Raw genomic sequence first — 72,089 nt, forward strand, 5'->3', positions numbered from 1 at the left:
GTTATTTAAAGATGCCTATTGTTTTAAGTAGAAAATTTGAAATTTTCTTCTGGACATAAAAATAACAATAGCATTTATACAGTGCTTTATGCTTTGCAAAACACTTAACTAATATTATTTCATTTTACCCTCACAACAACCCTGAGGTAGGTACTATTGTTTTTCCCTTTAGACAGTTGAAAAAACTGAGGAAGATAGAGGTCAAATGTGAGTTGCCCAAGTTCATACAAATGATGACTACTTGAGACCAAACTTGAACTTGTATCCACCATTCTGAATAAATAAACTGTTATTTATTCAGAACAATAATTTTACATGGCACAGCTAGGTGGTGCAATGGATAGTCTGGACCTGGAGTCAGGAAGATTCATCTTCAGGCTACAAGTAAAAATCCAGCCTCAGACACTTGCTAATTGAGTAACACTGGAAAAATCACTTAACCCTGTTTGCCTTACTTTCCTAATCTGCAAAATGAGCTAGAGAAGGAAAGGGCAAACCACTCCAGCATCTTTGCCAAGAAAACCCCAAAAGGGGTCGGACACAACTGAACAACAAAATAAAAGCAAAGTAATACATAAGTAAATATGAAACACAAACAGAGAAAAGGGGATGGTTGATGTTTGAGTTTCACATTCTTCCACTATTATTTTCTCTGGATTTAAAAAAAAATTTTATGTAATGCAACAGTATAATTATATAAGAGAAATACCAAATGCTAGCTTTTCTGAGGAGGAGCTCTATCACAAACAAATTTACTGGCAATTTTCCCAGATATTTTTTGGACAAATATTCAAGGAACATTCCATTTGTGTTTTTGTGTATTTCGAGAGTGAGAATGTGTATGGCAAAATAGAGACCTGATTTTATCTAGTTCAGTATGATCTGAGGAGATTATAGGATTCAAAGATAGAAAGAAAACTAGGAGATCATTCTAGTCCAATCACTGTATTTACAAAAGATGAAATTAATACCCAAAGAAAAAAACTAACTTATTCAAGATTATCCACTAAGAAAGTATCAGAACTGAGGAATTCAGGAGCAGATTTCAAAAAAGGAATTCAAAACCTTTTACTTTAAATCCAATGCTTTACCCCATGTGTTTCAGGTTGTCAGGGGAAGACAATATATTCCTACATTTGCATTTGACCTCCTACCTGCTTCCATCCCTAGGGTCTGGGTTCCTGGGTTGATTGATGGGTTTGAGAAAGAAACAAAAACAAAACCCATAAGACTTCTTGGACCATTAAAAACCTCACTTATTACCCAAGCCTAAAATATTCTCTCTGGGGCTCTATCTTTTCCTCACAATTTGACAATCTCTAGAAACAGAAAGCTGAATTCAGGGAAATATTTTTGGACCAATTTCAGCTTCTCTGATGTCAGACTGACACTTATTTGTAATAAAAGGCTAGATTATCTAGACTGATTATCTCTTTCCTTCATGCAATGGCCCAAGGAGATTAGGATGAGAGGACAGTTCTGGAGCCTAATCAGGGTAGATCAGTATAGGGCTGATTGACTTTGGGACCAGGGGCTAGAGGAAATAAAGTTTGGGAGATTAATAGGAAAGGTGGAGAAAAGGCCACATTGGCTTTGGCAATAAGGGTCTCCTTGTTGGTCTGAAGGAAAGGAAAGGAAAGAATGGGAGATGATATTGAGTTTTAAGAATGAGAGAAAAGGAACTCATATAATCCTCAAAAAAGTTTTCTTTCTAGAAGTCTTGCAAAGTAATAAAAGTATTACCATATCCATAATCCAGATAAGGAAATTAAAGCCCAGGAGGAGAAAATAACTAGTCCAAATGGTATTCAAGTTATTAAAGCTAGAGTCAAGATTCAAAACTATGCTTAAAGATTTCAAGTCCTGCCTCCTCCTGCTACGATGAGCCATATGCAAGGTATTCCAAAAGTCTCAGTTAATTTTAGGCAATTAAAGTTTAAATTGTATGCTATCATTCAAGATTTGCTCTAAAATGCTTAGTCATGTCTGATGATCAATTATAATAGACTTAGCTCTTCTCAGCAATACAGTGTTCCAAAACAATTTCAGTAGGTTTAGGTTACAAAATGCAGGAAAGAACTATGGAGACTGAATATGGATCAAAAAATACTATTTTTGCTTTTTTTTTTTTTCTTGTGGTTTTCCCCTTTTGTTCTGATGTTTCTTTCACAACACAACTAATATGGGAAATGTTTTAAATGATTACACATGTATACCTATATCAGGTAGCTTGATGTCTTGGGGAGGGTAAAGTTCCTATAATAGAAAGAAGGGAGAAAAAAAATTTGGACTCAAAATCTTACAAAAATGAATGGTGAAAACTATCTTTTTTTCCCCCAATTATTTGTAAAGATAATTTTCACTACCTTCCGAATACAATTCTTCCTTTGCAACAACAACAACAAAATTCGGTTCTGCACATATATATTGTACCTAGGATATACTATAACATTTAATATGTATGGGAATGCCTGCCATCTAGGGGAGGGGGTGGAGGGAAGGAGGGGAAAAACTCGGAACAGAAGGGAGTACAAGGGATAATGTTAAAAAAAAAAAAAAAATACCTATGCATATGTACTGTCAAAAAAAGTTATAATTATAAAATTAATTAAAAAAAGATAGTTTTCACCATTCATTTTTATAAGATTTTGAGTCTAAATTTAAAAAATAAATAAAGTAAAATGCTTAGTCATGATGAATAAATAGTAAAGAATGATAAACAGGCCTATTTTTGAACCTTGCATAAAAGAATTAGCTGAGCAGAGGCAATGAGTGCCTCTTAGTGGTCAGAGAGCGACATTGAAAATCAGGAAGCCCTGGATTTGAATCCTGTTTTAATCAAATCACCAAACCTGTTTCCTCATCTTCAAAATAGGGCTAGCAATAACATTTACCTCCAGAGGGATTCTGAAAAGCAGATGAATTAACATATAAACTGTGCTACTAAGGCAATTGAAAAAATAAATCCATACATCTCTTCCCCTTCCTGTCTCTCAAAAATGAAAGCAGGCAAAGATTTCTGCCTTGTTCCTGTTTGCTGACATGTCGGAGAAATGAGTTCCACAATAGCATAAAAATAAAAGGAAGGATGGAGGAGGGGGAGAATGATCTCAGCCTCAAAAGTCAAAGCAGCTGCTTACTTTTTTCACGGGTTTCCAATCTGCAAACAATAATAAATTGTCTCCCGGACCTGCTTCAGGTTTGGTCAAAAGGTTGCTTAAGGATAAAGTCAAGACCTTCTCACCCTATGGGTTATAAAAGTAGTGTCATTCTTTTGACTCTGAGTTGATTCATCCAATCACATTCCAGTATGCAAATGATCCTCGATCAGTTCTGAGAAAAAGGAGCAAATAAAAGAAGGGCTCAGTCAGTTCAAGACTGCAGAGTTTGTCAGCTTCTTAACTTCCCTCGTGTCTCTAGGACCAGTTCAGAAATGTCGTCTAAGAAGCAGACCTCGGCGAATCCAGCAGAGGGGATACCTGCCCCACTCACCAACTGCAAAATTCAGTATACCAAGGTTAGTATATTGCATGTCTGTTACCTTAGGTGGCTGAAAAATACACTTATTTAAAGAGTGGGGAGGTTAATTTAAAGTAACCTTATTTAAAGTGTCATATATGAATAAATAGTTCCTTCGTATAATGGAGAATTAGAGAGAGAATCTTACTAACCACAAGATATTTAAAGGGGAAAATAAACTAACATGGCTGCTTGAATTTTCATGCTCAAACTCTTCTCTTAGCAATCTTAGAGGAGCTTGTGCAAGTCACTTACGAGGCATACTTAACCACTTTTTGGATGGATGAATGTGGGGGAGCAGGGAATGTTTAAGGATAATTGTTTCAGTGAGCAAATTTGAGGGGAAAAGCTGGAGGAAATCCAGCATGGAGCCGTATGCATTATGGATATGTTTATCTCACTAGACAAACTTGTTGCTATTAGAACAGATGCCCAGCAGCTAACTAGTCAATGTTATTAGTAACATAGAGCCAAAGTAGGCCTCTGGCATTCCCACTTAAGAAGTTATTGCTCAAGTGAAAATAAGATATGGCTCCAGGTTTATTAAGTCTTAAATTTTCCTGTGATCTGTACTCATTCCACATTATAAACATAAAAGTTTGCAAATCAAGTTGTAGGACCTGTGAAGAAGGATTAATTTGCTAGTTAAGTAATTTTAAAATGTTTACTTTAGCTGAACTGAAAAGCCAAAAATGAGAATATCATATTTATATGCTTATTTTGCTTTGTAAACAAACCATTTTTAATAACAGAAAAGCTGGCAAGAGAGAGGAGGGTTCAATTATTTGCAGCCTTGGAGAATTTAGGCATTTTAAAATTTAATAGGTTTCTGTTTTCATAAATAGTGTGTGAGACAGTATTGGTTAGTTGAATGTTTTGGGTTTTTTTTTTTTAAGTGTCAAATTCTGTAGATCATTTTTTCAAAAATGCTTTTTTTTTTTTTTTTGGAGGTATAAATTTTCTTTGAATATTACTGAAAGTCTGACACATATGAAGTTTATGGAGCCTTGATTTCAGTAAAACCAAAGCATCTTTATTCCTATCAGTTGCTCCCTCCCCAGCTCCAAACTTATTATACTTTAAACCTTTCTCCACCTCCTTCCAGAAGTGGACAACTTAAAGTGATTATTTTTTAAAGTATAATATTTCATATAATATTTATTGTTTGGTCATTTCAATCTTACTGACTCTTTATGAATACATTTGGGATTTTCTGGACTGATTTGCTATTTCCTTCTCCAGCTATTTTACAAATGAAAAAATTGAGAAAAGTCTTTCCAGGCTTTTCTGAAATCATCCTGCTGATGGTTTCTTATAGAATAATAATATTCCATAACTTATTTAGTCATTCTCCAACTGATGGGCATCAATTCAATTTCCAGTTCCTTTCCACCCCAAAAAGAACTGCTACAAATATTTTGCACATATGGGTCCTTTTGCTTCTTTTATGATCTCTTTGGGACTGGGGTTCTCAAACTACGCCCCCCGGGGCCAGATGCGGCCTGCAAGGGTTATGGCAAATGGGCTGAGGGGCGCAGACAGAGTGTGAGTTTTTGTTTTTACTATAGTCCGGTCCCCCAACAGTCTGAGGGACAGTGAACTGGCCCCTATTTAAAAAGTTTGAGGACCACTGCTTGGGGATATAGATCCAGTAGAGACACTGCTGGATCAAAAAAATATGCAGTGTGGAACTATTTGGGAATAGTTCCAAATTGGTCTCCTGAATGGTTTGTTAGTTCACAACTCTACCTACAATGCATTAGTGTTGGTTTTCCCACTCCCCTTCCAACATTTATCATTGAGATATTTTCATCTTGCAAAACAATAACTGTAAAGAGACTTTTAGATCACATTATTACCAAAGTAATAGACCAGATAGTTATTCCATAATGAATACAAAACTCTCAAAAAGTACAAAAACTCTCTCATTACAAAAATCTCTTGTATTACAAGACAAAGGAAGGTGAACAAGTGTCTGATGAAACACAGAACCTTTTGGATTATTAAGATAGGGTGAGTAACAAAAAGCAGTTCCAGAATGGTTCAAAAGGAAAATAAAATCCATAAGAAAAAAAGGTGGGGGCTAGGGCAGAGAATGTCAGAATTTCAGACTCTAAAAGTAAAAATAATTATATTTGGGAAAAATTGAATTCAAGCTAGTAAAGTTGTTTTTTTTTTTTCCCAAGGAAGTGAAAGAGAAATTTTTTTTAAATAATAGAAAAATAAAGAAATACATCTAGCAGAAAGCAAAAGGCAAAACATTAAGAAAATAATGCTATCTACATAATTAAAAGGCAATGGCTTCAAACAAAACAAGCAGATTCAATTTGATTCATGTACGAAGATAAAATTGACATATTAGTATGCTATATTGTAAGAAATAACACAATAGCCTAGGATTTCTGAATATACAAATTAGTTAGAATAGGATTTCTTAAACTTTTTCCACTCACAACATTTTTTCATCTAAGTAATTTTTACATGACCCTGGATATAGAAGTATATAAAATAGGTATACAGAGCAAACATTTACTGATAGTAAATCATAATTTTGTGCCCCGCAATTCAATAATGAGATACCATCTGGGGTTATGACCCACACTTTAAGGATCTGGGAGTTAAAAGATAGAACTCAAACTTGGAACATTTGTATAAACTTTAATTCATTGTGCATCACAAAGAAAATAAAGAAAAAAGTCTCTAAACTATTAATCAAAGAATAAAAGTTAAGAATATGCAAAAGAGGTAGTAATTATGAAAAGAATGAGGTAAAGAAATCCTTAAGAAAAAGAAACAAATAAATTGGAAATAATAAAAGGAGGATTTTTGAACTACAACTAAATAACAGGAAAAAAGAAGGACAGAAGAGGAATTAGATAATTTGAAGAAATTAAGATAAACAAAACACTAAAACTAGGGAAAAGTTGAAAACAGGGAGAAAGTAGCAGGACAACCTCTTTCATTAAATAGTTTCAACAAATAAGATTAAGAAAAATCAATCATTGGCACAAAGTACTGGTTGAAGTAAAAGAATAGGAACCTAAAAAAATAGAGTAAAATTTTAACCTACCTTGTAACTTTAAAAGTTAACTTTTTAATGAGTCCAATAAAAAGGTAGAGAAAGTAAACAAAATCCCACAAGCAGTTACTTACAAGAAGTACATCTAAAAAGTGGAAAACATATATAAAATAAAAATGAGTCAAAAATAATAATTTATTATGGTGAATCCTAAAAAAACATGAGTTGTAATTATGCTATCAGATCAAGCAAAAATACAAATTCATAGTGTAAAAAATAATAGTGTAATATAATTTTATGTCCAAGGGAACCAAAAATGACATCAAATAGCACTTTTTGAGTTATATTCTTCAAATGGTATGGGATCACACCCATAAGGGAAAGTATTTATAAATTGAAAAATCATTTAGATTTTAACATCATAGTAACTCAGACCTTTAATATCCCTTTCTCTGAGTTGGACAAATATAAAAGATAAATAAAAGGGAAAAATGTAGAAAAATAAATTGTAAGAGAATTAGAACTAAATGACTAATGATGCCTCACAACAGGAACCACTAAATTATATACATATATATGTATATTACCACTAAATAATATATTTGTATATTAATCAGGACCACATGATATTTTTACAAAATTAAATATGGATTGGGACATATAAAATTCACAAATAAATGTAAAAAAGCAAAAATGTTAAACATATCCTTCACAAACCACAACATCATAAATAGTTTTCAATTAAGGTACCATAACTGAGGTAGCACAAACAAAAGATGAAAATCTATGTGAAGATGTAATAATGAAATCCTAAAGAATTACTGGGTCAAAGAACAAATAATATCTAAAAGAAGGTGAAATATATGAAAAGCAATGATAATTATGAGTCAACAGAACAAAATTTTTTGAGATGTGACTAAAGCAAACGTAAGTAAATCTCTAATAATGCCATATGCATCAAACAAAATAGAAAGGAAGAATTTTTTTCCAAAATGAATATACAATCAACAAAATAAGAAAGCCAATAAATAAAACAAAAATAATCACAGAATGGAAATCTCAAAAATTAAAAGAGAAATGGATAAATTGGAAGTCAAGTAGAAGAGACAAAATTTCTTTGAAAAAACAATGAGATCTATAACAAAGTGATATATTTTTCCACAATCATCCCAAAGTATATAATCTTATTTGTGTAGTAGCACTTAAAAATAATTCCATATCACCAAATTTTATTTTGTATAATTGTGTTGTTCAATAGCATAATTCTGCAGGTCAAGAAAGTAGAAGATATGCTCCTTTTAATATGGATGTCCTTAAAGACCTGAAAATAGCTTGCACTCTCTTTGGGGCTACATCAAATTATGTTAAGATGTTAATACACAATTTGGCTTATGATAGTGACTGGAAAATCAGCGCAAAGTTGTGCTTAGAGCCTGGACAAAACTTGTTGTGATTTTCTGAATATAGTGAGCTCTGTAGGATTCAAGCCCAACAAAATAGTCAAAGTGGAGTTAATATTTCAATCACCTATGACCTACTAACAGGTGTAGGTTCTTATGCAGACGCTTCGGTACAGATTAATTACTCCATTAGAGCATTTGAGCAAATTGCTGCTGCTGCTATCAAACCATGGGCTTCTCTCCCCAGTAAAAACTACAAGGGTGAGACCTATATAAAAATTGTACAAGGACCAAATGAACCCTTTGCTGATTCTGTGGCACGTTTGCAGACAGCTGTCACACAGACTAATGGTGAAAATAAAGTAACAGACACTTTGGTAAGGCAACTTGCTAGAGACAATGCCAATGAGGTTTGTTATACTAGGACTACATAGGGATGCTCCTTTAGAGGAGATCATAAGACGCTGTGCCACAGTGGTACAAATACCTTTTATAGCCAGGCTATGGTGCAGACTTCCCAAGATCCCAACATAGGAAGACAGGGTCCCTTTTGGCAAGGGACTTCCAGAGACTCGTCAATGCTCTCAACGCGGTAAAGTAGGCCATCTGAAACTCAATGTTGGCATAGAGACAGAGTGAGAAAACAGGCTGGGAGAATAAGACCAAAACCCCATGTCCAAAATGCAACAGAGGACTCCATTGGGCCTCAGAGTGAACACTGATTCAGGGAAACAGGATGAGGGGCCCAGCTCCAGGGCCCCAGGTAAAAAACACTTGGGGCATGATGGCAGCCGATGCCACACCCAGAGAGTGCCTCCAAGTCCAATACACAGACATGACCAATCAGCCAGGAAGCCATCTGAGGGGAGAAAGGGATTACACAATCAGTCAGCCAGGAAGCAACATGATGGGAGAAAGGGATTACAATTAGGGAGGATAGAGTTGTATGCAGCTGGGACAACTGAGATACCCCCTGGAGAGGTGAAATCTGTTCCTCTCCAACCTATGAATCCCTTGCCTCCAGGGACAGTAGGCTTGACCATTTCACCTCCTGAGAGTACTTACAAGATAGCGTCTATCCATACACTGATGTGGGAAACTGGGGAATATGTAGATAATATCCCAGTCACTAACACAGGTAGACAATGTGTGACTTATCAACCAGGGGAAGTAGTAGCATTGGGTTTATTGATACAGACTCCTAATAAGCAACCTGGTGATAGTTGCCCAGATTCTGACTCCAAGTAGAAAAACCCAGAAATACACTGGACAGCAGCTGTGACAGCTGACCGACCTATGCTCACTATCTATATAAATGGCATAGCATTAGAAGGACTGGTGGACACAGGTGCAGATCGCACAGTCATTAGAGGTGCCCACTGGCCCAGTCACTGGCCAAAGACTAAGGCAGACATCTATATGGCTGGCATAGGAGGATCAATAGCAGCTGAAGTTAGTGCTACCCCTTTGAGATGGACTTTTGAAGGTGAAACAGGAGTTTTTACTCCTTCTATAGTTGAAAAAATCCCCATCAATCTGTGGGGAAAAGACATTTTACAACAATTAGGATTACAAGTGAGTACTTTGGTTTTTTAGGCAGGGCTGCTGTTGAAGGCCTGCCAACACTCTCACCTGTTCCTATCCAGTGGAAAACTGATACACCAGGGTGGATAGAACAGTGGCCCTTAGCCAAAGATAAAATTCAGGCCTTACTAGACATAGTACAGGAACAACTTGACCAAGGACACTTACAACCTTCTCTAAGTCCTTGGAATTCCTCAGTATTTGTTGTAAAAAAGAAATCTGGAAAATGGAGGATGTTGACTGATATAAGAAAGGTAAGTGAACAGATGGAGGCTATGGGAACTCTTCAGCCTGGACTTCCATCTCCTACTCAGTTGCCTAGAGAATGGCCTCTGTGGGTTATAGACATTAAGGATTGTTTCTATTCTATCCCTCTAGATAAGGAGGCTATGAAAAGATTTGCCTTTTCAGTGCCCAGCGTTAACTTAGCTGAGCCTTATAAAAGATATGAATGGACAGTTTTGCCACAGGGAATGAAAAACAGCCCTACTATGTGTCAAATGTATGTTGCTGCTGCTCTTACTCCAGTAAGAAAAGCATTTCCTGTGCTAGGCTTGACTATCTGTCAATTACGACCATTATATGACATTTTAAAGGGACACAGTGCTTTAAATTCACCACGCCAGCTTATAAAAGAAGCTCAAGAGGCTTTGAGAGAAGTTGAACTGGCTTTATCCAATGTGGTTGAGTCACTCAAAAACCCTTGGAAATATCAGTTTTTGCTACACAAGAGGCACCCACAGCAGTCCTTCATCAAGGAGACAGTGTGATTGAGTGGGTAACCTCCTAGCACAACAAGAACAAAGCTTTAATCCTTACACTAGGATTTTATTAAAAGCCGTTAAGTGAACAGTACAATTATCTGGAAAAAGACCTGACAAGATATAAATCTTGTATACTAATGCACAAGTTAATGTGTGCTGTGAAACCAATCCAGAGTGGCAAATTTTATTAGCCATGGCTCCAAATTTTGCACACGGGTCTCCATTAAAAATAACCAGACTGTTACATAATTGGTGATGGATTCTTGAAGAAAAGGTTTCTAAAGTTCCTCTTAAAGGATCAACTATCTTTACAGATGCATCCAAACATAATATTTGCACTATATACTCTCGTGACAACTATAAAGAAAGTAGTCAGAACTCCTTTTCAGTCCACTCAGCAGAATGAATTGTATGCAATCATTCTAGCTCTTGCTTATTATTCGGGAGACGCCCTAGCTGTGAAAGGTATGCCCTTAGCTTCACTTCTGATTTTTATTATAATGCCATTAATAAGGATTAGCAAATTATTATGGCCCAAGAGCCAAATCTGGTTCTTTTCTGTGACATGAGCTAAGAATTGCATTTACATTTTAAAATAAAGTTTTACTATATTTGAAAATACAAAATTATTTTTACATCCCTGGATATACAACAATAGGTGGCAAGCTGGATTTGGTCCACAATTTGCCACCTTCAAATTTTTAATGTTTATGCTGCGTATTCATTTGAATTTATCATTAAGTACAGTTTAAGATATTAGTCTAACCCTAATTTCTGGTTTTCATTTTCTCAGTAGTTCTTATCAGATAGAAAATTCTTTCCTAAATAATTATATCCCCAAAAGAATATATGAGCAAAATAGAAAAGGGGAGTAGTGAATTAAATAGGCATTTTAAAAAATTGAACCTTGAAAAATAAACTCCAATAAGCTCAAAAGATTAAATCTTGAATGTTAAAGAATAACTATAATTAAAATCAAAAATAAAATTCTAAAGAGTTAATATATAACTTAATCACTGGACTGGAAAGGACAGTAAAGAAGCTGTTTTATTGCCTTTATCAAAAAGGTGGAGTTTGAAATGGGAAAGGTGGTGATGAAAGAAAAGCTTTGCAAATTCTCATGTTCTTCCTCCTTTGCCACTGACATTTTTTATCTTCCAATGAAGAATAATTGTGTCACATTTCATAAATTTCAGGTTCTGTTTTAATGCTAGTGAATTAAGGCAGAAGAGGACTTTTTCTTTTACACAGATGTCCTCTCTGATCAATGAACATAGCCCACTCCTGGACACATATCTAACTTGTTATAAAAATTGATTTTACTATCTCTATGAGAAAGGTTTGTCCATAAGCAGAAGAAAGAGTTCCTTATGTGATGATATATTGGGAATGACCCAGAACTCTAGAGATATCTACCAACTATTCTATCTGAAATTCTGTAATCACAGAGTCACTTCTGTGAATTATCTTTTAAATTACAACGATCCCTACAAGGGTAATACATCAAATTGTCTTCCACCATAGATACCTTGTTATTTATTATGTGATAAGAGTATATCATGTCTCTTTCAGTAAGAGCCAGTTGAAATAAGGAAGGCACTAGGGAAATAGGGCATAGAATCCCAGAGTGGGAAAGAAAAGTAACCATGGATATCCCAACCAAATCAGAATCGCTGTTCTCTACAGAAAATGTCACTACTCAAGGAAAGGTGGGAAATTATGGCACAAGATATAGAATAGTTTAGCCACTCTTTAATTTTATCCATTTGTTAATATAAACAATTGGGATCTTTTTTAGAATTCAGTTTTATTTTATTTTCAGATTCAAATTCTTTCCTTCCCTCTATCCCACCACCCATCCATTGAGAAGGCAAGAAAATCAAACTCCTTACAAATATATGCAAAACAAACTTCCATGTTAGCTTTGTCTAGGAAAAAAAATGTCAATCTTCATTCTGATTCTATAAGCCCTCTATGAGGATCTGCATAACATACTTCATCATGAGTCCTTCTAAATTGTGGATTGTCATTGTATTATCTGTATCACATTGTTGTGATTGTATAAATTATTTGTGATTCTGCTTATTTCACTTTGCAATCAACATTGAATTTCTAGATTGGAAACTTCTTGACATTCTGTTAATAATTAACAGCATGAAATGACTTGCTCTCTTTGATCACAAGTGTGGTTCTCCTTTCCAGAACACTGATCAAAAATACAAACTTATAACACAAACAAATCAACAATGTAGGAAACAATCATAATTATTAGCTTTGAAAAATTTACAATAATCATTTAAATAGCTATTGTCCTTCATTCTCAAAGAGTTGCAAAATGATATCCCTACGTTAGAGTCAAGTTACAGTGTGTCCAGCTATGCCTTATCAAAGCAATATAAGCTCTGAAAGCTCTACCAAGACCAGGCACAAATAAGCCATCTGATTTGTGATTCTCATGTCTTAAATTTGAGGACACTCCATGCTGGGTGGTCATGTCTCCCATGTCATACAATCAATTCCAGTTCTTTAAATTTAAATAGCAGAACCCCTAATGAATTTATTAAGTAATTATTTCTAGACTATTCCTGCTGGAGAAAGAGATGGAAATTAGAATATTGCAAGTGAAGTATTAGAAACTATTTTCAGTGTTAAGGCTAATTAGAAGTTGACATAAAGTATATTGAAAATCATAAACTGCAAATTAATGAGAATTCTTAATATTTGCAAATTCAGTCGATGTGACATTTCCCAGGAACACATCTATTATGTAATTTGAGTAGGCTTCTATCCAGGGTAACTATTTAATTTTATTGCTATTTCTAGCCCCTGATGGAGTCCAAAAAGGCAGTGTATTAAGTTGCCATTTTAATTGCATAAAGAACAAAAAGGAACAGTCTGGGGCACCATCTAAAAGACCTCAACTTAGATATGTGAGCCAATCCTGGTTATATAATTTATAAAACTATTTAAATCATTATATGTTACAATTAAAGTACATGCCTAAAAGACAAAAGTGAAACTCACGTGTTTGCCCAAACTTGAAATCTCCTTGCTTTGACTTTTTCTCTGACTTTAAATATTCTCTGTAAGTGAAAATTGTTTATACTTGGGTTTGGTGCTAGTTTCATCACTTTATTTTCATTTTGATGGTATGGCTGTTAGTGGAAACATACTAAATGCCTTCTAAGTTTTATTCTGTGAAGTTTATAAGGAAGAAATTAAGATCTGAAAGCATTTGAGATATATTTACCAAGTTTTTTGTTAGTTTTTTTTTGTTTGTTTTATTATCACTGTTTTATTTATTAAGGCATAGGATGGATGTGTATGGCTCCCAAATTCACTTGTATTTTTATTCCAGTAAATCTCACTTTCAATTGAATGAGGTTATTAAAAGTTTTCCTTCTCCATTGTCTATTAAATCCTAATAAAAATTATAATAATAATAGCTGGTATTTATAGAACCTTATCAGCATTATAAACCATATTAGCTGCATTACCTCTTTAGTGCTTTTAACTGTGTAGCTTGTAGCTGAATAGAAAGAGAGAACCTGTAAAACTTGTCTTCCCCGGAGGTAATAGATCTCTTACTGATATGTAGATTGCAAACTTGCCAATCTCTTATGGTCTCTTTCAAGAATTTGCTTGTGTCCTGTAGCATCAGAAAACAACCTTAAGATCAGGAGATGTTTTTTCTTCCTATTAGAGTCCATTTTCTGCCTTTACGTTTATTTATAGAAGAGATTCCTGGTAAAATTTACACCAATGATCCAGAAATATCTTTTTTAGAGCAATCCATAGAAGTAAAACAAGGGAGCCAAGTTTCAGGCAAAAATCCACAGAACATCAGGAGAGAGAGACAAAAGGAATGCTGTTTAAAACAGTCATTAGAAATGTACAAAACACATATTTAAATTATAGCAGATTGCTGTCTTGGGGAGAGGGGAAATAAGGGAGGATGAAAGAAATTTAGAACATAGCTTTTTCCTTTTTTTTAGTGGACTTTTTTATTTTATTAAAACTTTATTTTCAGAGAAAATTATATTTAAATATATTTGGAAAAATAAAATATTATTGAAAAAATAAAATAAAGAAACCATCAAAAAAGAAATATACAAAACTGAAACAAAAAAGTGAATAGATAACATGAAGGATTGATACAGAAACACAAGTAGAGAAACAGACCCCTGCCCCATTAAAATCATATATCAAGACTTTTGGGAGCCAAGATGACAGAGTAAACAGCAAATCACTGTAATAGTCCCATATTACCAGCAAACAATCAAAAATAGCCCCCAAGACAAATCCTGGAATAGTAAAACCATAAAAAGGTGGAATGAAACAATCTCTGAACCCCAAAACCTTAGAAGATCAGCAGGAAGTGTCTTATTCAAGTAGAAGGGGAGCATAGTGCAGGACAGAAAGCATCCCAGAAAGTCAGCTGTAAGCCCCATGTCAGCAAACCAAAGGAAAAACCTGAGCCCCAGCATTATGGAGGAGTAAAAACTTGGAAAGGAAATAAGTGATGCAAGAGAATTAAGAAAACTGAGTGAGTAGCTTAGAATAAGAAAACAACTGTTTAAAAAATAGAATTGTCCAATGAAAAAGGATATTCAAAATTCCCACTAAGGAAAACAACTCCTTAAATGCATAGTTGCCCAAATGGAAAAGAATGCTGAATTGTTTATATCCCTAGTTGGGAAGAGAATACTTGTAATTTTTTACAATTGTATCACTAATAGTATAGCTCAAAGAAATATCTAAATATAGATTCTATGGGTATAAAGTGAATTTGAGTGAATAACATTAAAAATAAATAAGGGATGAGAACTAAGATTACCCTATGTGCAAAAGGAAGAGAGTAGTAGAATGGGATAAATTATTTCACATGAAGAGGCACAAAAATTTTATTGGAGTAAAAGGAAAATTGAGAGGGTGGTTGATAAGCATTACTTGAAACTTACTCTCATCAGTATAAGAGAATAATATACACAGTCAGATGAATATAGAAATCTATCTTACCTGATAATAATAAAGGAGGGAAGGAGATTAAGTACATGAGGAAAGGTGCTAAGAGAAAAGAATTCAGATCTGGAGGAGGTAGACAGAAGCAAAAGTTTGTCAAAGAGGAGGGAAAAGGTGAAAGGAGAGAGAGAGAACAAATAGAAAAATATAGGCTGAAGAAATACACAGTTATCATAACTGTGAATGGGATGAATTCTCCCGTAAAAAGGAAGTGGATAATAGAGTAAATCAAAAACCGGAATCCTAGAGTATGTTGTTTACAAGAAACACACTTAAAGCCAAGAGAGACACAAAATAAAGTTGTGACTGGAGTAGAATTTATGCTTCAGCTGAAGTTAAAAAAAAAAAAAAAAAAAAAAGAGGGTAGCAATCCTGTTCTCAGAGAAAGCAAAAGCTAAAATAGAGCCAATTAAGTAAGGGGGGGAAAAGCTACATCTTTCTAATAAGTACCATAGAAAATGAAGTTGTATCAATACTAAACATATATATATATATATATAAATATATATATATATGTATATGTATGTGTATGTGTATATGTATGTGTATGTGTATATGTATGTGTATATATGTATATATATGTGTATATATGTGTATATGTGTGTATATATATATATATATATATATATATATATACACACACACACACCAAATGGTATCAATACCAGATCCTAAAATAATGTGTGTGTGTAGTGTGTAAAACCAACAAGGTATAGACTAATAACATCTCATATCTGATACCAAGATAAGGACAAAATAGGGTGACAACATAAGCTAATTAGAAGAATAAGGAATAGTCTATCAGATCTATGGAGAAGGGAAGAACTCATGAATAACAGAGAGAGAATTATAAAATGCAAAATAAATAATTTTGATTACATTAAATTAAAAATGTTTTGCACAAACAAAACCCATGCAACTAAGATTAGAAGGAAAGCAGAAAGCTGGCAAACAATCTTTACGGCAAGTGTTTCTGATAAAGGCCTCATTTCTCATATATATAGAGAACTGAATCAGATTCACAATAATACAAGCCATTCCACATTCGATAAATGATCAAAGGATATTAATAGAGTTTTCAGATGAAGAAATTAAAATTATCTTTAAGCCTATAAGAAATCTTCTAAATTACTTTTGATTAGAGAAATGCAAATTAAAACAATTGGATAGGTATGAGGTATTGCCTCATTCTTATCAGATTGGCTAATATGACAAAAAAAAATATCATTCAAATTGTCTGTGAATGAGGGGTTCCTCTCACCTATCATCACTACTTGCCCACATGCAAACATACATATGTTGTCATGGTTATGTATATATGGAGATATCTGTCTTGTATTCCTGATCTCAGTATTCTAAAACCAAATCACTCATCCTATGATAATGAACGTAAACTATAGTAGAAAAATATGTAATTATCCAAGTGTCCTTAGCCCTTCTAAACCTACTCTTGCAATAGTTTATGAGATTGAATAAAATAAATATTTTTATGAATTTCATTTCACCAATATAAGGCTTGCTTACATTCCTTAATGACATTTTCAGAGAATATGCTTATGGAACTCATTTTTATGTTCCCAAAATAAAATAAAGGGAGAAGTGAGAATTTTAGCATCTTTAATTTAGAAGGCTAGGAAAATTATACCACTAAGATATGTGAATTAGATGTTTAAAGTGTTTCAGATAATTACTGTGGGTAATTTTCCAGAGTTAATGTCCTAGGTATATTATCTTGATTTCCTTTTTTATTTCCTAATAGATATTTATAAACAATGAATGGCATGATTCAGTGAGTGGCAAGAAATTCCCAGTCTTTAACCCTGCTACTGAAGAAAAAATATGTGATGTGGAAGAAGGAAATAAGGTAAGTTTTCTCTTATGAAGGCTATTAGGAAAGTTTGCTTTTTTTCTTTAGTCCAAGTTTACAAACCACTACATATTCAAATCATTTCAGTTTTTAAAATGCACTGGATAGGTTGAGATTTAGATTTGGAAGGAACCATAAAAAAACAGAACTGAACACTCTTGGTTTTACAGATAAAGAAACTGAGGTCCACAATGAATGACTTCCCACACAAGTAGTATGTATCAGAGTTTGGCTTAAAAAGCAAGTATTAGTACTCCAGTTCCATTTCTCTACATCACTGATACCTCTAAGAGGAAAGTCAAAAGACAACTATAAATTTTCTAGATGTTCCTAATGAATAATTTCTCAATAAATATTTCTTGGTGACACATTAAGTGATTTTATTTCTAATATTTCTACACTTTTCTCTACCTTCATTTTTAATGGATCATAAGTCACTATGAAAATAAACAAAGCATATGACAAATTTAGATGTTGTGATAGTCCCCAAAATAAAATTTATTTCTATGCTCAGAGGTTACATAATGTAATGAAAAGAACACTAAATTTGGAATTAAAAGGCTTCCATTTCTATGACTTAATAGGTCTATAATCCTACACAAGTAACTTAATGTTAAGAACACTCAAATAAAATGAGGGGCTTATAATAGATATCTCTAAGGATGCTTCTAGTTTTGACATTTTGTAGTTAAAGGTACTATGATTTGTCCTTTTGAAAATATATTAGAACATTTACAAGTTGACAGATGGAATTTATCCAAGCATAGAAAGGCTCAATTGAATCATTGTTTTAGATGCTACCAAGTTGTTTTTCATGAGGGATTTATCAGCAGTGTTATACTTACCTTCCAGGGTCAGGTGGGATCCTGAGGCTTTCTTAGGTGAGCTAGCTTCCTTACTACTATCATCACCAAAAATGAGTTTTCCTGAGGGGCTAGAATACCTGCTTACTATTCTCTTCATTAACATAATTTACTCCAGGACCTAAAAGTCCACTTACATACAAAATCAAGTGTGCAGTCACTTTCTGATTAAATTCTTCGAGACATTTAGTCATTTAACATTCTGGAGCTCTTTTAGTAGTTCTCATTCTTCAGAGCCAATCTAACAACTCATTTGTAAAAAAACAAATGATTGCTTTTAGGGACAAATGTTTACCTTCTGTCCCAAAAATTTTTGCAGACAAATGTGCAGTGATAACTGCTGTTATCTGCATTGCCAGTGAAATGTATCAATTTGGTAAATGACAAAGTCATTGGAAACTTAATATTCTGAAAGTGACTCTTTAGATAATGTGCCAAAAGTCTTAGGAATTTAATTAGTGGGTAGAGTAGAGCTCCCAAAATTCCATATATTTGCCATTCAAATTTTGTTTTGTTTTTCTCAAGTAGCTGGAGGCAGAATAGAGAGGACTGGAAATTATAAAGCATGAGCTTAGATGTGAATGGTAACTTTTATCTTTCCATTTCATTGCTTCCTTCAGATTATATTGAATAAACCTGAAGGAAGGTTATGAGTTATTGTGTTATGTAAGTGAAGTGATAATTTATTATAATCACCAAGATTTAAAGTGAATATTTACTAAAAAGAAAAGTACCTATTTAAAAAAAATACCTTTCTCAGGCATAAATGAAGTAAGTAAATATAGCCCATAACCTGTTTTTTTTGTTGTGTTTTTTTTTTGTAAATACCCATTCAATTTTATTCATTTCATTACATTCAATTTATGTGATTTAAGAATTCTTTTTAATAATATATTATAATGATATTTATCTCTTCAGTGTTAGCATTTTTATAGTTTCAAAGATGCCTCATATTGATTCTAAATGGAAACAAAAATAACACTGAAAACCATATATAACATGGCTGATGAAAGAAAAGATTACAAATCAAGATTATTAAGAATAAAATACTGTTTTGAAGTAGACAGAAAAATATATTGAGTTAAATTAAGGCAAATCACTTAATCTCTAGAGCAATATGTGTTTCTCCATTTTAAAAGCTTGGGTAAAACACATTAACCTCAAATAGTTATTTAATAGATAAATAATTTAGTACATGTGAATATGCTCAGAAAATGTGGAAAAAAAACCCACTCTATAAATGTAATATGGCATTAAAGCTTAAAGTCTGATAATGTGACCCTACCTTAATCCCTTTTATATAGTGCTGAGTCATTTTTCAGTTCACTGCCAACTTCTAGCTACTCTCCTCCAAGAACAAATAAAAAATCCTCTCTTTGGTTTTCTTTCTTTCTCTTTTTTTTTCTCTTTCTCTTGCTTTTTCTTTTTCTTTCTTCCTTTCTTTTTTTTTAATTATGTGATCCTGGGCAAGTCACTTTAACCCCAATTGCCTCAGCAAAAAAAAAAAAAAAAAAAAAAAAAGAAAGAAAGAAAAAAAGAAAAAATTATTGGACTTTGTTTTTAAGCTTATCTTTTTGAATAATTCAAACAACAAAAAATAAGACTAAGGGAAAATGTATTACATATAAAATTTATATATTAAAAAATACAAAAATACGTTACATAAATAAGATGGCCATTAAACATAAACAGATTGGTCAGTGTCTGAGATGGATATGTAGATACATGATCTGGGATCTGTTCCAAGGGAGTATATATTTTTTGCTTTTGTGTAAGAGAACGTCTGTGGCCAAGCACCTTTTTTTTTTCACTTTCCTGTTTCCAAGAAGGATATTGGACTGGAATTCTATCTATGTACAACACTTCAAATATTTGTAGTCTACAAGTCTGATCCTCTTTTAGGAATTCAGAACAAAAAGTCACTTTGGGAGGACATTCTAAAGGAAAAAAGTAAAACATATCTTACTCTTGGCCACATAAGCTTCTTCCTACCTAACACTAGCTATATAAAAGATAATCACAGATAAAAAGTAATATGTTTATCAAATTTAAAATAGTAAATAGAAGTCAGGGAAATTAGAGAGGTTATCAAGTACTTGATAGAATAGACAAAAAATACAATCTTATGGAAAATATTGTGTCATTGAAAAAATTTGCTCTTAGCTATATTTGGGACACAGGGATTGGGCATCAAGGAAAGCAAAAGGGAAAGGCATTCCTCATGTGTCTAAGACTCTGGTTGTTCTTATTTGCCATGCAGAAGTTTACACCTTCTTTCTGCTATATCTCATCCGATTTCCCAAAGTCTCTTCAGAGTTAGAGAGTTTCATGGTGTGTGGGACGGATGCTAGACCCCCTTACCCAAACCGACTACTCAGAGGCATCTTCAGATATAAAGAGGAAGTATTTATTTGATCCTTGCAAGGAGAGGCCCAAGGACACCAGTTGAGCAGATATAGAGCCTCTCAGCTCCCATCTCCCAGTATTGTGCCTGGTCCTGCATTGAAAAACAGTGAATTTAGTTAAAAAGCAAAAGACTCAAATCTTTTCATTGGATGGACTGAAAACCCATTGACCAATGGTCAGTAATGTTGTCTACTTCTTGTGGGTCATGTCACTTATTGCCCTGTAGACCTCTGGGAATAGAGATTGAGTGATTTAGGCCTAGGGTCTGACTTTTCCTGCTCTACAGACTTCTAGACCCAGAGATCATGTGACTTCCTGCAGCTTGGATCTAGAGCCTGACCCTATCCATATCATAGACTTTTTGAGAAATTTTCACCTGGACACATTCAATGGGTTCAGAGATCACTCTTCCCGCCTACGTGGTAACACAGGACTATACTTCAGGGGAACTACCTCAAACTGTCCTTGGACAGGGATATTGCTCAATAAAGGAAATTTTAAGGAATTTTTAAAAATCATTTAAAATAATGTTCACATTAGAGAAACTCACTGGTAATTAGGGAAAAAAATGAGGAAATATTCCTTCAAAGACATTTAAAATTATTACTAAGATGTCTTCTGATAAAAATACATATAATCACTTTTTATTTTCCCCTAGCAAATCTTTGAAATATTATATATGTATACAATTATGTTCTCTATGCATATATAGATAACATTTTATGGTTTATTTCTTGTAATTTGTGGTAGATCTGTTATCCCCATTCACTCTCCCCTACAATTAAAAGGCTGCTAATTCCTTAGGAACAGGAACACTGTTATTTTTAATCTTTGTAGCTTAAGTGCCTTGCAATTAGAAAATGCTCAATAAATGTTGAGTTTGAAGTAAAATTTAATCCACCCATAAAGATAGAAATATTAGCAAATTAGCATTACAATAGGGATAGCATACAAGTTGATCTCATTGCAGCTTCTTTGCAAGACACAGGTGGACACGCCTGTCCCCTTATTAAAATGTTCTCCTTGAGGAACTTCCTGCCAGCATTATTATAAGAATAAAATTAAATAATATTTGTAAAGTGCTTTGCAGAATGCCTTTCCATAGTGAGTGCTTAATAAATGTTTGTTTCTCAAGCTTACTCATCTCTCCTTCAAAAGACTTTGTTACAAACCGATCAGATGCAGCCATTTCAGTCTAGAGGAGAAATTATTTCTAAACACCAGCATAGGACCATGATGGAGGAGTCAGACATGTCCCAGAGTTAGTAGAACCCCCTAGCCCAAAGACAGTAACAGGATTGGACAATTGATCAGATTGCAGTAGACCTCTGTACTAGCACTGAGAATACAATTAGGCATTGTTTGGTAACTTTACTGTCCATTCCCAGTTTCTGATTGTAGTTCCAGAGCAAAGAAAAGTATTCGAGTTCATTGCTGTAAGAGAACAAGGGCCCTTTCTGCATCACTGATTAAAAAGTTCAAAGTCAAGAAATAGCCTTGTGGGGGGGAAACAGAAGAAATAGGCTAGAAAAATAAGCAAAAAAAAAATCTCTATAAGAACTTACTATGATAAAAGGCAAGATAAAGATGTAAACTTAAAGAACGACAACAATGTGAACATTGATACAAGCAAAGCTTCAAATAAAACATATATTGGACACTAGCAAAAAAAAAATATTTTTTTGGAAGGGATAGAACATTTTTTAAATCAAATAAGTTTGGTACAAGAAAATTTTGGGGAAAAAATGAGAATAATGTAAGAAAATTATGAAATGAGAATTGGCAGAAAGAACAAAAAATACTAAAGAAAATAAGTTTAAAAAACAGAATCAACCAAATGGTTAAAGAAGTACAATGCTGCCTCAATGAAGAAAACAACTCCTTTAAAAAAGACTTTATTGATGATTGTGAATTTATTATGTTGGGATGATTCCAAAAAAAAGTGGATCAATGAAAAAGAGAGATGCCCTGAGAAAAGAGGGAAGACAGGGGAAGAATAAGAAAAATTACCTCACACAGAAGAAGCTTGCAAGGAAGAACTTTTATACTGGAGTAGAAATAGAGAGGTAGTGAATATTGCTTGAACTTCATTTTCATTGAAATTGGTATAAAGAGAGAAGAATATTTATATACCTACAGTTGTGTATAAAATTTTACCTTATCCAACAGAAAAGTAATAGAGAAAGTGAGTAATAAAAAAAGTAATAAAAGGGAGGATGAATCAAAGAGCAGTGGTGAGAAGTAAAATAGATTTTTAAGGAAAGACAGAATGAAAAGAAAGAAAAAGGATAAACAAGAAAAAATAGGTTGGAGGAAAAATATGATAACTGTGAATGGGATGATCTCACCATAAAACAGAAGCAGATGACAGAGTGATTTAGAAACCAGAATCCACAATATGTGGTTTATAAGAAACACATTTAAAATAGAAAGACACTTACAGAGTTAAACTAAGAAGCTGGAGGAGAATCTACCATGCTTCAGCTTAAGTAGAAAAAATGTAGGGGTTAGGAATCATGATCTCAGACAAAGTAAAAACAAAAGTAGACATAATTAAATCATAATCAGGAAAATACATTTTATTAAAAACTAAAATAGACAATGAAACGCATCAAATGGCATTAAGTACAAATTCTCAAAGGAAAAACTAAATGTACAAGAGGAAGTAATAATATACTAATGGGGAATTTCCAACTTTCCCGTCTCAAAATTAGATAAATCTAACCGTAAAATAAGTTTTAAAAATAAAATAAGGAGACTTGGAAAGTTAGATATAATAGATCTTTGGAGTGACTATGATTAGAAAAGAATATTTCTTTTTCTCAGCTGTACATAACAATTTCACAAAAACCAATCATGTATTAAGGCATAAAAATATAAAGATAAATGCAGAAAACAGCAATATTAAATGTACCTTTTCAGACTCTAATGAAATAAAATTACATTTAATAAAGGACCTTGAAAGCACAGATTAAAAATCACCTGGAAAATTAATGATTTACTTCTAAAGAATGAGTGGATAGGGGCAGCTAGGTGGCACAGTAGATAGAGCACCAGCCCTGAATTCAGGAGGACCCTAGTTCAAATCTGATCTCAGACACTTAACACGTCCTAGCTGTGTGACCCTGGGCAAGTCATTTAACCCCAGCCTCAGAAAAAGGGGAAAAAATGGAAAAAAAATGAGTGGATCAAAGAACAAATCATAAAAATTTATGATCAATAATTTCATTAAAAAGATAAGAACAAGAATGAGAATATACCAAAACGTGTGGAATGAAAAGTGTGTTATATTTTAGTGTTCTAAGAAACTGTGGTATTCCATGCTATATTAAAAAGCAGTTCTATGGGGAAAAAGTCAGTGCTAACACATTTCCTCTGAATTATTAAATATGAAAGTTTATATGTATCATATGTAGCAATAGATTTTGAGTAAAAGAGGAACACAATATCTGTCATGAAATGAGCACTGCATTTGAAATTAAAAAAACTGGGATTTAAACCTCAGCTGTCCAGATGATAATGGCAAGTTCCTTTGATTCTCAGGGTACCTCCTTGGTAAAATAAGTTGAGCTAAATAATCTTTAAAGTCATTCAAGATTTGACATATTAATGTTAGAAGAATGACAACATTTTCACATAAATACAAAAACAAACTTGTTATAAGTTTCCAGTTCAAAATCTATGATCTAGTGATTTGAAATTATGTAAATCAACATCTGGAAAACATAAAAATCAATGAAAATAGACATGATGTTCACTCTTATCTTTCAATGAAATTTCCTCTAATGTTATGTTGTCAGAGTGGTGTTTCATACTTAGCCATTATATGAATTTCACTTCTAACATTGTTTTATGGCCAAATTGTGTTGGGAAATACCTCAAATGTTCTTCTAAATGTATCTTTCTTTGACTTTTTAGGAGGATGTGAATAGAGCAGTGAAAGCAGCAAGAGAGGCTTTTCAGATTGGCTCCCCATGGCGGACAATGGACGCTTCTGAGAGAGGACGCCTCCTGAACAAACTGGCTGATTTAATTGAAAGAGATCGTCTGCTCTTGGCAGTAAGTATGCATCAGATGAAATAAGGGTTTGGTTGAAGCTTCAATTGTTCTCTTGATTGTAAATTGGTTTTGTTTGCAGTGATGATTTCATGTCCTAAAAAAAAAATCTTTTTGGATTATAAGGAATGCCTTTTGAGAATGTATTTCTCCTATTTCCTGTAAGAATTTAAGGAAATCAGGGGCAGCTAGGTAGAGCAGTAGGTAGAACACCAGGCCTGAAGTCAGGAGACCTGAGTTTAAATGTGGCCTCAGACTTTTAACACTTCTTGGCTGGGCGAGTCACTGAACCCCAAATGCCTCATCAAAAAAATAAAAAGAATTGAAGGAAATCTTACAATTAGATCATTTTATAGTTGGTAATTGATAATAACTCAGTATTTGTATAGCACATTTAAAGGGTTAGTAAGCACTTAATTGGAAGAAGTCTAGAGAATATCTAATTCAACTCATCTACCATTTATTCAAAAGTATCATCTAGCTTTTTTGCTTGAAGCCTTCCAACCATGACTCCATATGTGGCCTATTCCATTCTTAGTTAGCTTTAATCTTATATTAACCGTATTAACTTTTTGAATGAGTTGCCACAAAGAACTATGCCCAACATTTTACATAAAATAGTCGACACAAAAATTTTAAAAATTATGATTCTTCAGAAAGCAAATTATTCACTCTCTAATCAAAGTACTATGCTTAGAAGGGAAAGAGATAAAACAGTATTATAATTAAGACATCCCTTCCTACAAAATACAAGGTTACGATCTACTAGGAGGTACAAGGGAGGGAAAGAAATATTTCATACATACATATGTATATAGATATATATGTATGTACATATATATATACACATACATATATACATTATATATATATAATTTAAATTTTTACATAATATTTCCTTATTGATAGACCTGGTCATGCTATTTTCTATTTAAAATTTCTATGTGGTTCCTATTTTCCTATTACTCACCAATTTTCCTTTACCTGGTATTCAGGGCCCCCACAATGTGGTTCCATCTCTGCTCCAACCACAGCCTTTGTCCAGTACTGCTCTTGTCTATATATTCTTTTAATATGTAAAGAGTAAAAGATCTAATGAGTACTACAGCAGTGTCATGTCTCTCAAAACAGGAGATAAACCCCCTAAGGTATTTTTCCTAGAGTAATCACAACAAAGATATGGAATTTCCTCAGGGAAAGCAGTTATTGAATTTATAACTCCCACAATCTTACAGAGGAACTTATTTTAGAAATAGGAGCTAGGAGTGTTGCCATCGGCCTGTTAAGCTTATAGGACATGCTCAGGATCACTTTGCTAGTAGATATTAGAGGAAAAAAAGGTCTTTTTAACTTCGACTAACACTTTTTTACTCTACTTCATTACTGTAGATTGTTGCCTAAAATAGTATTAGTGTAATGCTTTTTTTTTTTTAAACATTTAGATAAATGTACAAAACTCAGTTTGATACTTGATTTTTTTCCCCCATAGACAATAGAATCGATGAATGCTGGCAAAATCTTTCCTACTGCCTATATGATGGATTTAGGTACCTCTGTGAATGTTTTACGTTACTATGCAAGCTGGGCTGATAAGCTTCATGGTCGTACAATCCCAATCGGTATGTAAATGTGCAAAGCACTGTTTTTTAAAAAATAGTATATGAACACTTGGTGCTAGAATTGTGTTTGAAATAAGCCCCCAGTCATTCCTCCTCTTTCTTAGTCTCTCCTCCTTTGCTTCAGCCTCTGATAAAGATACTTGACATTTGAAGTCCTGGGCCCAACCTATCTTTCTAATTGCATTGGACATCCCTTTCCTAGACTATATGTTGTAACTAAGCTGGCCTTCTCTGTTGCTCACACATGACACTCCATATCCCTCTTCATTCCTTTATAATGGCTGTCTTTTATTCCTATAATGTATTTCCTCCTACCTCTGCCTCACAGAGTACCTTTATTTTTTTTTTAATTTAATTTAAACTTTTTTTGGGGGGGCTTTTCCTAATCTCCCCAATTTGTTGTGCACTCTTCTCCAAATTACTTTGTTTAACTATTTTGTATATGTTTATCATTCTGTACTATGTGACTATATTTCTATATTACACATTTTTTATTATTAGCCTTACATTTATACTGCATATCTTTTATATCTCCCCCAACAAAATGTAATCTTATCAAAAGTAAGGATTATTTTGTTCTTTATAAGTATATTCCAAGGTCTTAGCACAATGCCTGGCACAAAATGATGCTTTTTAATTATTTATGGAGTAATTGGTTGATTAATTTAAACTTCTAGGGTTTGTTAAACTTTATTACATGCTTTTGAAAATGTAACTAATAGCCTTAGTGATATTTTAATAAATATACAAAAATGCTATAAGATTGTTAATTATTGAAAAATAGTAAATTTTAATATATCCACATAAACCCATGCATGGGTCATTCTGTTCTGACTGATATTTAATATTATGCCTAAGTTTTGGGAGTCATTTTTGTTTTAAATCTACAATGATACATTATGTTTAGGTTATCAAGCAGTTAGCTGGCATTCTTTCCTTGCTCTGATAATACATAGACACAACCATAAACTTACTTTGTACTATTGATAAAAAAAGATAAAGATAAAATTAATCCAAGACCTTGAGTCTGTGGAGAAAGTATTGTTTGTTTTAATGGGCCATAAACTGCCATAAAATGATAAATTAGAAATCTGGAAAACAAGAACAGTCAGCAGAATTAATCTCAGGTAGAATCCGGCAGAGAAGAAACTGAAATGACATACAAGTCTAAAACTGAAGGAGAGGCAGAGTTTGAGCAAAAAAGGTTGAGAGATCAGCTACTTATTAGTCTAAAACCTGCTTCTAAAGAGTAAATGAAGGAAAGTTGTCATCAAGACATGCTCTACTTCCACCATATAGGACTAACTTCGTTCTCCAATTTAATGAGCCTGATAGTTGAAGATTTGATGGAAATTATCTTTAAGTTTTCCCAAGGATTTAAAGTAACCTAGCAACACTGAAACTAACCAAAAATTAATAAAGAAACCCCGCCAAGGTAAACCACAGATATGAGATAAGGATTGGGCAGGTCAGAGGCAGGTCAGAGGCAATGAAATACAGAATGAAAATGACAAGAGGAAAAAATAATGCTATGCAGACAGAGATCTTATTTGAAAGATCTATTTTTCTATTTTGATAAAGTGGGAAAAGGAATGAAATATACAAATGGATTGAAATGAATGAGTATTAAAATGCAACGAACTTAAGTTTCTACTATATATAAGATATATTGGTAGGTTTGTAGGAAATACAAACAGGAAATTTTTTAAAATAGTCAGAAGGGTAAAATTGAGCATTAAGCAAGTAGAATGAAATCAAATTCAGATTTAAACCAGATAGCTTTGGAGAGGAGGAGGAGAAGAGAAAAAAATGGGGGAAATGTTAGTGAGTTTCTATATTTATTATTTAATTCATATAGGACAGGCTTCTCATGGAGATTGTACCAACAGCAAGGGGAATTTAGCACAAAAATTTTAGGAATGTTGAACTCCAAAATGGCATTTTTTCATGATCCCTGCCTACTCACCCTCTCCATATACATGTCATTCCCTATAATTTTTTCCATTTTTTTTCTTGAGATCTTTGCAAATATGTTTCAGAATGGTTGAGAGACTGGATTATCCTACTTCATGGATCCTATCCAACACCTATTCAAACATGTGCAAATAACATGACTTGTGTTCATGTTTCAAGTGACATCAAATAGCCCAAAGAGTTATAAAATCCCCTTTTCTACATAGAAAATAATTGACTTATTTGTTTCTCTCAACTATTTCAGAAAACTATTTGCCTGATATACTATGTTTTGTCTTCTTTTTGTTTGTTTTAGATGGAAATTTTTTCTCATATACAAGACATGAACCTGTTGGTGTGTGTGGTCAAATCATTCCTGTAAGTTGCCTCCACATATAAAATTTAGAGAACTCTCTTAATAATGGATGAACTACTTCCCCCCTACTGCACAAAGGAGTGTTTAGAATATGCTAAATATGTAAACTATAAAAGGCATAGGCAATAAGCCATTTTGTACCTTATTTTCCTTGTGGCTTTTAGATCACTAGAGTGTTTTCTAAAATTGCAAAATCTTTGAATCCTATTTATCATCTTTTAAGAATTTGAACTTTTAGCACTAGAAAGATGGAATTATTTTTAATTTGTAAGCTCCATTATATTCCTATCCAGTATGCTTTAGTTTGCATGGAATAGGGACTGTATCTATGCTTGCATTGGCAAAGGGAATTCTTTGTTATCAAAATTCTGTCAGTGGAGGGCAGTGCCTTTACTACAATGTATAGTCATTCAGAGCTGTCGGGTACCTACAGTTGTCCAATGTCATATATCCTGTATATTAGAAACAGACTTGAGCTAAGATCATCTTAACTTCGATGATGATACTCTTTCTACTAAGTCTCTCTAGGACATAGAGTTAAAGAATAATAATATTAAATTATATTAAAATTATAATAAAATTAAATAATATTAAATAAATAAGAATAAAGAATAATTTGCTGCAGAGAAATGGCGAAGGGCATCATTTTATTCTAATCATATCAGACCACATTTTCCTACCATCTTTTTCAGTTGATTACTGGAAAACTCCAATCAGCATCATCTGACATTTAACATCCAACAACATTATCTCTAGCTATGAAAATTCTGAAAAGAATCTTTAGATATAATGTAGATTTCAGGATGAATCATCAAAGTACTCATGACAATAAGATGAGAGATCCATATACATATATATGTATAAAATACAAAACTTAGCCTTTCAGATCTACTACATACACAGCAGTTGGTTTTTCTAAAAGTTCTTTAAAAATAATAATGAGTTTTCCATTGAATTTGTATTCATTTACAATCTATAAGGTCACAAGTTAAATTGATACTACTATAATTTTTAAAATTTAGTGTTTGGAAAATGTTCAATGTGTGAGACACATAGTGATGACTAAAATTAAATTTATTGTTTTAATTCTTCAGAAATTCATGATTTCAGCAGTCTTGGTTTTTCTTTCTTTGTTAACTCTCCTAGATATTCTTCCTAAATTGTTTAGTTTTGGGGGAAAAATCTCAGATTAGCCTCTTCAAATATAACTCTGTTGGTATTCAGTTATAAACTATCACCTCCTCTAAAGTGAAAAACATTTTAGCTACATAAAATCTTCCAGAATGTCCATTCAACTGCTCAGTCACCCCATATTCCCAATGTGGTTCATCATTAATCAGGAAAAACTTATGTTCATCTATTGCTTTATAGTGGAATTTCCCTTTGATTATGTTGACGTGGAAAATAGGACCTGCCCTTTGCTGTGGAAACACTGTGGTTGTCAAACCGGCAGAACAGACTCCACTCACTGCTCTTCATGTAGCATCATTAATTAAAGAGGTAAGTGTGCTCTCTACCAGTCTACTATGTGAAAAACTGGAGTACTATTCTCACTAACAATAATTTTTCTTTTAGCCAAAGCTCTTGATTTGTACCACATGAAACAAATATGTCATCTATTTTCAGATTAACCAATGGGATCTGCCCAAATATGAGGAAATATTAAAGTCATTAACACTGATTTCAAATAATCAAAATAGATGTCACATCATTATGAAGTATTAGAAAAAGAGCCAGGGTAGGAGGAAAGAAGGAGGGAAGGGAGGGAGACAGAAAGAGGGATGCAAAGAGAGGTAGAAGAGGGAGGGAGAAGGAAGGAAAGGAAGAGAGAGAAGGAAAGAAGGAAGGAAGGAGGGAAGAATTTCTGCCAAGATGAATGAATGAATGAAATCACAGTTGGGGAAACAATTATTTTATCTTTTCCCTCTTTATTTATTTTAAAAAGCATTATTTCCCAGAAAAACATATTATCTCTTGGTCAATCTGAAATTTCTTTGTGAAAATATTTGATCTATCAAGAATAGAAAAGAAAATGAAAATAAAGCTAAAGGATAAGGATTTCCAACTTTTTATAGCAATCTTTTATATTTATATTATGAAACTCTTGTTTCTCTTAACAAAATCATTTTTTTCCTTTTCTGAGTTTGATGGTTCATAGTAAAAGTATATTCAATTGCCGAAGTAGCTAATAGGCTTGGTACATTACCATAGCTTCTGTTCTCCCATCCACTTGATAGATCCGTTCACAGATAAATATTTCACTAGTTTAACAGGAATATAAGATGCTCAGAAACAAGAGCCTATGGTTAAAAATATGATCTCTCCAAACTAGACCTATGTATGCATAATAATACTGATCCCATATACCAAATGTGGAACACTTTATGGTTTTCAAAGCACTTTTACAAAATGTATCTTCTCTGACGACATAAATAGCCATGATCATCTGAATGTGCCATGGGATCTGAATGCTCTATAGTTAAATATGGAAGCTGCTTCTAAATAATGCAAGCTTCAAATATAATGAATAAAATATATGGTGGGGATGAGAGGAATTGGTGATATAAATATTTTGAGGTGATTTTTTTCCTTCTTGTGAATATTAAAGATAGGAAGCAAAATGTCATAAAGGACAAAGTGTTAGATATGGAGCCAAGAAGGCCTGAGTTCCAGTCCTGCCTCAAATACTTGCTAGGTGTGTGATTCTGAGCAATTAATCTCTCTGTCTCTCTTTCCTTCTCTGAAAAATAGGAAATAGCTTGCAAAGTTGTTATAAGAATCTAATGAGATAATAGGTAAAGTGCTTTGCAAAACTTAGTGTCTTTATAAATGATGATGATAATGAAGTGATATTAAACAAGGTGTTTTTCTTCGTAGTGGTTTTAGATCCTTCTCTAAGATTAATTTGTGACTGTCATTCCTTTAGGCAGGATTTCCACCAGGAGTAGTGAATATTGTGCCAGGTTATGGGCCCACAGCAGGAGCAGCCATTTCTTCTCACATGGATGTAGATAAAGTGGCCTTCACAGGGTCCACAGAGGTAAGTCAAGTTAGAGATTAAGGCATTCCCAGTGACTAATTTTTGTAGCCATTTGGGGATCAAGTTCCATTTAAGTTACATTTTTATCTAATACCTTCAAATATGGTTTGGGAAAGGGACTTGGGGAAGGGAGGGAAGGAGAGAGAGAAGAGGAGGAAGGGAGACAGAGAGGGAAGGAGAAAGGAAGGAAAAGAGAAAGAGGGCTATCTTCAATTTAATTCAACAGGCATTCATTAAGTATCTTCTATTTACAAGTCACTGTAGGTCTGAGAGAATGTAAGCTCCCAGAGGGAAAGTGTTCTCTTTCTCTTGTTTCTGCATAGTATCTAGCCCAAAAATTAACAGTCAGTATTTAATAAATGTTTCTTAGTTGATGAGTGGAGGCACCATTATTTTCCCTCCTAATTCCTACCAGATTATTCTTCCTTGTTGTTTGTCCTTCTCAAAAAAGACCATGACATCAGGAGGTGAAGCCATGACATGCAAGTGAATTGGATTTCAGTGAGTGAGGGCGGGCAAGGTCCCCTGCCTCCTTTTCCCCTCCAGAGCCATATGGGTCCAGTGGGAAGATATAGATCAAAACAACTAGAGATGGCCCTGGGTACGGTAGGAGACCTGGGCCTTTTTAACCTACGGTCTTTGATAGGTTATGTATATGTCATAGAGCAAAATGAGCTTGAGTTCTATCTTACCAAATGATAGAGTGGGAAAGACCAAATTAGGGTCCATATGTTTCTGTGAATTAATTATATATAGAGATATATAGGAACTGATTGCAAGCCAAGACAAGGTCATAGCTATAAAATGGGTGCTAAAGCGTAGAGCTTTATGGTGATAGTGTCGACAGTTTAAAATGATTAGTCTCTATTTGGGACATTATTTCATAAGATCAATATTGAATGATATATTAGGTCTGATAAGATCTTAACTGCCTGTGGTGCTTTATAAATTACAAAATACTTTTCTTGCAGTAGCCCTGTAAAGAATAACTCAGACCTTGGAGTGAGAAAATTTGGAGACAAGTCTAAGTTATATCATGAAGCAACCGTACATATTCAGCAAATCACAACCTCTCTGTGTGTCAGTTTTCTTCTCCATATAATAAAAGGATTAGACTAGATAAACACTAAAGACCCTGCCTATTTTAATAATCTATGAGTTGGATAGCAACAATATATGCAGTACCCATCTATATCTAATACAGTAATATGTACATTTTTATGTTTTTTTAAACATAATAGCAATTCAGATCTCCCACTATGCTCCTTCATTCTATGTCATTTTGTAAGAGCTTTTTTTATTTCAAAGTTTGATGGCATTTATTCAAGTCAGACTCACTAGATGCTAAAATTATAATACTGATATTTGCATAATACATGTATAATTCATGCCATGCTTTACATAAATTATCTCAATTCCCCTTTACAAAAATCCTGTCAGGAAGTTACTACAGAGTTTTACAAAGAAGGGAAACTGATCCTTTGAAGAGTTGAGTATATTGTTATCTCAAATAATAGCAATCTAGGCAAGTAACAGCACAGCAGCACTTGGGGACATCTAATATTTTGCTCACTTACATATTTGAAAATCTATATCGGAGGCCAATAGGCTGGTTTTCTGAATTACTTACCTTAAACAAAGTTGTAATCTCTCTATTTCATTCTCACTTCCAACAACTATTTGTCAATTTAATATCATTGAGGATCAGAAATGTACCATTAATTCTAATTTAAATTATATGTACTAAAATGTTGTGTAATAGGAGAGAGTGCTGACTGCTTAGTAATCACTATTCACAAAAAGAATAAATAAATAAATGAGCCCCATTGAGGATTTTTGAAATAAATAAGGAAATATGTAATTTAGAGAAATGATTATTCTTTGTCTTCTTAAGTAAGAAAAATATGTAGAGAATAGGGAAATTGGCATTTTGTGAGCTTTCTGTTTTCTTACACCAAAGTTAAGTTTGGAAAACAACTTGCTGAATATTAACCATTGCAATAGAAACTGTTTGTTTATGATTTTTAAACAGCAAGATAAAATACAGAAATAGATGACTGCAAGCAAAAGATATCTCCAAATGTTTCCTTCAATTCCCCCTCCCCCCCCACTGTGTGTTAATGAAAAGGAGATTGGAATAGTAAACCCAGAGAATAAAGGAGATGATAGTATCATAAAATTTTCATATAGAGAACAATTTCAGAAATCCTTTAGTCCAGTTTCCCATCTGAGTAAATAAAAAAAAAAATTTAATGAGGAAACATTATGAAATGCCCAGGATAATCCAAGGACTATGGATGGGAACCAACCTTTTCTTTGTTTTCTTTCAGGTTGGCCTCCTGATTAAAGAGGCTGCTGGGAAAAGCAACTTGAAGAGGGTTTCATTGGAGCTTGGGGGAAAGAGCCCTTGCATTGTATTTGCTGATGCTGACAGTTAGTATAATTAATATTTTCATATTTTAATTTTATTATGTCTCAGAACAATCTTTGATCAATATTCTATAATAAGCTAAATTATTTCTAGCTAGATCATTCAGATGATGTTTTGGTTTTGGGATTTTTATTGGTTTTTGTTTTTTTCTAATCAGGGAAAATTTCTCCTCCTTAATCCTTTCTGTGTGCAAAGCATTTTGATGGTTTGGTACTAAATCACCCAAACATTCTCTCCCTTCAAAGGACTTACATTCTATCTCAATTACTATAAGAATAAAACAAGCAAAAACTTGACACTTTACTCATGGAAGATAATCAATTGAACCAAACTAAAAAGCACCAAATTATGCTTCAGTTGTCTTATGGTTCTTATAAAATTAACAGGAAGATCATGTATAAACTACACACAGCCCTTTCAATCATGGTACTCTGTCATACTTCCTGATATTTTGCCTATATAACCATACTGCTTTCTCTACTACCCTGAGATGCTTGCTTTTTAAAAGTATTTTCCTCAAAATTAATTCTGAAGAACTTCAAGAAAGTGAGACAATTCCATCAAGTTAAAGAAAACCGAGTATTTAGCCTGTTAAAATGAGGAGGAGGAGGAGGAAAAATAAGAGGACAACACAAAAATAATACTGTCAACCATGTCACGTTTAAAACATTTGATTGTCATAACAACAGGAAATAGGTGTTATTATTACCTCTGTTGAGGAAACAGTTTAAGTGACATGCCTAGGATCATACAGCTAGTAAATGTCAAAGCTTAAATTTGAACTAAGATTTTCTTGATTTTAGGCTTATTAGCCTTTCCATTGTGCTATTTAGTGTTCTTTCTCTTATCAAAGGGAAATATGGAAAGTTTCCTAAACAAAATACTAAACAAAACTCATCATCTTTTGAGCCTGGAAATAAGTGAATCTTGGAAGTATGCAAAGGTTAAATATATATATATATATATCTCATATATCTCACTCCAAATCGAAGCTTTCAGGAAATTATATATTAAAAAGGATTGTATTGTCTTCTAATGTAGAATTAACGATTTAAAAAATACCTTTTATGGTTGAGCTAGTTGTGGATGCAACTATCTCAACAATTCATGAAGGTATTTTTAAGAATGTGGATTTACTTTTTAAAATAATATTTTATTTTTCCCCAATTACATGGAAAAACAAATTTAACATTCTTGTTTCTTAAAATTTTTGAGTTCCACATACTGACATCTTTCCCTTCCTCCTCCCCGAGACAGTTTTCAAAGATATAGTTTGTACATATGCAGTCGTGAAAACACATTTCCATATTAGTCACTAGTCATTTTGTGAAAGAAAACTCTTAGAGAGAAAAGGAGGAAAGGAGGAAGGGAGAAGAGAGGGCAGGAAGGAAAAGGAATGAAACAAAATGAAATGAAACAGTATACTTTGGTCTGTATTCAGACTTTACCAGTTCTTTCTCTCGAGGCAGGTAGTATGCCTCATCGGGCTTTGGGATTGTTTTTGGATCATTATATTGCAGAGAATAGCTAAATCTTCCACAGTTCTATATCCTATAATATTGCTGTTACTCAGCATCAGTTCATAAATCATCACCAGATTTTCCTAAAAGCGTCCTGCTTGTCCTTTGCTATAGCACAATTATTTTTGATTACAATCGTTTGCCACAACTTGTTCAATTACTCCCCAATTAATGGATACCCCCTCAATTTCTAGTTCTTAATCACCACAAAAAAATGCTGCTATAAATACCCTTGTACAAATAAGTCCTTCCTTCCCCTTGTTTTATCTCTTTGAGATAGATGCAGACCCAACAGATGTATTGCTAGCTCAGAGAATATACATAGTTATATACCCTTTGAGCATATTGTAGGCCCACTTTTTGAAGCATTGTGAAAGTTTCTTTCTGGGGAGCAAGATCAAAAGATTGTAAGTGAAATTGGAAACTTTGGATTCTATTCTAGTTGTCCCTTTTACTATTGCCGGAGAGCAATTACTTGAGTCTTTTAAAAATGATAATTTGATGCTATTAAGTACTGGAGACTTGTACAGTCATTTCAGGCTTTTTCTCCCTTAGTTTCAGTGCACTCCCCAAAACAAATATTCAGTGTCAATGAAGTCCAAAGAGAAATGTAGGCTATCTACTATTTATTTTAAGGATGAAAAGATACTTCCTTTTCTCTTGGCCAAAAAAAAAAAATTCATATTTTGGAAATGTGTTCTTTTTGACTAACCTGGGTGATGTTTCCTTTACAGTGGCTAATGCTGTGGAATTTGCACACCAGGGTGTGTTCTTCCACCAGGGCCAGTGCTGCACTGCAGCATCAAGGCTTTTTGTGGAAGAGTCTATTTACGATGAATTTGTGAAGAGGAGTGTAGAACGTGCCAAGAAATACACACTGGGGAATCCTCTGCACCCAGGAGTACAGCAAGGCCCTCAGGTTGGTAATAAAGGACTACACATAGAATAAAATAGAAAACAAATTAATCAAGGGAAGAACCTCAAAATCCTGTCCTGAAAGCTTTCTTCTATTTTCATCTGAGTCCCAGTTGCTGAAGCTGAGGCCTACGGAACTTAAGTGATCTGTCCAGTGTCACAGTTAGTAGATATATAACCTTAGCAAGTGCTAGATGAAATCTCAGGTTCTATCAAACTCCATCCAGATCTATGATTACATTATCCTGCTCATTGAGGGTATAATGATAAATTGGAAATGGGACACTTAAGATCAGTACAACTTAAGATGTTGATTTGCACAGTGTCAGAAGAGAATGGGAAAGCTGTTCCCAGATCCATAGATATGAGAATTCTTTTCCCAGCCAGACCCATGAGTACAAACTAGACTGGCTCACTTGCACTTTACTAGAGTGAAATGAACTACACACTGGAAAAATCTGTTTATATAATAAATAAGATAAATGAAAAAAAAAGCAAAAATCTAAGTTGCAATGAAAAAATAGAGCAGATATTATTTCATTTTTAATTTGTAACTCCAGACCTTAGTACATAGTAGTGAGGGAATAAGCACTAAACCTGGGATTTCATTGGTATAAAGCAGAGGTGTCAAACTCCTAGCCAACAGGCCACAAACAATCTACAAAACTCAGAAACAGATAAAAATGTATATGGGAAATATTTAACAAAATAAATAAAAGTACAGTGCAATGTGGATAATGTCTATTTGTAGTTTTCTAAGTAAATGAGGTTTGCAATGGTTAGTTTCTATTTGAGTTTGATGGAACTGGAAAACTCCCTGGTAAGGAAACTCCTTACAAATGAAGGTTAGCACCTTCTTTAATAACTTAGTCTTAGACAGTTGCCTAGAGCACTAATATTTTAAGTGATTTACTTAGTCATCGGCCTTCTTGATTTTAAAGTAAGCTAGCTATTATGCCATACTGCCTCTTAGTGACATATAAGTGCTTGTTGATGGATGGATTGATTGATTGGCTAAAATGGTTTTCTTGAAAACTAACTTTGGAACATAAAAGCACTTTTCATATAACAACCTTATAAGCAAGTTATCCTGTTTTTAGGATGAAAAAACTAAAACTAATTAAGGTTAAATGAATATCTTACAGTTAACTTAACCAAGTTAGTAGTAGAGCTAGAATTTGATCTGAGTCTTCTGATTCCAAATTCAGGCTTGTTTCTCTTACATAATACTTTTTTTTTTGTCACCCTTTTCCCCTAAACATGTAATAAGTAATTGGAAACTCTTAAAACCTCTGGTTTATTTTGGTGATTTGATTTTTTTCATTGCATAAAAATAAATGTTGAAACACTGAACAAAAAGACCTGAACATTTATCAAATCCTTTTTATTTAGATGAACCTCAATAGCCCAAAATTATGTCAAGAGATAGTTACCCAGAGAAAATGCTTATAGACAATAATTATGTTTGTATTGTGTTGGCTATCACCTAGTAATTGGCCTGCGAAAACTAGTCTATACTACCAGGTTAAATTTTTCTTGGTGAATTTTGCTTTAAATTTTATTGATTAGCATTTTTCCTTAGTTTTTAAAAACTTATTAAAATGGATTTTGATTGAATTATAATTGGACAAAATTATATTATTTTGTTTCTCCAAGGCTCCTAGTACAATATGATTTAGAATTTATTACATTTATATGAATGCATTCTAAAGTAATTGAATAACAATCATATAAAAATGATTTAAAAGGGGGCATCTTTTTGTCTTTATTTTATCCACATGTCAAAAATTCATTTAAATTAACTAGACATAAGATATTTCAACACTAATATTTTAGTAACAAAAATAACTTACATTGATGTAATACTTTGATTTACAAATATAGAATTTTGAAGAAACAGGTCAAGGAAGCTGTTTAGATATGGCATTTGCCATATTGTAACTATTTTCTGTTTGGGTTTTTTTTTAATCACAAATTCAAGGAAACATTATTTATTTTTTCTTTCCTGACCCTCATATTTTCATCTAGATTGATAAAGAGCAGCACCAAAAAATACTTGAACTCATTGAGAGTGGGAAGAAGGAAGGAGCCAAATTGGAATGTGGAGGAGGACCATGGGGAGACAAAGGTTACTTTATCCAGCCCACAGTTTTCTCCAATGTTACTGATGACATGCGCATCGCCAAAGAAGAGGTAAAGAACTTAGTTCCATTCTGTTCCTTCAGTTATTTATTTATTTTTTTGGTCTACCCTCTTGTACATAAAGTGTCCATTTTCAAGACATAAACTGGTTGAATAACTTTCCTAATAGAATCTAATCTTCCCCTCTATTTTACTTAATCTGGCTTGTCTTACTGATAAAATTATAGCTATTGTCATCTAGACTAGGGAATATTGAACACTTCAACCATCTGATCATAATTACTAAATACCATATGGCAGTTTCAAACTATATTATACCTAAATTATCTTGCAGATGACTAAGCCATCTGAAACAAATTATTTATTGTAGCAATATCTGGAGAGAGAAAGAATTCTTAGCATCTGTGAACATTCTCATCATCCTGACTATACTTGTATTCAAGTGTCAATCTAATTCCCTTATTCCATCAGATAACAATAATGATAATTGCTAGGATTTAGATAACATTCTAAGCATTACTGAATGCCATAGATAGATGTATGGCACTCTATATATGTGTATATATACATATATACATACACACATATATATGGGTACACATATAATTTAGCATAAATGTAGAGTATTATGATGTTTTAAAAGTTGGAGAGACAATTTCTGGGTAATCATTTTATTAATAATGCTAGCATATTACCAATAAAATGGGCCAGTACCTCTCTCCAATGCCCAAGATAATCATGGCAGTGAGCTCACAGTTACTATGTCCTTGAAAGAATGGGTGTTCCTAAGGATTACAATTAATTCTGATTGGTTAACAATTAAAGAGAATGAATATTACAATGAGAGGTGGACCTATTCTAAAGAGAGGTTGGGGAATGTAATTTTAATTATGTCTTGCCTTGGGGAATTTAATCAAAGAATGAATCTCCAACCTGTTCCTGTATAAAACAGGGCTTCTTAAACTTTTTCCACTCACAACTCCTTTTCACCTAAGAAATGTTTAAGCAACCCCAGGTTATATAAATATAATTATGAAATCAATAGATAAAATAGTTATACAAATCAAATATTTATTGATAATAAATCATAAAGAAATTTGTTCTAAAATAATTCTTGGGTGAACATAATTTTAACCATTTATTAATGACAAAAGCAAATTTGCATATTAATGAGATGGATGTGCTTATTTATTTTTTACATAAAGAATTAAAACTTGGCAGGATATTTCATACCTTTTTCTGTGGCCAAATTTTTCATGACCCCCACACTCAGTTACATCACCCCTTATGGGGCCATGACCCATAGTTTAAGAAGCTTTAGTGCAGAGCACAATGGTTTCTTCTACTTAAATTCCTTATACAGTTGGGTATGGTCTGAACAAGATTGAGGAGAAAGTTAATTCAATCTCATTATCATCTCTGTTTTTCAGGGACAGCTTTCCAATGAAAACTCTAGGAAAAAAGGGGAAGGGGGACTGTGGTTCTCCCCAAATCATTGGTTATTAATAATCATTTCAGAACACAGTAATTATGTCTTTTTCATAAGATAAAAACAATATTCTTAAAATTATTAGTTTTCTCCTTTTTTTAGACTAAGAACATCCTATTTATTTCTCCCTTTTCCCACAGATTTATTTTTTAATTACCTTATTTGTTGGATCATATTCTTTTTGGGATAGGTTCATATAGACCTAGAATTGAAAGGGACCCTGACAGACTTTAACACCTCATTTATTTCCAGATGAAAAAAATTGAGGACTTGAGAGAGTAAATGGCTTGCTCAGGATAACACATAGCCAGATTAGTTGAGAGAGATAAACCAGTAACCTTTTACTCCAAAGACAATGAATGGTATTTACACTGAACTACTCTGACCCCTCTCCCGATCTTTATATATGGCAGAAACTAAAAGAAAAGAAGCCACTATATTGGACTACAAGAATCTCATTAAAGGATAATATTGCTCCTCAGCCTTAGAATAGAGTAGCTAATAACGTCAATGTCTTCCAGGAATATACCAGTTGAGACCAGTTGTTAAATGTTCATTTTGAACATTTACACCTTAAAAAATCCATGGTGTGGTTTGATGTTTGTTGACTGACTAACTTTAAAAAATTATAAAGAAAACTTTAATAATACAAAACAAATCTAAAATTAGTGAGGAGTCATCATTTTCAGAGAACTATTTGTCAACATTTCCGAATGTATCCTGTGTCATGTCCTCATAAAGGATATTTATTTCAAAGAGTACTTGAATCTCTAATTTCATTTTATTCTTTTTCTCACAGAGATATCATGATATTAACAATAAATATTAAGTTCCTAGTCAGAAAAATCTAGTTTTAAATCTTGATTTGTGCACTTATTAGTCATAGAGACATGTCACTTACCCAGATTCAGTCAACTCCATAGGACACATCTATTAAGTCATACGTAAGCTGGCAATGGTCTGATTTTATTGGAGGGAATTCCTAGAATTGGTAAAAATCACAGATTCTTTATATATTTGTGTTATTTCACTCACTGGTGGTATTGTCCTTTTGACAGGTAAGAAAACTGAGGCTTAGTGACTTGCCTGAGATATCAGAGCTGGTTAAGAAAAGTAAGGGAACAGAATTTCAGTCCTTCTGACTTTTATCTACAAATCTGAATCAGCTCATTCTGCTATTGATGTTCATTTTGCCTCCCTTTCCAGCATTCAATCTATATTGCAGCTATCTTCAACTCTTAAAAGCCTGTGACCATGTATAAGTATTCATTTCTCTTTCGGAGAGGAATAACTTAACTTTGAGAAAATAATTTATCTATTTTTGTTTAAAGAATTATTAAGTATCTATGGATTCTTAGTCCAATTTTTTCATGATGCTTTTCGGCATAGATTAAAATGGAAGCTCTGTAGCATAAAATTAACAAGTAAAGCATAATATATTACTTATGTTATTTGTTCATGTTTACTATTTTAGTCGCATTGATAACTTTTTCAATACCACAGATGTTGTCCAATAACTTTTTAAAATCCATTGACTTTATTTTAAATAAAAACAGGCAGAACTGACTAACAAAGATAGCATATGTATTTATCAAATATTTATTAAATTCCAGCTCTGTGGCAAATGCTAAGCATAGAAATACAAACAAGCAATATTGTCCTTGCCATCAAGACACTTGTATTCTAATGGGAAAAAACGACATATTAAAGAATGTTAAAAGTATACTTGTGTGGGGGTCCAATATGGAAGGAGATGCAGGAAGTAGCCTGGATATATAGATTTCAATTAAGTTGGGTCAAAAATCTCATCTCTCACAATGAGGGTAGCCAAGGGTTGAGTCCAAGTTCTTATTTGAATGGAGATTATTATAAAATAGGATCATATTAGGGAGACAGCTGCAAAAAGTCCTAAGAAAATAAGATTTCATCTCTCAAAGCCTTGGCAGTGTTGGAGTTCAGATTTTCAGTGGGGTGAAAATGATGGGAAAGCCATGGTAAAGTAGCCCTCTAGGACCAAAAAATTGAGGGTTGAGCAACAGGGAAAAGTCTTCAAAATGACTATGGTTCTTTCTTTCCTGAGACCAATTCTCACACCCCTTGCCATAGCCAGATTTCACAATTACCAAGAATCAAGACACTCATACAACAAACTCTCCTTAGCCATAATGGAACTGAGTGAGAATGCCCGTTCTGAGTTAGCTAACTATTTTTCTGGGACATTCATGCATCCAGTGTGCAGTGTGCAGTGGCGTGGAGAGGGGGTTCAGAGCAAGTAGGCAGTAAGTGGCACAAGTTGTATTTTTTTTGCCAGTTTTAGCTCAGGGAAGAAGGAGAAATGAAGCTCATTCTATCCATTCCTTTTCATAACAAACTGGAGGAAGTGAATGGAAAAATACACTCAAGGTTTGGCAGGTCAAGTTACAGACAAGTGCCAACCCAAATTAAAGGCATTTCAAGCTGGACCATTCTTTGAGGTTCACAGATATTTGAATAGATTCCCTGTCTCAATCCACTTCTTTCTCACTGATATGTTCCACTTGCTTAGCTCTAGCAGGGGAAGTGGGAAATAGCCAAGATACTGCTTCAGAATTGTAATAGGATCCCTGACAGAGAAGTGTCAAGGAAAAACAAAAAACCCAAAGTTGATTCCAATTACTTAAGTATCTGTTCTGTTTATTGCTAGAACAAATCATTTTTTTTTTACTTCTTAAAAGGCGGCCTAGAATGTTTTCTGCAAATATTTGGAAGTCCTAAACAAAAATGTGTGTGTGTTTGCATGCTTTAAAAGGGTAAAATAAAGAGTAATGTCTGAATTATTAACATGTATTAATCACATTTGCTCCCATAACTTAATGTGTGACATCTCTATTTTTTAAAAACTTCTGTTTAAGTACATGCTTTTTCAGCCCCATCCCTGAATTCTAAAACCACAAGTAGGGGAGGGAGGAATATCCAGATATGGTAAGATCATAGGACTTATGGGAGGTAGAGCCAAAAACTGCTTTAAAAATCATCTAGTCAAATTCCCTAATTTTAGGATGAAGGAAATAGAGGCTCAAAGAGAAATGATGTGATTTTGCTCATAAGCAAAATAGATGATTTCTTCTGTTTGGATGTGCATTCACTCATCGACCATAGGAGATGAAACAGAGGATTTTACTCAAATCTTTTTCTCCATCCTAGTGTCAAAATATGTCAGGTGACATCTGGCTATAAATATTATTATAGACTAGAGACTAGATCATAAAACATGCTCAGTCTGACAAAATATTTATCATTAAATTGGTTCATACCCTGATGAACACCTTCTTTCAGGTCAGCATTAGCATCTGTGACTTGTTTTTGCTAAAGAGTGTTCCCGAAGTCTTAGTACAGTTTTAAACTTTGCTAGCAGCTTAAGATCACACCAAAATTTGTATTATATTTAAGCAATTTTCATCAAAAATTAAAAGTAGGAACCAGAAGTTTAAAAAATCCTCACTTGAGATTTGACTCCTAATATAAATGCAATAAATTTTAAGTGTAAGGTCAGGAGATATAAAGCAGGAAGAGACCCTGGAGGTTGTATTTTAATCTCTTCATTTTTACAGATAAGTAACTGAGACTGAAAAAGACAAAGAGATTTGCACAATATCAAACAGGTCGTAAGTGGCAGAGCCAACATGAGAAACCATGTCTGATTCTGGCATTCTTTCTAATATACCATGGTGCCTCCTGACTTGTTTTGTATTAGAGATTTGTTAAATAAGCTTTTATCAAATGCTGCTATGTTCCAAATTCTATGGTAGTCACTAGGAAAATCAATACAAATTTAGAACCAGTCTCTGATCTTGAGGTGCTACAGTCCAGCTGATAAAATTACTTGCCATAGACATAATTCTAACATATGAGTATGGGAACCAATTTACTCCAAAGTATGTTATGTGTCATTTTAGGAAAACATCTATTCATAAAAAAAAACTTGTCAAGTTCCAATTCATACCCCAAAGTAAAGGGACAAATAAACAAAAACAGTCCCAAACAACAGCAAAAGCAGGCAAGTTGATTTGATTCATATTTGTATGCTTTCCTCCTCTCTCCTTCCCCCCCTTTTTCTCTCTCCCTCTCTTCCTCTCCTTCCTCTTTCTCCTTCCTCTCTCTCTCTCCTTCCCTCTTTCTCTCTCTCCCTCCCTCTCTCTTCCTCCCCCCCTCCTTTTTTCAATGGAACAGATTTTTGGACCAGTCCAACAAATTATGAAATTTAAAAATATCGATGAAGTGATCAAAAGAGCCAATAATACCCATTACGGCTTATCAGCTGGCGTTTTCACCAAAGATCTTGATAAAGCTATCACAGTTTCCTCTGCCCTTCAAGCTGGAACCGTCTGGTAAGTCAAACATTATCAATGGGGATCTTTAGGAGATTCTATCACATCTCAAATCACATTGAGAGAAAAACTTGGATATTTTGGGGGGAAACGCAATCTATTTGCCCTTTCAAACCAGGTAGGTACTGAGATACAGACTTTCTCTGCTTGTTTTTGGAACTACAGCTGCCTCATCTGTAAAATAAAGTGTTATTCTAGGTGAAATCCAGGATCCCTAAAAATACTAAAAAATCCATGGTTCTGTTGTTGGATATCTCTTGGACCATTATTCTATGAAAGATTGATGTAAGTTTTATTGACATTTAGAAAGAGATCCTTAAGGAAAAACTTAAAAGTGTATTGTTAATTTCGGATACCTTTAAATTTCCTACAATTGAACATTTGTTTCTGGACTGCACACTAACTTGATTCTTAAACATCATGCACAAATGCAGAAGCAGAGACTTTTCTCCTCTCGTGCTTATTGTGATGACAAACTTAAAATGATAGCCTGTGGGGCAGCTAGGTGGCGCAGTGGATAGAGCACCAGCCTTGAATTCAGGAGGATCGGAGTTCAAATTTGGTCTCAGACACTTAACACTTCCTAGCTATAACACTTCCTAGCTGTGTGACCCTGGGCAAGTCACTTAACCCCAGCCTTAAAAAAAAAAAAAAAAAGAAAAGAAAAGAAAAGAAAAAGAAAAAGGAAAAAAAATGATAGCCTGTGATAACAGGGTGTGTTGTATGCCTTCCAGATAAAGTAATATGACAAATTATTAACTGTACCTTTCTGTTAAGTCCCAATTAGCTAACTTGACAGTATTGCCAATAGACTAGCTGTTTTAGCCTTTTCCAGCCAACTTTCTCATGGCATGAGAGTTGGGCCCTAACTAAAGAATGCATGGAAATGATTATTTAGTAAGCCTTTACTTTTGTGCTATTATATTGTACTAAATTGTGGAATTAAAAATATAAATTATGTTCTAGAAGCTTCATGAGTGATTCCTGAGATAGAAAGAGAATACTAGTCCACAGGCCCAGATTTTGAGTTATTTAAAAACCACGAGGTCTTGACAATTTTTTTTAGTATATACCCATTCTATCCAACAGAAACTGAGAACTTTGACTGTTCAGTAGACAGAGTACAGTCTGGAGTCAGAAAGACTTGAATTCAAATGTGACTTCATATATTTGCAAGCTGTATGACAGTAAACAAATGATTGAAACTCTTTTTACCTCAGCTTAACATTTATGAAATGGGCATAATAGCAGCTACCCTTCCAGGGTTGTTGTAAGTAAATTGATCAAATGTTATAATAATTGTAAAATGCTTAGCACAGTACCTGGCACATGTTAAGTATTATATAAGTGCTAGTTGTTATTGTCAACATCATTATTACTGTTATTATTATTACTGTTTTATTTTTCATATATATAATATATGAAATTTAATATATTGGTATCTGTGATGTTATTGTTAAAATGCATCAATAGATGCTCTACAGTTAACATGGTGAATATAGAAAATTTCTCAAAACTTGGTTATCTTCCAGACTGAGAGAATTTTAGTATAACCACATTTGACAGTCCATTTTGGTGAGAACCTAGACCCTTCAGTAAGAGAGCAAATTAAAGCGAGATAGTCCAGAGAATAAGTAGGTGTCCACATACTCATGTGAAAGGTATGAGATTTTTAAGTTTGGGTAACTATCCCTTTACTTGCTGTATTAATAACATCAATAAATATTGTTTAAGTGTTCATGGCATAGCTTAAGAAAAATAAAGACTCTCTTTTGTTACTATCTTTTAAAGTGCAAAGAAAAATGTGAGTTCTTTTTGCTCCTTGAGAGTCACACAGGCTATAAAATGAGTGGCTGGTATGTATTCTCCTCTAATACCCACATTGATGAAATGGCAATGCCATTGAGTTATTGAAGTATGTTACTTTAAAGTTAATAGCTTTCACCTTTTTATTTTTAGTTCATCTAAACCTAGACATTTTGTACTAATTACTTACTGTGAGTCTCCTAGAGAGATAATTTGTTCTCTTAAAAAAAGATATGGCCTCTAAATCTTGAAAACCTTGGTAAAAGTCTGCCTCTGACATATACTATCCATAGTTCAAGACAAGTCATTTAATCAAAGTGTCCTGAGGCAATTTAGAATTGTAAATTGCAGAGCAGGTGTAGATCTTTTTTCCATTGATAGTTCTGTATCCCAATGAAATTACGGGTTGGATCCAAAAATCAAAAGATATTTATGAAGTACTTAGCATACAGTGCCTGACACAAGTAAATATTTATTCACTTTCCTTTCCTTTCATCTGTTCCCTCTCTCACCCCCTCCAAAAAAATCAAATTAAATTAACCTCATACATATTAGGTATCAAATAATTGCCAATTAAATTAAGCTGAAATATTAGTGTAAAAACTCTCTCTTTGCAGGGTGAATTGCTATGCTGTGGTTTCTCCTCAAGCTCCATTTGGTGGATTCAAGATGTCTGGAAATGGGAGAGAATTGTAAGTAAAGTATTATTTTGTCATTTTATGTGGCATTACCTACATTATATGTTATTTGAGATTTATCTTCATGATACTACTTGATGTTATTGGTATACTCAGGAATAAATCCAGAATCTCTCTTTTATCATGTGTCCTTCTTTCTTAGGACCTTGTTAGCCCAAATAGCTCATTGAATTATAGATTCTGATGATTAGTATGGAAAAAGAGTATGCAAATACTTATATTTACATATATGTATATGTCTATACACATATTGTTTCTAAAGAACAGATAGAAATCACAATCGAACTATATGCATTTAAAGAATTATACAACTTCTTTTTCTTTAAAAACTCATAAGAAAAACGTGCTAATCTTGCCTTTAAAAAAATACATAGAGGCTATTTTAACTGTTCAAACCTTCTCCCAACAACATGTTCCCAAGTTATATAGGATTGGAGCCCTGAAGGAACTGAGTCCAAATTTTCAAAGCATATGGATGAATCTTTAGGTTTTAACCATACAAAAGGAAACTTCATTTCTGGAAATTCCCTACATGCTATTATAATTTGCCTCAAAAGAGTTTTTCATGAACCATCAATAGCATAACTTTTACTTCCTTCTGAAACTATATTAGACAACTTTTAAAATAAACCATTTACAATATCATTTTGAAATCTCAGCTTTAAATTTGGGGGGTTAGCCACCAAATGTTGAGGTTTGGAGTATTGGATCCCAAAAGTATATGAGTAACAAGCCAATGTTTCAAGCTATCTCAGGAGAACTTGTAGGCTCAGATTTTGTCCCAATTTTATTATACTCCTAAGAGTGGGTTAAATCCTTGTATGGTTTCCAGTAAAGATAAGCGATTTTAGCAGTTAACCAGATAAAAGACATCATTAGGAAGAAAGATGATGTAAGGGATGGCAAGTTCCTAATGAACCCTCAACTCCATAAGGTGGGCTAAATTCTTTAAAAAAAAAAAAAAAAAAAGTTTAGCTAAGGGGTAATGCCATTGACTGGCAGGCTAATCCTGAAAAATTTTAGAACACTAAAAGGTGTGACACTTAGCAACTGTAATAACCCTAAAAGAGAGTTAGCAAGTTAGTAAGATATGGAGAATATAGGGGAAAAATAAGCTCAGGGTTTGACATCAAAACTTGGCTTTCTGATTGGATATTGTAACTTTGGGGTTATGATAGTTTTGTTAATATAAAGAATTAGCTCGGAATTCTACTGAGTTTAAGAGTCCACTTAAAGGTAATAAAAGGCCTAATCAAAATGTTTACTTACAATCCTATTAGTGTAACTCTTTGCTTACCTTTAATTACCAAAATATTCTCAGTAAATTATTATTTATTATATCCTTTCAGCAAAGCACAGAGAAGACTTAGAAAGGTTTGAGAATTGTATGTCCCAATGCAATTTAAATTTTTACCTGCTGTATATTATTATCCACTGAAGGTTTTGCCCATTTGATGTCACAATGCAGCTTGACATATCACAAAATAAATACCTACACTCCATCAAAAGCAGAATTTTAACTGACATTCAGAATAACATGCATTTGTAAAAAATTGCTTCCGAGTGTTTCCCCATTTCTCTTTCTCCTACTTTCTCTCTTACATTATCTGCCCCAAGTCTTGGATCTTCTTTTGGGTGTTATTGCCAAGCCATTGCTGTATATTCTTCCAAATGTTCTTTGGATTAATTGAGTAGTCATGAAATAACAGAATGGCATAGCTTTTAACATTGATTTTAATTTTTACATCTTAACAATGAAGGGATTGGAGTAGATATACTTTGTAGTCTCCTCCAGTTCTAAAATATGATTCTAAGTTCATCACACATGAGAAATCTGAAAAAAACTGAAAATTAAATGGTATATAAAACCAAAGAACTTAAAGATTAGGACATGATAGACTAATCATTTCAGAAATAATCACAATTGCACTATTTAGCTAATTGAAGACACAATGAAATAAAATAACAGATAAAAAAGTGCAAAGTATTCCCAGCCCATAACAGAAATCTCTTTATAAACTAAGAAATAGCTTTCAGTAAGTTCTCCAATAAGAGCTCAAAGAGAAAGAAATCTCTTTAAATTTTTGGCTCAAGCTACATTTAGTACTGTTGGTTGAATTCCCACAGGAGCCAAGCTTGTGACTTATAACTGATGTGTTTTTTGGAAAATACTAGAAGAGAGCAGAATAACTTCATGCTTTTCAAACTTGAAAAAAGACAACTAGTCAGTTGAGATTTAAGACCCCAAATATTCACATATAGTTTTATATTAAAAACAAAAATAAAAAAAACCACTATTCAACCCACATGTATTAGTTCTACTATCTAGGCTCTCATCAAAAACAGGATAAGAATAGCATGAAAAGGCTCTTAATACAAAAAAAGAAAAAAAACCCAGAATAATAGACTTTGCATTGTGTTCTTAGAACACCTAAGAATCAGGAAGGATTCTATGTAAAAGGCAACATATGTTACATCTTAAAAGGAATAAAGGGGCTCTAGGAAGCATAAATAAGGAATGATTGCTTTTGAGAAAATGGGACAACCAGTAAAAAGTTATGGAGATTGAAGGTGGAAAGTTGGGTATGAGGAAGAATGGCAAGATCAGTTGGGCTAGATTGCAAAGTACACAATAGGAATAATATCCAAAGTGTAACTTATCCCTTTTCTTTCACTAATGTAAACAAAGCAAATAAGTTCTTAGGATGAGTACAAAATCTTTTAATGTGAATCCTGAGCCATTAGAGGGGATAGATTCAGATTAACTCTATGATTTTGTGGGGAGTTAAGAACATGTCTATGTAAAGTGTGTTTAATTTTGTTTTGGAGGGAGACTGAATTCACTTTTAAAGAAAAAGTTGGATTTTAATTTTCTGCTATTTTATATAACAACAAGTATCAAGGCAATTTTAAGCCTTGTTTGACTTTAAAACATGTTTGCATGTTTGTGTATGTACATATTTCTGTGTGTGTGTAGATACACCCGAATTTTAGAAGTTAGCAACAAGATAAACATATTGTGAAATATTGTTGCCTGGCAATAAATGCTTGAGCTTTTAATTTCCCTGTAAAACTTTTATGGTAGCTGCTTTTTAGAAGTATTTGTTGCTTCTGGTTTTGCTGTATCATGTTTGTGGTATTTTTTCTGAATGAGGATTAGAAATTCTCAGTGTTAAATTTGGCTATTGAACGATCACCTTTAATCTCATAATTTAACACTATATTGATCATAACTGTAATATGCTTTGAGAGTACTATAAAGACGTTCCCTGTACACTATTTACTTGTTTTGGGAATCCCCCCCCCCATGAGATATAACTAGTGAGTAGGACTTTGCACCTGATGTCAATTGGCAAATAAAGGCATATTTACTTTCCCCGTGTTATAAATGATCCCATGTTCCCTGCCTCACTGATTGCAAGTGTGCATTTCTTCAGGAATTTGGATGTGGAAAGTAAGCTCTGGGAGAGAACAGACTCACAGCTCTTATAGGACAAACAGGAGGCCGGCCACCCCTTTGCCCACTGAAAGTGCACACATGATTGAATCTCCATATGCTGGGTCCCTCTCCCCTCCAATTGTCCTCTGCACTATGCTGCTATCTCATTTCTTGCCGAAGTCTCCATCTTCTAACAATTACATATGTGGCTAGATATTCCCCTGTATTTGACTTTGGAAATATTTCCTAAAATTTCATCCCTGTGTCTGATGAAGTAAAACCTGTATTACTTAACTATAATATGAAAATCAGTGTTAAAAAACTTGCAATTTCTAAAATAATGTAGCTGGGCATCCAAAAAAGCTATAACTTTTTATGTGATTTTATAGTAAAGGAATCATTAATATAACTAAAAGTGCTTCTACATAGTATATTAGCATATAATATACATCTATAGTACATTGATTCTATTTTTAATGTTTCTGAGAAGTTAAAATGCTCCTGAGGGCATTAATCCTAAAGTTTTGCGGAGGGTCCATAGATGGGATTTTGTGATTATGGAGAATTCTCAAATGTAAAAATATCTTCTACTGATACAGATCAGCAATTCATTATTAATTAATATTCTTCCATGGTCACATAGCTAGCATGAGTCAGAAGCAGGACTGCCCTACAGCCACTATCCTATCTTCTCTTATACCTTAATTATACCCTAATGAACAGGTCCAAATTCATACTGAAACATAGATTATATAGCATATGGATAACAGTATCTCAAATGCAGTTTTGAATTGTTTTACTCTCTAGGGGAGAATATGGACTCCATGAATACACTGAAGTCAAGACTGTCACAATCAAGATTTCTGAGAAGAACTCCTAAGGACACCTCAGGAGATGTTACTCCCTATCTTCAATAGCTGAGCATTTCTTACTCTAAATCATGAAAGATGTTACAGCTGCCATTTTCTCCTGATTATTTACTTTAGCAGGATAAAAAATATATATCTAGAACATGCTTCACGCCTTCTGTCTGTCATATAAATGATCAGAATGGAAATTAACTCAAGATCTCTTAAGCATTAGAACAGCCATGAGTTTCTCTTGGTAAATGATTCTTGTAGAATTTAAGCCATAAAAAATTTGAAAGGAATATTTGGTGGTTTTTACTTTTCTTTCTGTTAATCATCAATTGAAGTTTGCTACACATGTTAACTTACCAACTAGATGTACTGTCCCCTAACAATTTTCATTACCTTTGGAAACAATGCGTTCAATAAAGTAATAACCATTCACTCTGCCTAACAGTAATATCAATATCAGTTTAATTAAAACAATCTTACATAACACTGTTTACATGAAGATATTTGAAAAGCAGATCTTCATCGTAGAGGTTTCAACTTCATATAATGTAAGACATATTTAGTATTTTATTTTTAACTCTAAGGCACAGGAACCTGAACTTTTCCTCATAAAGAAAGTGTGTTTGTTTTTTGATTTTTAATTTCACTTAAGTCTTGATTGCCATGTTGAAGGATATGAAGAATGAACAAGAAATATATAGAGCAATATCAAAAAAGTGTTGACAGTGAAAGTTTACAAATTTACATTCTCTGGGAACTCAAAATTTTATAGGGATTTCAGAACATTTATTTCATTCTCCTCATTTTACAGATAGGGAAACAATGAAGATAGATTAAATAGTCATTGAAATTATAAATGTGACAAATAGTAAAGTTGGAACTGGAACTGAGGTCCTCTGATTCCAAACCCTACGGTCATTCCCATTGTATCACCCCTACAAATTGTGAGGAAGAGCAGCTGCTTTTAAAGTTGGCTTTGATCATAATGGAATTATTGGAAAGCTCTGGTCTAAAGTGTAATAAGGATTCCTTTTGCTTAGCATTGCCCATCCTCAAGTTTCCTACCAACATCTATATCTTCCTACTGCTATGTCCCATGTGATGTTTTCATCTCTGAAGAACTCAAGGTCTTGTCTTCTAAGAATTTTATTCAAAAGAACAATAAGGTTTGGAATAAGAGATGAGAACAGTATGTGTCATGAAATCAGCATTGAATTTGAAGTTAAAAGACTTGGATTCAAATCCCACAGCCAAATACTTTTTTTTTTAACATTCATTGCAGATTCACAATATAAAACATCAGGACAAGGGAAATTTTTCATGTAAAATTAGAACTGGGATGTTTAAAAGGTTTCTTCCAAAACAAAAATCTATGATCCTATAATATGAAATTATGTAAGTCAACATCTGGGAAATATGAAAATCAGTACAACTGTTCATAGTGTTTGTCCCCTAATACTTTTTTTTAACCTGAATGGCGTTTCATACTTCTTAACATGATATTCCATCAATATATGTTGTTTTGGGGCCAAATTATTATTATTATTAAAGCTTTTTTTTCAAAACATATGCATAGACAATTTTCAATATTCATACCTGTAAAACCTTGTGTTCCAATTTTTTTCCCTGCTTTCCCCCCACCCTCTCCCCTAGAGAGCAAGCAATCCAATCTAACATGTGCAAATTCTCTATGCATGTTTCCACCATTATTACACACATATCATGCACAAGAAAAATCAAATCAAAAAGGAAAAAAGAAAAGCAAAATAAAATTCAAGCAAACAACAAAAAGAGTGAGAATGCTATGTTGTGATCCATACAGTTTCCACAGTCCTCTCTGTAGGTACAGATGGCTGTCTTCATCATGAGATCATTAGAACTGGACATGGCTAAATTTTATTGTGTGATACCTCTTGACTATTCTTCTATGCTTAGCTTTTTTTTGACATCTTAGGAAGATGTAGACAAGGCAATGAAAATAGCAAGGGAAGCTTTTTAGACAATGGCTGCTTCAGCAAGAGGCAGACTCCTGAACAAACTGACAGATTTAATTGAAAGAAACTGGTTTTGGCAGTAAAATTGCACCATATGAAGTAAGGAATTAATAGCAGCCTCAATTGTATTTATTGTGAATTGGAATTGTTTGCAAGGATATCTTGCTCTCTTTTCTGAAATTGTACAGTATTTTAATGATCTTCAGATGTCACAAAACCTAATCTTTTAAACACCAGTGCTTTTGTTAAGCTTACAAATTAACTTTTATTTATACAAGGAAAAGAAAGATCCTATTTAAATAATAGTTTATCTGAATCTCATAAAACATAAAACTCTTATATTGGATTTTGATGATTAACTTGCCAATAACTTCACAAGTATAAATTAGAATTTTTGCAAATGGAACAGAGAGAATTCAAAAATCTGTAAATGGCAGGCAAATATTTTTTTATAAATTTACAAAGAATTTTATCTTTATTTTTAGTAATAGTCTTCTCATATTTTTTCACACGGTCAAGAGTAAAACATTGAGTTTTATTTCAACTTCCTCCCTTAATCTAAACTTCTGCAGAAGTTTTGGGGTATAATTTGTATCAAAAAAAAGTATAATCTTCCTTATCCACAATATTGTTATAGTAGGGCTGAAACATAGGAACTGATACTGGCAATACAAGTTCTTCTCTAACTGATATAACCAAAGAGACAAGAATCACTTAAAGCCTCCTCTAGGAACAGTTCTTGGAATTGGGAAGTACATTCTATATCTTCAGCTACATTATCTCCTGTATTTGAGTTAAGCAGATCTTTGGTAATCATGATGCAAGATCACTTTTACTATTGTCTCCCTGATCCTCTGTTCCTTCATACCAAAATTTAACTGTAAAACAATTAATCTCTTTAGTTTGAAATTGTGTGCATAGTTCTCTTCCATCTACAAAAACTGGAATCAAAACATTGTCCAGCTTTGGAAAAATACAAGAGACTCACAGAAAAAATGTGTTCCAGTCAGTACCTTCACAGACAGGGTGGGAAACGTGAGGCAAGGGACACTACCAAGAGAAAAGTGTGGAGTGGAAGTGGAGGAAAAGAAAGAAGAAGAGGGGCATATCTTATCCATACAAATAAAATCATGATGTTTAAAATTGAATTTATTATCCTTAAATCCTTTCTGTATTCAGACTTCAATATACCACTCTCCTTCCACATATTTTCATTATCTTGAACTTCTCATCACCCACACCTGCCAAATCTTGCCATTTGGGACAAACTTGTTATCCAAACCCTTCTTTTCACTCATACAATTCCTGACTTAATTTAAGTCATCATCACCTCTTGCCTAAATAATGGAAACAATCTACTAATTGGACTACCTTCCTCAAATCTTCCCTCACTCCAGTGCATGCTATCCATTGCAGCCAAAGGGATTTTCTTAAACTGAAAATCAGACCATGTGACTCTTCTCACCAATTCCACTGGGTACCTAGTTTCTTAAGGATCAAAAATATAAATTCATCTATTTAGCATTTAAACTCCTGTACCCAAACTATTTTTAAATTATATTGGACTTCCCTTCTGTCTTAATTTTGTGTTGTAAATAAATTGGGCTTTTCTTTTACTCATATATTTCATTCCATATCCCTTTCCATGCTTTTGTAATACCTTTCTCCTATTCCTGTAAAGCACTCCTTACCTTTTCCCTTTCTTATTCTAAAATATAATTCAAGCTTTTGGAGGAAGCCTTCACTGATCACCACAATTTCTTCTTCAAGTCACCCTGTATTTTACAACTATATATATATATATATATATATATATATATACATATATAATATAGGATTTTATATATATATATATAAAATCCTATATTATATTATACTTCTATATTATTATTTTTCTATTTTTATTTATATTTATATATTCTATATATTTTTCATTTATTTATATACTTTGTTTTATATATTTTTCTATTTGTATATTTTACATTTATCTTGCATGTTTTTGAGTGTTTGTCATCTCCATCAGAACATAAACATCCTTCATCACAATTAGAGATTGTTTGATTCTTTATACATGTACCTCAAGAACCTAATACAATAATTGATGCAAAATGATGCTTAATAAAAATTTGTCAGGCAATTAGTTATTTGTTAATGAAGAATTATTGTTGCAAGGGTCTGTTAATATTTTTACATTTCTTTGAAAAAGTTAGCAAAATTAACAGCTTTAGGAATATTTTAATCAATGTTAAATACAATATAAAATGAAATATACAAGTACAATTAATATTTAAAAGAGTAAAATTTTACATACAAGTAAATACCCATACAAAAGTTAGACTTTTCAAAGTTGACATTTAACCTTGTGCCAGTGTTTTATTTCATTTTGTTTTTCATTTGTAGTGATATGTAGTGATATGAGTTTCTGTCAAGGAGTACCTAGGCAAATAAATTAGAGATCCTTTGAAGATTACATTTGCCAAATAGTGCCAGAAGCTTTTTGTCATATTTCCTGCATAAGAAGTTCAACCATTAAAAAATTAGGGAATAATAATGATAAAAATGATAACACGAATTTTCAAAGTGCTTTGAGGTTTGCAAAGCATTTTGCAAATAATTCATTTTATCCTCATAATAAGTCTGGCAAATTGAGGCTCTTGTTATTCCAGTTTCAAAGATGAAGAAACTAGGTGATCTGCTGGATTGCTTCTAATATTTGAAATCCAATATACTTATTTTGAAAACAAGAACAAGTCAGAAAGTTTGGGTTCAAATTCAAATTCTGTCATTAAGTACACAATCAGCAACTCACAATCTGTTTCAGTTTCCTCCTCCATATAATAATGGTAGACTCATTTAATTTTAAAGTCCCTTGTATTTGTAATAGTCTATGAGTTGAGTAGCCCAAGTATACACTATACCTATCTATATCCACTACAATATTGTGTCCATTTTAACTAATTATTATTATTATTATTATTATAGCCATTGAGAGGTTCCATCGCAGTCCTTTTGTTATGTCTGTTTCCCTGCATTAGTTTTCCTGAATTGTTCTGCCTCAGTCTCCCTGGTAGTAACCCCCTTCCTGACTATTAGGACTAAGATAATTAGGACTGGGAGCCCTGGCCACTAGCATTCCAAAGAGTCATAAATGCAAAGTGCTTTGAGGTTCACAAAGTATTTTGCAAATATTTCATTTTATTCTCATAATAAGATTGGGAAATTGAGTCTCTTATTATTCCCATTTCAAACATGAAGAAACTAGGATTTGTGTCATTCATTTCACTAAAATACAGTATTATGGCATTAATTATCATCTTAAGAGCTCTTTATTAATTAATATAAACTGATGTCAGGTAGTTGTTAGATAGCAATATAAAATACAGAGATATATGAATGCAAGTAAAAGGCATCTCCAAAAATTTCCTTCTAGTTGTACTTCTAGTTGTAGTGTGTGATAAAAAAAGAAAAGATTGAGCTTGAGAATCTAAAGAATAAAGGAGATTCTAGAACTATACAATTTTCAAATTGGAAAAGATGCTGGAAATTATTTAGTCCATTTTTTCATCTGAGAAAATATTTTTAAATGATTTAGAAGAAGGAACATCATAAGAAATCCAGGACTTGAATATCCAAAAGCTATGAATGAGAGCCAATCAACTTTCCCTACTTTGTTTCACCTTCCCCACCATATTGTCTTTCAGAGTTGACTGGCTAATTAAAAAAGCTTCTGGGAAGAGGAATCTACAAAGGAATTTGGGAGAAAGAGTCCTTGCATTATATTTGCTAGTGTTGATTGCTGGTATAATTAATGCTTTTTTTCCTCTTACTTTCACCATGCCAGAGAACAATATTTGATCAATATTCTGCAGAGAGTTAAATTATTTCTAGATACATTACTGAAATAAGACTTTTTTAAAATCAACTCAACAAAAAATTATACTCTTAAATCCTTTCTGTTTGCAAAGTACTTTGTTAATTGTTAAGAATACAAAAGACAAAAATCAAAAGGGTTGCTCTTTTGAAGGGCTTTACATTCTACTTGAGTTTGTAATAGAATAAAATTATCAAAAAAGAAAAAAAGAAAAGAAAAAGCATATAGACTTTAATTTTGGAAGATAATCAACTGAACCAAACTAAAAAGCACTAAGTTATGCTTCATTGTTTTTTTCACCTTATCATACAATCAGGAGGGCTAAGCTCAGGTGTAAAGGACACACAGTTCTTTTAGATGATACTTCATCATCTACTTCCTGATATTTTATCTATATTTAGCTTTTTTGATGATTTCATTCTCTGTTCTACCTCATAGATGCTCAATTTTAAAATTCCATCCACTTAAAGAAAGCTAAATGCTTAGGCTTTTATTATAATAAGGAGGAGGAAGACAACAACAATAATGATGAGAGCATTTAGCATATACATATATATGTAAATATATATATCACTTTAAAGATTAGAAAAATTATTTACAAATATTCTCTAACTTGATTGTCACAACAACCCTGATAGGTAAGAGCAATTATTATCTTCATTTTGCAGTTGGAGAAACTGAGTTTAAGTGACCTGCCCAGGGTCACATTAGTAGCAAGTGTCAGAAGCTAGATTTGAATGTATGTGGTCTTGATTCTAGGCGCAATACTCTGTTCATTGTACTACTTAGTGACCTCTGACTTATCAATAGGTTATATGGGTACTCTCCTAAACTGAGCATTAAAGAGACTTCATTGCCCTTTCAGCCAGGAAATAAATTGATCTAAGCAATATAAGAAGATTTTTAAAATTATAAATAATTCTCAAACTGAGTCTCTGGAAAACTGGTACATTAAAAAGTCTATATTGTATTTTAGTATAGAACTAAATTTAAAACAATCCATATAACATACAGCCATCTCAACAATGCATGAGCAAGGATGAGTTTGTTTTTATTTTTGTTTTTTAGAATGTGTACACACCTTTTAAGAATTTTTAAAGTTTCTACCATCAAAATTGAAAGATTCCAAATGCAAAAGGAAATTTCAGATTCCATTCCAGTTTTACTCTCTGCCAGAGAGTAATTACTCAAGTCTTTCCAAAGCAATATTTTGATGCAATTGAGCCTTGGAAATTTACACAATCATTTCAGGTTTTCCCCATTATGCAGTTTTAGTTCAGTCTCCTGAACAAATATTCAGTGACTAATGAGGTCCTATTTAAAAAATATTTCTCCCCAAATTTAAATTTAAAAAAAATTTAAACCATCTTGTTGAAAGATAATACTTTTGATCTTATGTAACCTATGGTTTGTTGATATTTCCTTTACAGTGGATAATGCTGTGGGATTCATTGACCACTGTGTGTTCTTCCACCAAAGCCTGCATGACCACATTGAGGCTTTTTTTGTGGTGGAATCTCTTTACAAGAAGTTTGTTCAGAAAAGTATAGAGTGAATATACAATATACACTGAGCAATGGTGATACACTGGGGAATCCTCTGAACCCATAAATATATATAGCAGGGCCTTCAGGTTAGTCAATAAAGGAAGGCACAAAAACTAGAAAATGCAAGATAAAATCCAAATATAAAAACTTAAATAAAGGAATGCTCATAATAGAAAACAAAGAAACAATAAAGAGAAGGAAGTTTGTCTCTATGTCCTTTCTCTGAATCCAGAATGAAAGGAGGATGCTGCTGACCTTGGCAAGAATAGAGCAGATTAGAAACATGTGCACAATCAGGATTTCCCAACTTGGGGCAAGAAACAAAATTTCATATTTCTCTGTTGTTTAAAACTACTGATGACAATTAGTCAAGGGAATAAAATTGGAATTAAAAATCTGAGAAAGTTAAAAAAGAAAAACCAACATCATTAAATCCACTGGGTTAATTATTTACCCTTACATTTCACCTTTCACATAATTTTTGCCTCCTGCATTCATTTATCTCACAAAAATGAAAGTTATATAAAGTCTTCTCTGTTCTTCCTCAATAATATCCTATTGATAGATGCCAAAGTGCATGAGAGCTCTGAATTGAAGTTAGGAAAAATTGAATTAAATCTCCCCTCAGAGAGCATGTGACCACAGGTAAGGGTCTAAGCCTGTTGTTTCCTTATCTACAAACTGGGAATAATAATCTTACCTACTCACAAAGAATCAACACAGAAAAAGTAAAAAGAGTACTAGGTTAACCTTAAAGTGCTGCATAAGTTCTATTATTATTATTTCTTCCTTTCCCTCGGAATACAACAAGCATGCATTTGGACAATTTTCCTCTATACTATTTCATACAGCAATTTCATCAGCCCTTGTGATTTACTCCTTTTTTCTTTACAGATGATTCTGAGTTCTATTTCTTTAGACCTAGGCAGCAGGCTCACATTTCTGGCTGCCTATTAGACATCTTAAATTGGATGTTCCTTAGACATCTTAAACTTTCCATGACCAAAACTGAATTAATGTGCTTCCTCTCCCTCTTCCAAATTTCTGTTACTGCCTTGAGTACCACAATCCCTCTCATCACCCATTCTCATAACTTAGGTATCATGCTTGACTCCTCATTCTCTCCCCCCCCCATATTCAATATTTTGCTAAGACCTGTGGAAATTATCTTCCTCATACATCTCCTATATACTTCCTTCTCTCCTTTGACACTGCAACCATCTCAACAATGATTACAAATATTATTTCATCTCCTCATTTTTTCATCATCTCCTCATCATTGTACTACCTCTAATACCTTGTCGATTTTTCTCCCTACCTTAAGTCTCTCCCCATTCTAGTCCATCTTAACTCATCTCGCAAATTAATCTTTCTAAAATCCATATTTTTGTCATGTCACAACCCTGCTGAATTAACCACAATGGTGCCTTATTGCTTTCAGGATCAAATATGAAATTTTGTATTTTATATTCAAAGCTCTTCACAACCTGGATCCTTCCAACCTTTCTGGTCTTTTTTTTTTCCTAAAGTAATTGGAGTTAAGTGATTTGCCCATGGTTACACAGCTAGGAAGTGTTAAGTGTCTGGGAAATCCTCTGAACCCATATTTTTTATTTATTTAAATTATTTAAATTCAGGTCCTCCTGACATCAGAGCTGGTGCTCTATCTACTGCACCATTTTAACTGCCCCTCCTGTCTTCTTACATCCTATTCCCCTGCCACACTTGCTGTAATCCTGTAACTCTAACCTCTTTCAATTCCTCAAATTGGATATTCCATCTGACTGTGCACCATGCCTGGAATACTCTCCCTCCTCATTTCTACCTCCTGGCTTATCTGACTTCCTTCAAGTTTCAGCCAAAACTTCACTTTCTACAGGAAGCCTTTTGTGATAAGTCTCAGTGCTAGTGCTTGCCCTCTGTTAATTATCTCCAATTTCTGCTATGTCTTATTAATGCAAAGTTACTTGCATGTTGTGTCCTCATCTGACAATGAGCTCCTTTTTCTTTTCTTCATATTCCTAATACTTAGCACAGGAACATTGGAGGTGCTCATTAAATGTTTATTAACTAACTTTTCCCCCTAAAGTTACTCTGAATTAACTAATTAGTTAATTCTATTCAGTAACCCAGTGATGATGCCCTAAGCATTCTTATGTATCATATGAAAAAGTTTATACCTCTAACTTTAGCTACCAGTGCCAAAATATAGACTTCCTCCCTTGTTATCCTAACTCGACACATTTATTTCATATTTTCTCATCTATCAGACTTCATAATTTTCCTCTGCGTACTACTTAGCTACTTCAAATTCAAGCTACTTTCTCTTTATCTCTTTTCTAGCTATTTGCTCCTCATCCAGAATTTATGATTTTATCTAATTTCTTCCCGATCACTGACTTTTCTTTATAATCTTTATTTTTCTTCCTCCCTCCAATTTTACATTGATGTGCCTTTAAATGCAGAAATTCTATTTTCCAATACTCCAAGAAATAAATAAGGCTATATGATGACCATGTCTTTTCCCTCCAAGTCACCTAACAAGAAACTCTTAGAAGTTAAAGACCTTTAATATATATCAAAAAGTATGCATTAAAATACAAAGTACAAAAAGTATACATTGTTTAAATGAAAAAAAGTTTTTACTTCCAATCCATAATTTTGCAATTATCTCTTGGTTATAAAAATGTTTTCAAGGAAGCTGAATGATTTCAGCTAAATTTGTTAATTTAGTAAAAGGTGTTGGGATATTCCTAATTTCAATGTATGTCTCAGTCTTCTAATTAGAAAAACACTGGGAATATGAAATGCAATCTGTATTTGTCATGCATTTTACTTGTTTGTTAGTTATTCCAAAGATGTATGTTGAAAAAAATAGAGGAATCACTTCTATATAAGGGATTGAGTCTCAAATTGCTCACTGTGAAACCACACCAGGGTTCCCAATGAGGAAGAAGGGATATTACATCCACAAGAAAGAAATATAGGTTTCTAAGTAACAAAATGTGCTTGTTAATAGGTTAGTTACTCAAGAATTTAATGAAAATTTTACTCATAGGCCTTAATCCATAAAAAATAATGAAATGAAAGATTGTATCATTTAATCAATAAGTAAGCTGATACCAAAACAATGCTACAATAACTAGTAGTAATAACACTACTTTACACTATAATAAACAAACATAAACCTTAAACAGATATTACAATAAAATTCCCTTAGGGCTTACCAACAATTTCAAAAAACCTTTTTTTTAGGGGTTGGGATGGGTGGGTAGGTGGGAAATGATGAAGATACCATCAATTCATTTGGAATATTTGGCCTGTAGGTTTCATTTTCTCCTATTTGTTGGATTACCTTTTACATTTCTTCTATGTGATGTGTAAACAAAAATTTTCAATAGCTTTTTTGTAATCTGACTACAAAAAAATCACAATATAAAATATTTAAAATCATTTTCTGTGAGCTTGTTGAAAAGCAAATTTAAGTCATCCAGAATTGGGTGGAGTTAATATACTATATTTGTGTTGATAATTTATTGGCATTAGATGTGCTTTTACACCAATTTTTTCTGACATAAATGAAGCTATGGACCTCCTCAAAATATAGGAAAGACACTTTTTATGTTTAATTCAATATATATAATGGGTGTAGGAAAATCAGCTGAAATAATGAACAAAGTTCTATATTTCCTGAAATATTTAACAGTTATATGTCTCAGAGCAAGTTATTTGCCTTCAAAGGCTCAATTTCCTCATCTGAAAAAATGGGGCTAATAATAGCATATCTCTCACAGCATTGTTGCAATGATCACATGAGTTATATTCAAAGAGACTTGCAAATCTTAATATGATATGTCTCAGCTATTATTTGTGCCATTATCATTCATTATTTCAGTGTCTTGCCAGAAGTTCTCTTATAAATGAAATTTCAAATGTCCATTTATATACCTATAATCCTAGAACTTCAAGATACTTCCGTGAGCTCCTAAGAAGGAACAAGTTGAGATTTTCCAGGCAAGATTATATTCATGAGGGACCCAATAATTGTTTCTTCATTCAATGGAGCCCCTGATCTTGTTATCTCTTACACTACTTGAAAATTAAATCAGCTTGTTTTGATTCCGGGAAACCTGTACCCTTGTATCCATTAATATGGTTACAACAACAATAGTATACTTCCCACTATACAATATTCACATAGCCCTTGGACCAGTATACATGGATTTTAATCTACTGAGGAGAACACAGCTATTAACCTTCCCGAGGGTTCTTTCTAGTACAACCTGAAAAGAGACATTTCATTCAGATTACTTCATCCAAATAACAAAAGCCCTGAATTGTTTGGGGGGTTTTGTTTCCACATTGACCTGAATAATTGATTCTTGTTATTAATTTTTAATTGGATATAATCTTAGTTGCTATGGCATGTAGTAGATTTTTTTCTTTTCTAAATTGTTCAGATAACTTAATCTTCAATTTTCTTGGAAAGAAATGGACACTGATAGGTTTCTTACAATAAAAATAACTCTTATTAAATTAGCTTTTATACTTGCAGTACAGTCACTAAACTACAAATTTCTATAAGATACTTACCATACGTGTTCCCAAAAATAAATCCTTAGCCCTATTCTCTGCTTTTGAATATAGAGTGTAAGTAATCATAAAGGTTCATGCCTTCTTGGCTGATACAGAAAAGAGGAAGATATAAAAATGGATGAAACACAGTATGGAATTGTACCACAAAATAAATTTAATCTTTCCCTTTACTAAGCTGCTTCCTTGAATTCAAGTCTAAGCCATTCTCTCTTTTCTCTATTGCCTTTTTTTCTATTTCCTTTCTTCATAAATTCTACTTCCCCCTAGTTTCTTTCATTCCACACAACCTCCTTACAGCCCATTCTTCCTTCTTGCCCCAACTTTTGCCAATTCCTGTGATGTATTCCATAGCAGTAATTTGTTTAATAATGCTAATATACTCTCAATGTCTGTATGTACTTGGAAAGTCATTTTACTTTTCAACTCTCATATTACACTATGGACAAGGCACTGACTTCCATTGTCAGAGGGAGTTTCTTCATTGAGTTCTCCCTAAACCAATGTAATCAGAGATCTAGTCACTATGACAAACTAAAACCACAACTTCCAGAAACTTTAAAACCTAATTATCCTGGGTATATAATGAAGCAATTAATCCAACAAGTTGTTTATTGGGAAACGGTAATATAAAAATAGAAGTATTTACATAAATACATATATATACATATATATATGTATATATATAAAAGAAAAGTACTTATATCACCTACCATATGCCAGAAATTGGGCTGCTTTTTTTTTTTAACAAATATTTTATTTAATCACATGTAGGATAAAAGACAGATGTCATCTAGGTAACAGATAGATGAAATACCTTACCCAGGTTCACAAAAGTATCATGTGGTAAAGATGTTATTTGAACTTAGATCTTTTGACTATAAACCCAATTTTTTTTCTATTTCCTGTCTTCTAATAATTCAAGGAATTCTCAATCTAATTTAGAAAACCAGAAGATCAATATGGACTGTGCTAGTTCTATTCAAACAGTGTAAAAACTATTTGAACTAAACCTACAGAGATGATGAATAGGATTTGGATACACACAAAAGATAAGAAATCATTCTGAAAAAGAATGTTGTACACATTAACAAAGAGGTGACTCTTTAATGCGAGATGAATTAAAGAGTCAGGAAACAGACCAAGCTGATAAAAGCAAGAGGTACATATATGGAGTCATAAGAAATATTGAGATAGGTAGGGTGAGATCCAACTAGAAATGGATTTGAAAGCCAAAGAGTTTCAACTTGATGAAGTAAGCTTTAAAGATGATGAAAGTGGTATTTTATAAAGATTAGTTTTATAAAGATTAGCTTCTTAATAGGTTAGAGAGTAGAGACCTTGAATGGGATGATGTCATTGCATATCAGTGGAAATGAAGAGAAAAGACATTTTAGAAGATGATAATAATATGGTATGAGATGGAATATGTAGGAGAAAAGAAAAGGAGAAAACCAATGTCCCAAATGTTCCTAGCTTGGCAATCTAAAAGAATGATACCAATAAATGCCTGCCATCTAGGGGAGGGGGTGGAGGGAAGGAAGGGAAAATTTCGGAACAGAAGGGAGTACAAGGGATAACATTGTAAAAAAAAAAATTACCTATGCATATGTACTGTCAAAAAAAGGTTATAATTATAAAAATTAATTTAAAAAAAAAGAAAAAATCTTAAAAAAAAAAAAAAAAAAAAAGAATGATACCAATGTCAGAAAATGGCAGGGATAGTCAGACTAGGGAATAGAGAAAGAGAAAAATGATGTTTAGAAATTTTAGAAAGAGCATTAAATTTGATTCCCATATCTGCCCCTGCATGCCTTGGTCTGTCATTTAAATCTGGGTCTCAATTTCTGCAACCACAAAATCAGCATATAGGACTAGAATCATACTTATTTGTCATCAAATCACAGCTATAGAAATGGAAATTACTTTAAAATTTCCTGAATCCATTCCCATATTTTAAAGATGAAGGAGCCGAAGGCCATACAGTTTAAGAGATCTGCCCAGAATCATACAGTTGGATGGAATACCTAACCCCAATTCCTAGATGATCTCCCAGTTTCTTTCTGGTTCTAAATCTATGATCATTAAATCCTGCTTGTTGATTGTGCATTAAATAGTTGGAAACATGAAATTTGAGTATAACTAAATTTAAGACATTAATATGTACATCATTAGAGTGTAGTTGTCTAAAAAGAGGGGGAAATGCTCCTGGGTTCATAAGTATGAATATTTCTGGTTAGTCCCATGAAAGTAATCTAGAATAGAAGTAAAGGAGAGAAGTACATAAAGTGATAGGAGCTGATTCACTAGTTTCCTCCTTTAGGAAGCTCACCATGTATTTCCTGGCTCTTTTGCATCCTCAAAAAGTAATGAGTTATTTACTGAAAAATCTATTTATACAGTAAGAAGCATGAATGGAAATAGGAGTATCTAAATTTTTCTAACTAATCTGAAATAAAGAAAATATAGCAAGAGCTGTTTTCATTTTACCCTAGAGCTTAGTGCATTGTAAGGTAAGAGAGTGAATTTCATTAGTATAAAGCAGAAGTGTTAAAAGCAAGCAGCCTGCAAAAGTGAGACCAGAACCAAATAAAAATGTATTTTGGGGGAGCAGCTAGGTGACACAGAGCACCAGCCCTGAAGTCAGGAGTACCTGAATTCAAATCTGAACTCAGACACTTAACACTGCTTAGCTGTCTGACCCTGGGCAAGTCACTTAACCCAGGGGAAAAAATGTATTTTGGAAATGTTTAAGAAAAGGAAAATATAATTCAATGTAGATAATGTTAATTTGTGGTTTCCTAAGTAAACATATAATTCACAGGGATCATTTTCTATTTGAGTTTGAACTCCCAGGTAAAGAAACTGCAGGTCAGCAACTCCTCTGTAACTTAGTCTTAGAGAGTTATCTAGACAGTACTGACAATTTAAGCTCCTTACTCAGGGTCACCTAAACCAGTAAGTTTCACAGGCAAATATAGAATTCAGATTTTCTTGATTTTAAAGTAAACTATCCATTATAGTAGGCAATACAAATGCTGTTATCCCATTTTAAAGATGAAGAAACAGGCTTAACAAGGTTGAGTAACTTTTTCTTACTTTTTAAAATGTTAGAATGCACCATGATTGAATAACAATTTGACAAAATTATATTATTTCATTCCTTCAGGGTCCTTAGTACAAGATGGTTTAAAATCTAAAACTTCTATCTTTATAAGGACATTAATTCTAAAATAACTGCAGTCTAGCTATGTGAAGATGGTTAAACAGAGAGTTCCTTTTTCTTTTTCTTTTAGCCACTTGTCAGTGACTTGTATTAATTCTCTAGCCATAAGGTTTTTCAACTGAAGTATTTTTATTAATAATGATAATAGTAACAATTTGCATTTATATAATATTTTGAGGTTAGCAAAGATAGGGATTAAAAATTAAAAACAAAAAAGGCTAACTTTCAAGTCAGGAAAGCTTTTCAGATATAACTTTTGCAATACTTAACCATTCCTTTTTAAATTACAAGTTCGGGAATTAGCACTGTAAGTTTTTTTCCTTTCCTTTCTGTTGTACCATCCTCTCCTTCCCCTTATATTTTCATGTAGACTGATAAAGAACAATACACCAAAATACTTAATCTCATTGAGACTGGGATAAGGAAGGAGTTTATTTCAATGTTACTGATGATATGCATATCACCAGAAAAAGAGATTAAGAACTTGGTTACATTCTGTTCCTTTAGTTATTTCTTTCCTTATTTATTGTCTACACACTGGTACACAGAATATTCATTTCCAAAGTACAACTGGTTGATTAACTTTCCCAATAGTGCTTGTCTCCCCTTATGTTTTACCTTCATTTGCTTTTCTTTAGTCACTAATACAATTTTAGCTATTGTTATTAGGCTAGGGAATGCTTAACATCCCCAAAACACCTGGCAATAATTGTTAATTATCATAAGGTAATATCAAACTATTTTATATCCAAGTAATAAGAAGATAAAATATCTCTATATGCTAGGGGAAAAAAACTTTAGAAATCATTTTTTATTATAACTTTTTAGTGACAGTACATATGCATGGGTAATTTTTTACAACATTATCCCTTGCACTCACTTCTGTTCTGATTTTTCCCTTCCTTCCCCCCCCTTCCCTAGATGTCAGGCAATCTTATATATGTTAAATATTCTAGATACAATATATGTATACAGTTATCTTGTTGCACAAGAAAAATTAGATTCAGAAGGTAAAAATAACCTGGGAAGAAAAACAAAAATGCAAGTAGTCCACATTCATTTCCCAGTATTTCCTCTCTAGGTGTAGCTGATTCTGTCTATCATTGATCAATTGAACTGAATTAGATCTTCTCTTTGTTGAAGATATCCACTTCCATCAGAATACATCCTCATACAGTATTGTTGTTGAAGTGTATAATGATCTCCTGGTTCTGCTCATTTCACTCAGGATCAGTTCATGTAAGTCTCTCCAAGCCTCTCTGTATTCATCCTGCTGGTCATTTCTTCCACAACAATAATATTGCATAACATTCATGTACCACAATTTATCCAACCATTCTTCAATTGATGGGCATTGATTCATTTTCCAGTTTCTAGCCACTACAAAAAGGACTGCCACAAATATCCTGGCACATACAGGTCCCTTTCCCTTCTTTAGTATTTCTTTGGGATATAAGCCCAGTAGTAGCACTGCTGGATCAAAGGGTATGCACAGTTTGATAACTTTATGGGCATAATTCCAAATTGTTCTCCAGAATGGTTGGATTCATTCACAACTCCACCAACAATGCATCAGTTTCCAGTTTTCCTGCATCCCCTCCAACATTCATCATTATTTTTTTCTGTCATCTTAGCCAATCTGACAGGTGTGTAGTGGTATCTCAGAGTTGTCTTAATTTGCATTTCTCTGATCAATAGTGATTTGGAACACTCTTTCATATGAGTGGAAATAGTTTCAATTTCATCATCTGTAAATTGTCTGTTCATATCCTTTATCCTTTGACTATTTATCAATTGGAGAATGGCTTGATTTCTTATAAATTAGAGTCAATTCTCTATATATTTTGGAAATAAGGCCTTTATCAGAACCTTTAACTGTAAAAATGTTTTCCCAGTTTGTTGCTCCCCTTCTAATCTTGTTTGCATTTGTTTTGTTTGTACAAAAGCTTTTTAATTTGATATAATCAAGATTTTCTATTTTGTGATCAATAATGATCTCTAGTTCTTCTTTAGTCACAAATTCCTTCCTCCTCCACAAGTCTGAGAGGTAAACTATTCTATGTTCCTCTAAGTTATTTATGTTCTCATTCTTTATACCTAAATCATGGATCTATTTTGATCTTACCTTGGTATATGGTGTTAAGTGTGGGTCCATGCCTAGATTTTACCATACTAATTTCCAGTTTTCCCAGCAGTTTTTGTCAAATAGTGAATTCTTATCCCAAAAGTAGGAATCCTTGGGTTTGTCAAACACAAGATTGCTATAGTTATTGACTATTTTGTCCTGTGAACCTAGCCTATTCCACTGATCAACTAATCTATTTCTTAGCCAATACCAAATGGTTTTGGTGACTGCTGCTTTGTAATACAGTTTTAGATCAGGTACAGCTAGGGCACCTTCATTTGATTTTTTTTTCATTAATTCCCTTGAAATTCTTGACCTTTTGTTCTTCCATATGAATTTTGTTGTTATTTTTTCTAGGTTATAAAAATAGTTTCTTAGACATTTGATTGGTATAGCACTAAATAAATAGATTAGTTTAGGTAGTATTGTCATCTTTATTATATTCGCTTGGCCTATCCAAGAACACTTAATATTTTTCCAATTATTTAAATCTGACTTGATTTGTGTGGAAAGTATTTTGTGATTTTGCTCATATAGTTCCTGACTTTCCTTTGGTAGATAGATTCCCAAATATTTTATGCTATCGACAGTTATTTTGAATGGAATTTCTCTTTGCAGCTCTTGCTGTTGGATTTTGTTGGTGATACATAAAAATACTGAGGATTTATGTGGATTTATTTTGTATCCTGCAACTTTGCTAAAGTTATGAATTATTTTTAATAGCTTTTTAGTAGAATCTCTGGGGTTCTCTAAATATACCATCATATCATCTACAAAGAGTGATAATTTGGTTTCCTCATTACCTACTCTAATTCCTTTAATCTCTTTCTCAACTCTTATTGCTGAGGCTAACGGTTCTAATACAATATTGAATAATAATGGTGATAGTGGGCAACCTTGTTTCACTCCTGATCTTACTGGGAATGGTTCCAGTTTATCCCCATTATATATCATGCTTACTGACAGTTTTAAATATATGCTCCTGACTATTTTAAGGAAAAGTCCATTTATTCCTATACTCTCAAGTGTTTTTATTAGGAATGGATATTAGATTCTATCTTTTTCTGCATCTATTGAGATGATCATATGGTTTTTGTTAATTTAGTTATTGATATAGTCAATTATGCTAATAATTTTCCTAATATTAAACCAGCCCTGCATTCCTGGTATAGTCATAGTGTATTATTCTGGGGATGATTTAGAAATCATTTTTTAAAACTCACTATTTTCATTCCCTCCTTTTCAATAACAGGGAAATTTCATAACACTTGAACTAATGAAGGTCATTGTTAGCTTGATTTCAATTTGTGAAATATCATTGAAGGGCTCAATGACTTCATAAATTATAGATCTTAAAATGACTAAGAGACAATATCTGATCCAGAGTACTGTCTTTAGGCTTCCAGATTATGCTACCTGGAAAGAAAATGACTTCACAGAATTTGTTAGCATTCTCATCATTTTGATTATCAAGAGATTTTCTCTTCTATCAATTTGAAGATGGGCTTCCATATATTTTTTTATCAGGAACATAGAAAATCTGCTAGTTACATCTTTCTCATGAAATAAAACAATATCCTGCCATTTCAACTTGGAGATGTCCTATGTGGCATTTTGTTCTCACAATCTACCCAGCCATGCCTTGAAAAATATGTATATTGAATATTAAAGGGGATTTAAGGGCATACAGAATTCCTTACAACAGGAATATCTACGAAGAACTCCCTTGCTAGGAAACATTTAGATAGATAGACAGACAAATAGATAGATAGATTAGATAGCTAGATAGAAACATGTGTATACATATATGTGTGTATATACATACCTACATACATATATACAAGTATGTGTGTATGTGTGTATATAATAGCAGTCAACTCAGTTGATAGAATTATTGAATCTGAGATCTCATAAGTTCCAAGGTTACTATTCTTCATGGAAAATAGCCTCTGGAAATAATAGCCTTTTATTTCTTATAGTATATTGTCAATCTCTAGGTATTCCTGATTAGCCATTGAATTTTAAGACTGTCATTTTCTTTATTTTAGTGGGTATATACTCAAGTAATATAAGCCTGGCTTAGTAGAGAATTAGCCCAAAAAAAAAACAAGAAATTCAATCTGCTAGTGGGTAGAAAAAATAATGTTAATATCATGTCCTAGACAAATGAATGTATTTTTGGACATCACATTTTTCTTTTTGGAAAAAGAGGGGGCTTTATTAGGTGATGTCTAAGGTTGATTGTTGCCTCCACCCACACGCCTCTGTCCCCAGGCCTGAACCCCATAGAAATCATTAATCATGGGTCTTACTGGAACAATGAACAGAACAGCATATTCTGTAGCAAATCACCAGGTTATGATGGTTACCATAAAACATAATCTAGAAATCTACCAATAAAATAGTAGCACCAATGGGAAGCAGAAGAGGACATAAGGGATTTAAGGGCATCTCTAACATGGCACCTGCACTAAAACTTTGGGCACACTTTATTGAGAGAATAAATCACAGAAGTCAGCATTTGACCTATAAGAAAGTACTCATTAGGCTGTGAACCATTTTAAGTATAAATATCAAACCGAGTGTGTTTTATGATTGGGGACCTATCCTGGACCTATATTCATAATCAGTAGTCACTTGAGTAGTTTTAAACTTAGGAAGGAGGAAACAATTTAGATAAAACCAAGGAGTGGCCCAACCAACTTAAGTTGACATTTGTTTTATGTACCTTGACCTGCCAAACTTTAAGAGTACTTTTCCTTTTATAGTTTCTAATATCTTATGAAAGGGGATTGATAACATAAGGTTGATTCCTTCTTTTTCCTTGAGCTAACACTAGGGAATATATTTGTACCACATACTATCTGCTCCCTATCCCATCTCAGCACTGCCATCCACAGTCTGAAATAACTCATTTCTGGATATCACAGAAAACTGGTTAGCTCTTAAAGTGGCCTTTCTCACTTAACTTCATAGTGGCTAAGAAGAGTTTATTGTACGAATGTCTTTATTCTTTGTGATTGTGAAATATGGCTACGGCAAGGAGGTATGAGAAGTAATCTCAGGCAAAAGAGAGTTACTGAATGATTTTGAAGAATTTTTCCAATTGAGGGTTAGTTTGGTTTTTTGGTTTTTGGGTTTTGTTTTGTTTTTTTATCCTCCCTTTGCTTCTCTGTCTCTACATTCTAATTAATTTCAACCCAACTGAAAATAGAGAACCTGAGTCCCAAGGTTTTGAGAGATAAAGTCTTATCTTCCTAGGATTTAAGTCTCCAAGCCATTTCCCAGCTGTCTCCTTAACATGACCCTAATTTATGATAGTTTCCATGTCACTGAAAACTTAAGATTAGCTCTTGGGTCTCCAGAGTGTGTGCAGTAAGATTTTTGAGTGATCTTCCTAAAACCTACGTCTCCTTGCTACTTTTTTTATCTCCTTTCCTTAGCCACAAGTAAGTATTGCACTCCACACACAAACATACTTTTAATATGCCTTAATTGTTTCCTTCGTTAAAATTTAGCTTCCTTAAAGCCAGGACAATCTTGTTTATTTCTATTTACATTCCATGTTGAAGTACAGT

The 72,089-nt window shown here is 33.2% G+C and overlaps 1 protein-coding gene across 2 annotated transcripts; it reads left to right on the plus strand.

Annotated features, from left to right (window-relative positions):
* Positions 1–3,197: 3,197 nt before the first annotated feature.
* LOC141550612 (aldehyde dehydrogenase 1A1-like) lies at positions 3,198–51,587 on the plus strand. Of its 2 annotated transcripts, XM_074281433.1 has the most exons (13): positions 3,198–3,517; positions 17,068–17,172; positions 24,363–24,503; positions 25,990–26,119; positions 28,389–28,450; positions 29,820–29,948; positions 31,375–31,488; positions 33,819–33,921; positions 36,174–36,358; positions 38,383–38,547; positions 44,195–44,352; positions 46,776–46,850; positions 51,103–51,587. In XM_074281433.1, the coding sequence occupies exons 1-13, from the start codon at positions 3,434–3,436 to the stop codon at positions 51,173–51,175; spliced, it is 1,524 nt and encodes a 507-aa protein (XP_074137534.1). In that variant the 5' UTR covers positions 3,198–3,433; the 3' UTR covers positions 51,176–51,587. The 2 variants fall into 2 exon arrangements, with proteins under 2 accessions (XP_074137534.1, XP_074137535.1); XM_074281434.1 differs by lacking the exons at positions 44,195–44,352; positions 46,776–46,850; positions 51,103–51,587 and adding an exon at positions 40,071–40,190 and having other exon boundaries at positions 38,383–38,610.
* The last annotated feature ends 20,502 nt before the right edge of the window (positions 51,588–72,089 follow it).

The sequence above is a fragment of the Sminthopsis crassicaudata genome, chromosome 1 (genome assembly GCF_048593235.1).
Source record: "Sminthopsis crassicaudata isolate SCR6 chromosome 1, ASM4859323v1, whole genome shotgun sequence".
Taxonomy (NCBI): domain Eukaryota; kingdom Metazoa; phylum Chordata; class Mammalia; order Dasyuromorphia; family Dasyuridae; genus Sminthopsis; species Sminthopsis crassicaudata.

Coding starts and splice junctions, on each gene's coding strand:
- LOC141550612 (XM_074281433.1), top strand. CDS start 3,434: ATGTCGTCTAAGAAGCAGACCTCGGCGAATCCAGCAGAGGGGATACCT. Junction 17,173..24,362: donor ATGTGGAAGAAGGAAATAAG/GTAAGTTTTCTC, acceptor TTGACTTTTTAG/GAGGATGTGAATAGAGCAGT. Junction 46,851..51,102: donor TCTGGAAATGGGAGAGAATT/GTAAGTAAAGTA, acceptor TTTACTCTCTAG/GGGAGAATATGGACTCCATG.